Source organism: Pelobates fuscus, chromosome 4 (assembly GCF_036172605.1).
Source record: "Pelobates fuscus isolate aPelFus1 chromosome 4, aPelFus1.pri, whole genome shotgun sequence".
NCBI classification, from domain to species: Eukaryota; Metazoa; Chordata; class Amphibia; order Anura; family Pelobatidae; genus Pelobates; species Pelobates fuscus.
In genome coordinates this window covers 383,014,433-383,086,521 of record NC_086320.1, presented here as the reverse complement: position 1 = coordinate 383,086,521, position 72,089 = coordinate 383,014,433, and the positions used below count along the sequence as shown (strand labels likewise).

Genomic DNA, 72,089 nt, shown 5'->3' with positions numbered 1-72,089 from the left:
TGTCAGTGTGAGCTTACTTCTGCGTATACGCAATTTAATCATCTCAGATTTGGACAGGAACAGATAGACATTTAAACATATTTGTTTATTTCTAAATTAATCTACATCAATTTGGCGCCCAACGTGGGGCGCCAAATTGATGTAGATTAATTTAGAAATAAACAAATATGTTTAAATGTCTATCTGTTCCTGTCCAAATCTGAGATGATTAAATTGCGTATACGCAGAAGTAAGCTCACACTGACACATGGAGTTCAGGTTAAAAGCACTTCAGAAAATTTAATGCAATCTGCTTGGAAAACAGTTATGCAGGCCTTTTTAAATGCAAAATGACATCATCATTGAATATCAGATAAGAAGTGAGGAAACATTGTCAATTGGCTAAGAGAAGAAGTGGTTAGTTAAATGCCCTCCCTGTTGGGTGTTACGTCTTACATCATAACTGACGTCATAAAGTTCTCCTCCAGATTTCAGCGCCATCTTGCTAGCACGAGGAGTTCTTTCGATGGGAGGGGGCATTTTGGCAGCTATCCATAAAGAGTAGCTGGTACCTTTAGTCTTTCAAGGTTAGTATCCTCAGTATTCTCAAGGCCTCTTTGGCAATTATACACTCTATCAATACTATCTGCTACAGTGTGTTCCTTGAATCAGAAGATTCTAGCATTTTCTGCTGACATGCTGTTTCTACGAACAAAGGAATCTTGTAAAGTTTAAACTACGAGGCATGAGAGCTGAATATGAGAATATAGTATTAAAGGGGCCCAGTAAGGATTATATAGTTTATAAGGGGCCTGATAATGGATATAAGTTATAAGGGGTTAATAATTCTACAACACATGTTTATAATGTTTTTAACTTTATAAAAAGTTTAATGAGAAAACAATAAAGTAAATTGAAATTACCTTTACTAGTGATTAATGAGATCCTTGAGGTTGTAAGGAACAAACAAAGGTCTCCTCTTTCGGTGATATTCAGACGACTTCTCTGTTTGCGCATAATATGATTTCTCATCTGTGCGTCAGCTCCCCTCTTCTCCCTCCTCAATTCCCCTCCCCACCTTTTTCCCCCCTTTTTTAACCTTCCTTATAGCAATGCCCAGTAGGAAGGCTGAGCTAGGTATCCCACTATAACAGACTGGCACACATACATACAGACATACAGACACACATACAGACATACAGACAGACAGGCACACACACACACACAAAGACATACATACAAAGACACATACACATACAGACAGACACAAGAAACAGACACACATACATACACACATATATACAGACAGACACACACACGACACATACATACACACATATATACAGACAGACACACACACACGACACATACAAAGACATACATACAAAGACACACACACACACACACACAAAGACATACATACAAAGACACACACAATACATAGATACAAAGACACACACACACAAGACATACATACAAACACACACACACACACAAGACATACATACAAAGACACACACACACAAGACATACATACAAAGACACACACACACACACACACACAAAACATACATACAAACACACACACAAGACATGCATACAAAGACACACACACAACATACATACAAAGACAAGACACACATATATACAGACATACACACAGACACAAACAAGACATACATACAAAGACAAGACACATGTATACAGACATACACACACACAAGACACATACATAAGACACACACAGGACATACATACAAAGACAAGACACACATATATACAGACATACACACACACACAAGACACATACATAAGACACACATACAGACACACACACAAGACATACATACAAACACAAGACACATGTATACAGACATACACACAAGACACATACAAGACATACATACAAACACAAGACACATGTATACAGACATACGCACAAGACACATACATAAGACACACACAAGACATACATACAAAGACAAGACACACATATATACAGACATACACACACACATAAGACACACACAAGACATACATACAAAGACAAGACACATGTATACAGACATACACACACAATACACTTACATAAGACACACACAAGACATACATACAGACACACACAAGACATACATACAAAGACACACACACACACACACAAAACATACATACAAACACACACACAAGACATGCATACAAAGACACACACACAACATACATACAAAGACAAGACACACATATATACAGACATACACACAGACACAAACAAGACATACATACAAAGACAAGACACATGTATACAGACATACACACACACAAGACACATACATAAGACACACACAGGACATACATACAAAGACAAGACACACATATATACAGACATACACACACACACAAGACACATTGTGGCGAAACCAGCTTCGCCACTGTGAACTGGAGAAGCCTGGTTGCTAGCCTCCTGCCCGCTGACTATGGCCCCTGGACATGTTGCACTTTAAAAACTATATTTGGGCATGTAATAATTTATATTGCTGCTACTGGCCCTTTAAAATCAGCGATGGACATATTGGGACTTTTGGGACTAATGTCCCTTTAAGACTTTGTAACATATCACAGTAATACTGTCTTAAATATTATGTAGGTATTTATGTGTTCAGTTAAACTGGGGATATGTAGAAATGTGTGTTTTATGTGTTAAATGTATCAGTATGTAATTTTGTGTCTTTTACTGTCTTTTTGCAACCATGTGGTTAATGGAGTCTGACTCTAGTCCTAGATAATTGGATTACTTCTCCAATTAACTCCAGGGCAGAAGGGAGGAAGCCGGGATGCATTGTGGGGGATGTTTTACTTCTGTTTGAGCCAGATTGTGCCATGCTGCAAGCCAGGGCCCAAAATATACTTTTAGTAACTTTTAAACCCCTGGTCGGATTCATGCCATTTTTAATATGTTGTTCCCTTGAATGGATTGATTGTGGATATGTATTTTTATGTGAATGTGATGTATGGTTTTAAAGTTATGAAAGTTGTGTAAAAGTATATTTTACTCTGTATGCATAATGGGATTATGTGTCACACTAAGGGGAGGGGATGTGTGGGAGGTAACATCTATGTCATTGGTTCTTTTATGCCTCCCCCTGGGTGTGGCCTGTATGTGTGAGTTGGAAATAAAAGCCAGACTGGGTGTCCCAGTCTAGAGTTCTTGCTTAACCCTCAAAGCGATGTGTCGTCTCGGTCTTTGGGGGAATGGGATTGTATGCTGACTGCCAAGAGTGTAAGCCGATGTCTGCTTTTCTTGTTCAGCTGTTCCAGTGTTCGTGTGTCTCCAGTCGGGAGAATGGTGTTTGCAGTAGCTGCCTGTGCATCTGGAAAGGGGATTATCGCCTAAACGGATTTTAACCCCTCATATGCTGAAACGGTCCGTTACACACATACATAAGACACACATACAGACACACACACAAGACATACATACAAACACAAGACACATGTATACAGACATACACACAAGACACATACAAGACATACATACAAACACAAGACACATGTATACAGACATACGCACAAGACACATACATAAGACACACACAAGACATACATACAAAGACAAGACACACATATATACAGACATACACACACACATAAGACACACACAAGACATACATACAAAGACAAGACACATGTATACAGACATACACACACAAGACACTTACATAAGACACACACAAGACATACATACAGACACACACACACAAGACATACATACAAAGACACATACACAAACAAACACACATTATATTTAAGTCACCCTCCTGTTTCCTACCTTTAAGGTGCAGGAGGGTGACTTTCCCTGGGGTCCAGTGGTGGCTCAGGTGCATGGGAGTCAGAGTTCCCACTCTGACTCCCTCCTCCTCCTTCCTCCCGCGCGGCTCTCTGTATGCTGGGAGGAGTGACCGGGGAATCACTTCCTCCCAGCAGATTTGATGTCATCACAGGGGGCCCGGTCGCGCTGTTAAAGCGCCCAGCGCTGACCGGGCCCCCTCACAATCCACATCCATCGGGTGGCCCTGACAGCATGGGCCACCCGATGGACCCCTCCATATGCGGCCCCGGCGGTTTGCCGCCGGGGCCGCAAGTGGTGATGGCGGTACCCAGTCACAGTGGTACCGCCGGCTCGCGCCTGCCCGCCTGCCCAATTTATAAAAAAAAAAATTGAAAATCCCTACCGCCCACCTGGAATCCTGAAACGCCCACTAGTGGGCGGTAGGGACCAGGTTGACGACCCATGCTCTAGATGCTAGCACTTCAACTGTTAAGATATACAGGATAGGAAACAGGGGACAACATTACTAAATCCATCTGGCCCTGGAGTTTTACATTAAACCAGATTGTCTACAGCTTTTTCTGCCTCTTCGTTTGTAATTTCTTTATTTATTGTATGAAGTTGTTCTGTAGAAATCCTTGGAAGCTTTTTTTTTTTTATAATTTTTAATTTTACTGAAGTGTGTGGAGAAGCATAGCGGTTACAGAAAAGCAAGGTGCACGTTGGCAAATATCATGCACATCGATGCCAGCTTGCACACACTGTAACAGGGTAAAGGTACAGCAGTGGTTGCATAATGTATCAGAATTCAATCTGCTGTGAGCGTTACACAATTAGCTTATACAGTTATTTTTGCAGTATGTGACCATGACTTGTGGAATAGGTATGGCAGGTACAGCTACAATGTAGAAGAAATAGTCATCCGTGTAGGGGCTATGACATGTTTAGCAGGCACTATAGGTAGATCACCTTCTGGTCTCTCTAGTGTTTACAATTGTCTAGATAAGGCATCAACCTTCTATTTGTGGTAACCAGGTCTGTACGTAATTATGTAATTAAACCGGGAAAGAAAAAGAGACCAGCGAGCTTGACATGCAGACAGTCTTTTAGCCTCTGAAATGTATGAAAGGTTCTTATCATCTGTTATTACTGAAACAGGATCTTTGGTGCCCTCTAACAAGTCTCTCCATTCTTCGAATGCTAATACAATGGCCAACAATTCTCTATTACCAATGTCCTAGTTTCTTGAGAAGAAACAACATGGATGTAGACGTTGGTCCAGAGCGGTTCTTTGGGATAATATAGTCCCAATACCATTTTCTGAGGCATCAACCTCCATTATGAACGGTTTGGAAAGATCAGGATGAGTCAAGAGAGGGGCTGTGGAAAAAGCTGCCTTAAGACCCAGACACTGTCCAGGCGGCAGTGCGTGGACCAGGACCCAGTATGCCTGATGATAAGTAGGAGTCACAGTGTGGAGGTGGATTAGCAGGGTCTGGTGCAGGGTAACCGCACGCCCCCTGGTGTTGAGCACCAGCGTTTGTGCGGCCACATACCAAGACCCTGAATCAGCTTATGCGGATACCAGGAACTAGAAGCAGGAATTAAGCAGACCTCCCAGGAGCTGAATAGGGAGCCTCTGCAGCAAGATTGTATCCAGTACAGAAACAAGACAAGGCTAGAGCTAGGCACCAAACATGAAAACAAGACAGAACTAATAGAACCCAGAACCAGAGAAAGATAGTAAGCTAAACCCAGAACATATACACAAGACATGAGGAAAACATGAACATAACATGGGCAAGACTGGACAGGACTGTACATGGACTGGGTATACAAACTAAAACAAGACAAGATAACATAGGCAAAAGAAGAGGAGAAATAACTAAGCACTACATATGGAAATTATGGGGATTTAGTCACACTATATGATCATACATTGCATAAGCCTGCCAACAACACTGTAACGGATCACCTGGCACCCCGACTGGGTACCTCCGTTAATGGATGCTCCTAGTGCTTCCTGAGGACTCCAAGCACTCTGGCAGACACCATAATCACCGAATCCGAGAAACCTTTAAATTCTCCCAAGCGTATGAATGCTGTAGACCATTGAATAGGAACCATACGAATAGGCTTGTACTCCTAGCAGTCAACTGGAACAGCATACAATAAATCCTTCCCCCAATAATGAGACGACACATCACTTTGAGGTTAAAACAGGAACTCTGGACTGGCTCATCCAGCCTGGCTTTTATTCACAAACAGGTACATACAGGACACTCCCAGGGGGAGGATGAAATTGACCAATCACATGGATGTACCTCCCACACATTTCCTCCCCTTAGATTAACACTTAACCCAATTATACAGTACACACTTTTCCCCAATTCCTGGATGTACCCCAAAAACAGGGGGTACACCTTTAAATCCAGCATCGCTGGATAGCCCTTATTCAGGGGGACAACATACTCAAAATTCAAGTCATTCGGATGAATGGTTCGGCAGATATGGGTTTCCAAAGATTTGACGGACCGCATGGGTAAAGTATCCGAAAACAGTTCCATGCATTTTGGCCCTGCGGTCGGTCACAAACAAGGGAATGAAACAGACGAATTGCTGGTGTTATAGAGACTAAGGGGGATTCACATGAATCCCCTAGTTCGTGAGTTTCTTTCTACCGAACGGCGGGCCGTTCGGTAGTTTCCCCACGAAATCCTGGAAGTCTGGAGGTCTCAGCGGTGTTTGCCTAGTCGAGTGTCCGATTTTAGTTCCAGACGCTCGACGGCAAAACACCGCTGTTCGGTAGTTTAAGATGGCCGCCGCCACGTGTTCGGCTCCCGAATGGCGGCCACCCAGAGGACACAGACCACACTGCACTGATTGCCAATTACCCGTTTGCAACATTGTTGCAAACGGTAATTGGAGGCACACTCATTCCTGGGTGGTCTGGTTGTTCGGTAGTTTCACTCAATATAATGAATGGAGTGATTCTACCGAACAATCAGATGAATGCTGCATACAAATCACCCAGGTTAAACTTAACACATATATAAATACATATATAATATTACAGGCTGTACACTAGAATATGCTTCACAGTCTTAAAGGGACAGTAGTCCCAAAAGTCCCAATGTGTCCATAGATGCTGTTAAAAGGGCCAGTAGCAGCAAGATACAGTACAATATGCCCAAATATAAATCTTTAAGTGTACCAGTTTTCCAGGGGCCATAGTCAGAGGGTAAGAGGCAGGCAGCCAGGCCCCTCCAATGCTCAGTGGCGGGGTGGGTTCCGCCACAAACACCAATGTACCCCATATCTGGCAGGTCCTACACTGCCTAATGTATGCTAAAACATCCAAAGAAGACATATATAGTAGCACTTACCTGCAAGAAAGGACAGAAGCCATGAGCAGCTGCCTGCAGGACTCTGAAACAAAAGGAATGATGGAAAACAAACAGGTGTGGCAAATAAAACAAACATTTAAAGGAACCCAAGAGACTGGGAAATCCAGGGACGGAATATAAGAATGAACCCAGAAACCCAGCATAAAGAAAACCAGACACAGAATAGAAAACCAAAAAAAACAAGAAAAACTAAACAAGAATAGTATAAAGAGTACTGGATACCAGAAGCCAAGGCCAGACATCTCCGCAGAACAGAGCAGGATGTGACACTCTACAGCGGCTAGAGCCTCAGGGGTCCAAATTAGAGGATTGACTCCTTTTTTAGTCATATTGGTTAAAGGTGTTATAATGAAAGAAAAGTTATGTATAAATTTTCTATAATAGTTAGAAAACCCAATAAAATGCTGTATAACATTAAGACCTTGTGGAAGGGGCCAAGTAATAAGCCTTACGTTTGGAGGTATCCATGGAAAAAACAGATTCAGAAATGACATAGCCCAGACGCTGAACACTAGAACGATAAAAATAACATTTTCAAATTTGCAAAACAAACCGTATTCTAAAAACTTAGTAAGAACCAGTCGGACGTGTTTGTAATGCGGCTCAAGATCAGGTGAATGTACAAGAATGTTATCCAGAACAACAACGCATATAGGTGACAACTCTCTTAATGCGTAATAGATGAGATCCAACAACCCAAAAGGAATAACAAAGTACTCATAATACACACTACGGGTGTTAAAGGCTGTCTTCCACTCATCTCCTTCACATACGGCCAACTCATGCTGGCAGGACTTCTCGCGGGCGGCTCCCTTCCTATGGAATAGTCTGCCTACCGCCATCAAACTCTCCCCTAGTCTTCAATCATTTAAGAAGTGCCTTAAAACCCATCTCTTTAGGAAAGCTTATGGCCTCCCAGACTAACCCCTACCTCACATACCTGTCTCTCACTCTCTCCTAAAGGGCAGCCCTCTACTCTCTCCTCCAGCTCTGCTTCACTCCCACCTTATTTGATTGCTATTTCCTGTCCTAATGTGTTTTACACCCCACCTCCTATAGACTGTAAGCTCCTTTGAGCAGGGTCCTATTCCACCTATCGTTCCTGTAAGTTTTCTTGTAATTGTCCTATTTATAGCTAAATCCCCTCTCATAATATTGTACAACGATACGTAATCTGTTGGCACTATATAAATGGCAATAATAACAATAATAATAATAAGGAAGGTTTTATACCTATCTATAGTTAGATTGGGGTCATATTAACATTATAGGGTTTTATTTTTTATTTTAGTTTTTACTGTGGCAGCTGTTTAGCAAGCACTGGCCAGTTGACACTCACTTAACCCTCGCACGGCTAAAGGTTTATTTTAATATTGTCCGCTGGCTACTAGCGCAGCCACTGGGCAAATAATTCAGACTTTTAAAATACGGGAACAAATCATAGCAGTCCCGGACCATATTTTAACATTTAGATCAGGATTTCAGCCATTGAGTCAGGCTCAGTGGTGTATCCTGGTTTTGTGCTGCCCTGACGTCATATTCCGGCTCCCAGCCTCACTCTGCAGCGTGCGAGGGAGCTGAGCAGACAGCTCAGAGGAAGTGCTCCCTCGCCAGCCGCCCAGCAGCGCCGCCCGACCGCCCAGCAGCCCGCCGGCAGCCCAGCATGTCTATTAGCCGCAAGGCCTTGGGCATTTGGGGGCGGCTTTTTTTGCCGCCCCCTGGAAAATGCTGCCCAAGGCAAATGCCTTGTTTGCCTCGCGGCTAATACGCCCTTGGTCATGCTGATAGCCAGATCCGATTCAAGCTCATTCATACGCTGTTCTGCAAATACTATGAACAAAACCCAATAGTTTTATCCCATTCAGTACAGGGCTATTCGAACTATACTGGATAACCGCCTCATTCTCATTCTTCACTATTAGGCGAACCTTGCTTCTATAATCAAAATTCAATATCATATTTTTTGTACTGTTACAAAACGTATCTATTATTTGACATGTTTTCCTATCAAGTAATAGATTTCTATTGTGTGTATGATAAGATGATTTATAAACGAGATACTGTCATATAAAATGAAGATGAACTTAATAATTTTATAATGTTAAAGGTTCACTATAGTGTCAGCAAAACAAACTCGTTTTTCTGACACTATATCATCCTCAGGGCCCCCCTCCCTTGGCGCTGAAGGGGTTAAAACCCCTTCAGCTACTTACCTGAATCTAGCGCCCTCTCCTCCCCCACCAACGTCAGCTCCCGAGTGGAGTGGAATGCGCACGCTCGGCAAGAGCTGTGCACGCATTCAAACAGTCCATAGGAAAGAATTTCTCAATGCTTTCCTATGGACGTTCTGCACGCTGGATTAACCCTGCAATGTAAACATAGCAAGAGAGAGAGAGAGGAAAAAAGAAGGATCATTACTTGAATCACGCCCTGTGTATGTATCTTTCTTAATCAATCTTACATTTAGTTTAATCTTGTGCAAAAGTAATTGTGGCTCACATGGCGCCTTAGTATTGACTGTGTGATTTCTCCATCTCTTACTGTGTACAAATGTACCAGATTCTGCGTTTGTCATATTATCTAATTTTCATTTTTATCTTAATTTCCCTTATTGCTTTATCTAGTGTTACTCCCATATCCTCTTTAGCCCCTCATAAAAAAAAAGTGCCTGTTCTCTCGCCTTTATGGCCTCTTCCATTTTACTTTTCTTTCCCTCCCTCACCCATCCTTCCTGTGTAAATTGAGTGATATTGGTGCCAATTTCCTTTAGTTAGATTGTTGACGGTTTATTTGTTGGATGGTCGTTAGTGCCATTTCCAGCTTTTTAGATCTTCTGCTTGATTACAAAAGGGATAGTCCTTCCTTCGTATAATATTAGAATCCACCAATATTACATTTTGTTGGCTCTCAGGATAGCTGTGCCATCTGTAAAGGTTTTCCTCTTTTGTCTGGTTGGCCATGACAGGTCTTGAAATATTTTGAAACTTTCGTATTCTCCTGCACATTTATTCTTTTTTATAGCTCTCAATATCTGCGTCCTGAGTTTAAAAGAGGCGCAACAGATCAATACGTCTCTTGGCAGGTGATCTGGGACACCTTTGGGTTTATTCACTCTATGACATCTTTCTATCATGGGAATTTTGGTGTCCAATTCCACTTCCAGATGTTTGAAGAAAACCTCTATATATGTCTCCAGATCTTTGATCTTCTAGATCTCTCCATTTTGTTCCGATAATCCTCTAGTTATTTAATCTTGACCTGTCTTTCATATCCATCAGTTTATTCTCCAGATCAACCAATTTCCTTTCTATGGCCATATGATCTTCTGGTTGGACCTTCCTCATGTTTTCCATCAGGTCCAACTGTTTTTCTGTCTCGTATCTGTGGGTTTAGAAGCCAAGGTTGTCCAGTGTGTTAGCTTGCATTTCTTCCTTCAGTTTCCCAAATTGTGTATCTAGATATCGGAGTAAATGCTCGTACTTGTTTTCTTCTTGCCTTAGCTCTTTATTTATCTCAGTTTTTGTTTTGTTAGTGTCTGCCTCTCCTGGGTTGTTTAACAAAAGTGACTCCTCCAGAATGGATTTATTACCTGAGGGTTGAGGTGGAAGAAAGGAAAGGCGTTTGTCTGGTTAAATTTCAGGCTTTTTTTTAATTTTATTTTTTATGTGTTTGCCATTTTGTGTCTTTTTTTTTTGTAGCCATTTAAAAAAAAATTATTTCTTTTTGTTGTGCATAGTAACAAAACAGCGTGATCCGTAATGCCCCAACAGCATAAACAGACATTGTGCAACATTTCAGTGCATTGTGGTTAGCATTGAGACTACACAGCGCATTTTATATTTAACGGCAGTCTACATGGACAGTGACGTGTGGAGAAGGGCAAACAATAGGGCTGATAAGGCCTGATACACATCAGAACCATTGTATGTGAGGACTATTAGTGTGGTATAGTATATTAATAAAATAAATCCAGAGTGGCTCTGCATAAGTCCTGTAGTAAGGTAAGTTGCATGCCTTCAAATTTAAACACTTGAGTGCCTCCTGTATTGCCAGCCTATCCCGGAAGGAGAGAAAGCGGAGTAGGACATCTCTAGGGGCTGCTATCGGTGCCCTCGGAGACTTGGGGAGTCAGTGGGTGCCATCTGTAAGAGCCTGTTTTGTGTATCGTGTGGTAGTAAGACCGCGAACAGACGCCTGAAGAAATGTGGTAGTTCCTCAGGGGTGACCGATTCCACCACGCCTCGGACCTTAAGGTTCCTGCGTCGGCTTGCATCATCCATCACGTCCTGCCTTGTCTGCATGGCCTTAAGAGAGGTCTGTAGCTGGCGGACCTGTTCCACGTGCCGGTCTGGTTTTGCGAGAGTGAGGTGATGTCCTCCTCTGTTGCCCTGACTCTATCTGTGACCGCCATCACCTCCTCCTGGACCACCGCCAGATCAGCCCGAAAGAAGACCCAGATGTTGACCATAAGGTCCATAATGTCTCCTTTGGTGGCCAGGGCCCTGGGTGTAAGTGAGGGGTTAATTGTTCTGCCTCAGGTATAGGGTGAGGAGCATCTAACAGGTCTTCCTCGGAGGATGAAGAACTGGGTTTGTCAGGTGGCGCCACCATCTTAGGCCTAGGCCGCGTGCGGAAGAGTTCACCGAGACTTTGGTTTCCGTCTCCTGAGTGCGTTTTAAGTTTCTTGGAGTGGATGGTGACTGTGTTTGAGGGAGTGTACTGTATCTAGGGGATGCAATATGTGTGTTAGTGTATTGTTTGTGGGAGGAGGATGGTCACTGTGTGTCACCCTTTGTCTAGGGAGCGCTCGGTCCCAGAACTACCAGTCAGGGCACTTTTTTGGAGGAGTAACAGAGGAGGTGGCGAGGCATCCAAAGAGACCAAGGACTTGAGGGAGCTCCATGTACTGACTGAAGAGCCATCATTTAAGGTGGACGGAAAACTCTTCCCGGCCTCATGGAACCCCACGTCGGATCGGAGGCTAGCTGCAACCCACTGAAACTTTGAATTCCACCCAACTCAGGCCAGCCACATCCGATCTGGGCGCTTTTTGGACACTCTGTGGGCACTCTGACCCAAGCTTCCTGGGGACACCAGTTGTCTGGGATGTGGACACAGGAACTTAAGTTATATTGGCACACCAAGCTCACTCGAAACCTCCAAAAATGCTCCAGAACTGCTGAACGCTGTTGGAGAAAGTCTCACTGTGCATCTGACTTTCTCCACTATAAATTTATGCTGAGCTCATACAGCTTGGCTCTTTCCTCTGCAAAAGTTAATTACTTCAATACCCTCATAACCACACTCTCCTGCGAACCCAAACGACTATTTCACACATTTAACTCTCTTCTTCGCCCTGCTCTTCCTCCTCCACCTACTAACTTGACCGCCTCAGACTTTGCAACTCACTTCACTGACAAGATCTCTACAATCAGAGAAGAGATCTCTCATCTTTCTTCTTCCCCTTACAATACTTCCCCTAACTTCACTCCCTCTGCTGTTCTATGTTCATTCGCATCCGCTACATCAGAAGAAGTTTCTGCTCTGCTCCAATCCTCCCGCCCCACCACCTGCTCCCTAGATCCAATTCCCTCGCATCTCATCCGTACTCTGTCTTCTTCTCTTTCTCCACCTCTCACTAAAATTCTCAATCTCTCTCTCTCCTCTGGTATATTTCCATCGCCTTCAAACATGCAACTGTAACCCCAATTCTAAAGAAGCCCAATCTTGACCTTAACTCCCCATCCAACTAACGTCCTATCTCGCTACTGCCTATTGCATCCAAGATCCTTGAAAGAATTGTGTATGCGAGATTGACAGACTTCCTCGAGTCCAACTCTCTGCTAGACCCGCTTCAGTCTGGTTTCCGCGCTAAGCACTCTGTGGAAACGGCACTGACCAAAGTATCCAATGATCTACTCGCTGCAATATCTCGTGATCACTACTCTATCCTAATTCTCCTTGACCTGTCTGCAGCTTTTGACACCGTTGATCATCAACAGCTTCTTCTCATCCTCCGCAATATCGGTCTACAAGATATTGCTCTCTCCTGGTGCTCCTCCTACCTCTCCCAGCGCTCTTTCAGTGTTTCTTTCTCTGGCTCTTCTTCTTCTCCCCAACTCCTCTCTGTTGGTGTTCCCCAAGGTTCAGTCCTTGGTCCCCTACTGTTCTCCATCTATACTGCCTCCCTTGGTAAACTCATTAGCTCCTTTGGCTTCCATTAACATTTCTATGCGGATGACACGCAAATCTACCTGTCCTCTCCTGATCTCTCCCCGTCCCTCTTGACTAGTGTCTCTGACTGCCTCTCTGCTATTTCTAACTGGATGGCTGCCCACTTCCTTAAACTAAACTTGACCAAAACTGAAATTCTGGTCTTTCCTCCCTCAAGTGTTGTTACTCCTGTGTCTGTCTCCCTCCAAGTCAACGGTGCTAACATCAGCTCCACCACGCAGGCTCGCTGCCTAGGTGTTCTCTTTGACTCCGACCTCTCCTTCAAGCCTCATGTTCAATCTATCGCCAAATCCTGTCATTTCCATCTCAAAAACATTGCGCGCATCCGCCCCTACTTAATGCCAGATGCGACTAAGGTGTTGGTCCATTCCACTGTCCTTTCTCGCCTTGACTACTGTAATCCGCTTCTCAGTGGCCTTACGTGCTCCCAACTGGCGTCGTTACAGTCCATAATGAATGCGGCGGCGAGGCTCATCTTCTTTTCCGCCCGCACCTCCCACGCCTCACCCTTCTGTCAGTCCCTACATTGGCTTCCTATAAGATATAGGGCTCAATTTAAAATTCTAGTTCTTGCTTTCAAATCTCTACATAATGCTGCTTCCACCTATCTATCCTCTCTTATACACAAGTATGTCCTGTCTAGGCCCTTACGATCTTCTGAAGACTTACATCTATCTTCTGTCCGTACTCCCACCTCTGATGCTCGCCTTCAAGATTTCTCGAGGGCTGCACCATTCCCGTGGAACTCACTTCCCTCCTCCGTTCAGGGCCGTCTTTAAGGAGGGGCAAAAGGGGCAGCTGCCCTGGGCCCAGTTACTCCTGGGGGCCCCATGGGCCCCCTGCAGCACCTGAGGTAATCAGGGGCCACAGCCCTTTAATACTGCTCCGGACCGGGGCCCTGTAATATGTGGGTTGGCTGAATACATACTCACAGACTGCCCTGTGATCCCTTTTCTTCTCCGTGGCATGCTGGGAGGAAGTGAGGTCAGATCGCTTCCTCCTCAGTGCCGCTGGGGAGGGGGCACACACCACATGGAGGAGAATACAAGCATTGTGGGGGAGAGGGACTGAGAAAGCCGAAGGCAGACTCCCATCAGCCTGGGCCAGCAAGCTCCCACTGGACCCCAGGGAAGCCACCCCTCTGTACCCAAAAGGTAAGGAGACAGGAGGGTGGCTAAATATTGTTTGTTTTTTGTTTTGCTTATTTCTGATTTCACTTTTATTCATGTGTTGGTGTTTGTAATGTAACAAATTCTGGACCAAATACAAATTCTGGACCATGGTATGTAAGAACAGAGTTGAGGCATTATATTGGCCAAGTTTGCTGGGAGTTGCTGTCCAAGAGCTGCTAGAAGGCAAAAATTAAAATATGTAAATGTACACATATATGTGTGTATCTGGCTGTGTTTGTGTCCTTGTGTGTATCTGGCTGTGTTTGTGTCAGTGTGTGTATCTGGCTGTGTTTGTCTGTGTGTCAGTGTTTCTGTGTGTATTTGTACATGTGTACCTGTGTGTGTGTGTGTTTGTATGTATGTGTCGGTGTGTGTAAGTGTGCATCTGAGTGTGTGGTAATGCATACATCCCAGCATTTTAATGCCAACACAAATACACTCCTATATTCCATCTCTAGCACTGTAGGGGTCCTCATAATTTTTTGTAGTTCTAGGGGTCCTCATAATTTTCTCCCATATAGGAGTTCGAAGGGGGAGAACCCTGTGGACTCTTGGGGCACTTTCCAGTAGGCAAACAGGAGGTAGGAAAGGAACCTTTCCCAGTGCTGACAGGAGGTTGTAAACGTTTTGAGCATCTGCCTCAGTGTGCCATTGAATTGTTCACAAATTCCATTGGTCTGGGGGTGGGGGCTCACAAAAAAAAGTGAAGAAAATTCTGGGCCCGTCCCTTACAACTACGTCCTGGGCCTTACACATCTTGTGTTACTGTGCACCTATACACTGGCTCTATTCTTCTCACAAATAGTTCCAAGATTTTAGGATAAATTACCAAGTGAAAAAATCTAAACCAAATTATTTTGTCACACCCAGAATTAAAGAACTAGAGACCAGGATCAACTCAATGAGAGCTCCATCTGTCTAGCGAGAATATATACTATCCACACCAGGATTGGTTTCTGGCTGATAAAGACCCTAGCATTGGTCAGATCATCAGATCAGTCCAGAATTGTAACGACAAGTTTATTGGTATTACTTTTTGAAGACCTAGAAGTAGGGACCCCATCCTGTCAGACTATTATCATGCCATCACCATGGCATACTGACCCAGCTAGATTTCAAGTAATATCGCAGCACTGAGGCAGTCCTGGCTCAGGTGGAAACAATCTTCTTATTGCAGAGAGACATTGGAATCCTCAGTGCCCACAAGATTTTAGACATGATCTACGTGATCTGTTATGTACAGCTTTCACCAATTCTGGCAGAACATGTTATTTAGGATATGGGGCCTAATAACACACCATGGCCCATGTTATCTCCTAAGTAAGCCGATCAAGCAGTACCCCTCGTGGCATATAAAAAACGATAAGGCCCTGGCAGCCTCGCAGCTCAGAGACCTGGAAGACTTCCTCGCAGTACAGAGATTAGAGAGACACACACAGCACTATTAACCTATCTTAAAGGTGTGGGTAACATTGCCTTATAATGCATTATTTCTACCTACCTCTGGATTACATAATTTGCTATAAAGATAACCAAGCTATGGGTTCTGTTATAGTTCACAGTCACAGATATGGAAAACCCCCCAAATAAATGTAAAAAAACAATGTTTATTACAGACATAACATAAAACGTTACACTGCGTATGAGGTTGCCTCTCATTGTACATTTGTGCACCTGGCACTCAATTTGATGTACACTGGCAGCAGTGCCAGCCTGGAGAGTACGCACTGCGTGCCATCATCAGACTGACACTGGATGAAAACAGACATCTTAGAACAGAATAGTTGTGTACATTTAAATCTGATTCTTTGAGTTCAATCACATTAAAGATCGTAAAGGTCAGCACCATAGGTAATGTAGTCCATCCCATGACCGTCCCAAGCTTGGCACTAAGTGGTACAGCTACGGGATAAACAGAGGATCATCACATTGTATACAACAAGGAGGTCATATCAGATATGCTACAGACTGCAACTCCCATTGGTTGGTCGTTATGTCATGAACGCCAGTCTCTTTCGATTCCTTTATTAGCACAGAAATGTCCTCAGGTTTGGACAGCTCACTGGGAAGTGGTGTTTATTTCTTGCAATTTCCTTTAGATCATCCACTGGTCCTGGTCCTGCTCGGCTCCTTCCATATCAGCCTGGCAACAGAGATAAACAGGTAATTGGTCGCTGGGATACAATGTGACTAGTGAGCATGAAATCTGTCTTATCACAAAAACGAGGCACAAACCAAAAGATTCAGATCCTTCCATAGGAGAAGTGGTCAAGGTGTTATTGCATAAAATGTCAACCACATGAAGAAAAAAAAAAAAAAAAAGTTTAAAACGAAAACCAAAGGAAAATGAATTAGGCAAAAACATAATTTTCATTAAAACAATACATTTGTTACATTCATTTTAGTCCCAATAAGATTTCAAAAATGTACCGAAGCCCAAAATTGGTAATGGTTGTAATTTCTAATAAATAATACAAAACAGTGATAGAAAAGAAAAGTGCATCCAACTTCCTATAAGTTATATTGAAACGGTTTTCCACAATTTTACCACAAGGTGGCCCCCTAAACCACAATAAGCCAGGATAGTCACAGAAATAGGGAATGGCTGTACCTCACAACCAATTCCTCTTATGACACCATGGTTTCTATAGCAAAAAAACTAGACTTGTCACCAGGGGCCCTGCTAGGTAGCTAAAAGACCAGGTGCTTCGGCCCAAGGGTACATTTCACGGCCCCCCTCCTGCATGATGATTTAAACCCCTCCCAAACGCTCAAAATCGTAATATTCCTGGCTAATCATGGCAGCATCACTTATGGGTAGCTCCGCCCCAATCAGGAACAGGACAGGACAAAATCAATTAATCCAGACCAGACTGGGTATAAAAGGTCCCTCCTCCATCTATCCCACAGTCTTTTTTCCTGTCCTTTCAGGACACACAGGATATTTTATTTTGGGCCACCTTCCCATGTGTACCATGGGCCTCCAGATGAAGTTCAGCCTCTCTTCATCTGAAGAACTCAGTAAACAGCCTGCACGGGCAGGACTAACTGAGTTTAGTACAGATTAGTATCTGTACTATATGGGAGAAATTAATCTTATAGATCGTGATGTGGGGTCGGCTGTTGCCTTAAAAATTTCCCCTTATGGCATCCAACCCCCCACCCCCTGATCTGAGGTCAGTGTTTTGGAGAGCCAGGGTAAGTTTTATTTGGTATATTTCTTTCCTCTAATTTTTTATGGAGTTTTTCCCTGGGAGAGTAAAGGTCTGAGTCTTGTTCTCTAATATTCTCTGCTCAACTAACTATTTCCTCGGTCAGTTTGTTTGTCTGTTCCCCTTACCTTCTTCATTCTTGATTCTGGGTAAAGACTGGCTGGCAGGGGCTGTGTTTTCCTCCGATCCTGCTCTTCTGTGTTCGGGTTGCCGGCGCATGCGCAGAACGGCCGCCGGACGCCGACGATACTGCGCATGCGCGGGCTAGTTGCGCGCTTAAAAGGTATATCACGCCAAAAAAAAATCGAAATTTCTAAAATCACTCAGAATTGATCCTTGCTTCTTCCCTGATCATCTGGTAACAAGGAAAGCTGCCTTTTCCCTCCAGAATCTTTTCATAGTTTCTTTATAATTGGTTCTGCAATAAGTGTATTATTTCCTAGATGGCTTCTCCCTCTGCCTCAAGATCTCCCTCTAGAAGACATAGGTGAGCCGCATATATTCTTTTATATTAAAGGGGGGAAAAGAGTGCCATTACAGGCCTATAATATATTTCATATTGGCCTCTATTTCAGCCCAGAAAAATCTCAAGAAATTTCTCCCAGAAAATATCGAGAGAAATCTAATCGATGTGCAAACTGCAACCAAGTGGCTCCTCCAGGGAATAATTTGTGCAGATCTTGCCTGACGGAAGCAGCGAAAGACAGTTCCCCACAGACGGACTTAAAGAAATGGATATCGGAAGCGATTGCTGAAGGGTTCAAAGCCTCTAGTAAGATGACCATCTCTAAACGTCCCAGAGTGGAAAGCTATGTGGAATCAGAAGAGGAATCTGATATGATGGAAGACTATTCCGAGGAAGAAGAGGATGAGTGTGACTCAAAATCGCTGGATTCCAGGTCTGTAGATAAACTGGTTTATCTTAGAGACACGTTGAGAATTCCTGAAGAGAGCAGGGAGAAGAAGGAGTCCGACAGATACTTTGAAGATCTGAAGCCTAACAGACCCTCTTTTCCAGTACATTCGGCCATCAAGGAAGTCATAGGAGAAGAATGGAATAGACCTGAGAGGAAGGTAACTCTAAAGAACAAAATTCCTAGATTATACCCGTATGCTCCTGAGGATTGCAAATCATGGATGTCGGTTCCGAAAATTGATGCAGCGGTCATTCACATGGCAAAAAGAACGACTCTTCCCATAGATTCAATGGCATATTTAAGGGAGCCAATGGAAAAGCGATTGGACGCTGACCTGATTAAGGCATACCTGGCCTTGGGATCAGCATTACACCCAGCCATTGCCCTTACCACCTTGTCCAGAGCTCTTAAAATATGGGTGAATAATCTAGAAGAAGATATTACTGGGGGAGTCCGTAGAGAACGCCTGTTGGAGGGCCTTAATGATTTAAAATTGGCCACAGAATTCTGTTCTGAAGCTTCCCTGGATCTCACTAAAATGGTGGCTAAAAGTATGGCGCTGTCCGTAGCCTCCAGGAGAGCATTATGGCTTCACTCTTGGGGAGCAGATTACGCCTCTAAGGCCTCTCTATGTGCGCTCCCTTTTCAAGGTGACCTTCTATTTGGCAAAGTCCTGGAAGATGCTATCCATAAAGCAGCAGATGGAAGAAAGGCTTTTCTCCCCCAAGGGAAAAGAAGATATGGTGCTTCCTACGGGAAGGATAAAAAATTCAGAGACCGATCCTTTCGAGATGTCAGAGCATACAGGCCCGGAAGAGAATACTCCAGGAATTCTAATTGGAGAAACTATCAGTCCACTTCATCAAAACCGGTCAGAGGAAGAGGATCTAGACCAGCTAATAAAAGCTTCTGAACGTTTGCTGGCCCAGCCAGATGTTATAGGAGGCAGACTTCGCTTCTTTTATCCGGTTTGGGCCAGAAGTATTCAAGATTCTTGGGTTCTTTCTATCCTCAAGGAAGGATACAAGATAGAATTCAAAGAATTCCCGTCTCTAACCTCCTTTATCCGTTCAAGAGTGGCAAAAGGAAGAAAAGAAGTTGCTCTGAACGACATTATTTTACAACTACTGCGGAATCAGGTCATAGAGGAAGTACCTTACGGGGAACGTTACAGAGGCCACTACTCTACAATATTCTTGGCCCCAAAACCTCAAGGGAAATGGCGTCTAATTCTGGACCTAAAAGTTCTGAACACTTATTTAGTTCCAAGAACGTTCAAAATGGAGTCCATTACCACGATCCTGCCCAACATAAAGACAGGGACCTGGATGACTTCTATCGATCTCAAGGACGCCTACTATCAGATACCGATTCACATCAGTCATCGCCGGTTTCTGAGGTTTTGGATTTCGGGCAATCATTTCCAGTTCAAGGGACTTCCTTTCGGCTTAAGTCTGGCGCCCAGAACGTTTACAAAAATTCTAGTTTCTCTGGTGGCCTTTATAAGAACGAAGAACATCAAGCTTTTTCATTATCTGGACGATTTCTTGATCGTAGGTCCATCCAGCCAGATAGTAAATGTCCACACGGCAATGACCATCAAATGCCTTCAAGATCATGGTTGGCTGATAAACCCCAAGAAGAGCTCTTTGGTGCCTTCTCAGAAGATGATTTTCCTGGGAGCAAACATAGACTCGGTGAATGGCCTGGTATCTCTGTCTTCAGACAGGAAAGAACGTATAATAAAGAAGATCAGAAGCATGCGTCAAAAATCCTTCGTCACAGCAAGAGAATTCATGAGCCTGTTAGGGTCCCTTACGTCCACGATAGGCCTAGTAAAATGGGCCCAGTGGAGGATGCGACCCATTCAAAGGCATTTCCTCCTACAGTTCAAGAAAAACTCAGGGAATTGGGATCAGAAGATTCATTCTCTCCCGAGGATTTTGAAAGAGCTGTACTGGTGGACAAGAGAAGAACACCTTCTTCATGGGTTTCCCCTGGAAGAGCCGGTTTGGATGACCATAACTAACAGATGCCAGCCTCCTGGGATGGGGAGCACACTTGAACGACTCATGGATTCAAGGAACTTGGTCATGGAAGGAGTCAAAACTTCACTCAAATTTAAGAGAAATGAGAGCTGTTCTCAAGGCATTAATAGGGTTCCGTCCTCTATTAAGGGATGCCTGGGTGAGGATACATACAGACAACAGAGCTGTGGCATCCTACATAAATCATCAGGGAGGCACTCGAAGCTATACTCTACTGATGGAATTATCCCCGATAATGAGGTTTGCTCAACTACATTTACAAGGCCTAAAAGCGGTTTATCTTCCGGGACCAGAAAATCTTTTGGCGGATTACCTCAGCAGAACAAGGATTCTCCAAGGAGAATGGAAACTGCACCCAAAATTTTTTCACTTGATCACCCTGAGGTGGGGTGTACCCCAGATCGACTTGATGGCTTCATACCAGAATACTCAGGTGAAGAGGTTTTACTCCCTTCATACAGATCATCGAGCTGTAGGACAGGATGCCCTGTCTCTTCCATGGGAATTCGATCTGGGGTACGCGTTCCCTCCCCTACCTATGATTTACCGACTACTGAGGAAAGTATGGAAGGAAGGCCTCAAGGTCATTGCCATAATCCCAATCTGGCCTCGCAGACCTTGGTTTCCCCTGCTAAACAAGATGAGCTTGGAACCTCCTTGGCCTCTTCCTCTCAGCCCAAACATCTTGACTCAGGGACCAGCAGTTCATCCCAACCCCAGCCAGCTGAAATTGGGGGCATGGCTCTTGAAAAGGAGAGACTACTAGCTCAAGGGATCTCAGAAGCTGTGGTGTCTACACTCCTTAAATCCAGAAAGGTATCAACCTCTTCCTGCTACCATAGGATATGGGAAGTATTCCGTTCCTGGTCTCAAGTTAATAATGTGGATTTTCTTCAACCATCTAACATCAATATTCTACACTTTCTTCATACAGGTCTGGATAAGGGACTGAGTCTTAGTACTCTTAAAGTCCAAGCTTCGGCTTTATCTGCTCTCTGCAACAAGTCCTGGGCATCAGATCCTCTAATTGCCAGATTCTTTAAAGCTACCATCCGTATAAGGCCTCCAAATAGGAACTACTCTCCTCCGTGGAATTTACCTATGGTACTGGAGGCGTTGTCTGAAAACCCCTTTGCTCCATTAGATGAGCTGGGTCTGGTCTTATTAACATATAAGACATTATTTCTGGTGGCTGTTACTACAGCAAAGCGCATGTCTGAAATTCATGCATTCTCCTGTGATGAAAATCACTTTCAAGTGTTCCACGACAGGGTGATCTTGAGACCTAGACAAGAGTTTCTGCCTAAAGTCGTCTCGAATTTCCACATCTTACAGGAAATTGTTATTCCTTCCTTTTATCCATCTCCTTCTACTCCAGAGGAAGTGAAACTTCATGAATTGGATGTCAGGCAGTGCCTTCTTAAGTACATAGAAGTTTCTACTCAATTTCGGAAGTCTCAACAGCTGTTTGTTCTTCCGATTGGCCCCAGGAGAGGGGAGGCAGCCTCTACTTCCACCTTGAGACGTTGGATTTCCAATACCATAGTCAAGGCTTAGCAGTTGAAAGACCTTGTTCCTCCTAGCAGGATCAAATCTCACTCTACAAGGGCTTTAGCAACATCATGGGCTAATTGGGCAGAAGTTCCATCTGACGACATCTGTAAGGCAGCTACGTGGTCTTCTCCTCTCACTTTCATCAAACACTACAGACTGGATTTGGCTTCTTCCTCTACGGCCTTTGGTAGAGGTGTTCTGTCCTCTGTGGAATCTATCTAAATTAAACTTTTTTCAGCATTATCTGGTTTGGAGTTTCTGTTAATTTCCCACCCTATGGTGAAGCTTGGGTATTACCCATACGTGATGCTGCCATGATTAGCCAGGAATACGGAAAATTTTATCATACTTACCGTAATTTTCTTTTCCTGGCTATTATTCATGGCAGCATCAGCAACCCTCCCTTTTTATTTTGGAATTAGCTTTGGGACTAGACTGTGGGATAGATGGAGGAGGGACCTTTTATACCCAGTCTGGTCTGGATTAATTGATTTTGTCCTGTCCTGTTCCTGATTGGGGCGGAGCTACCCATAAGTGATGCTGCCATGAATAATAGCCAGGAAAAGAAAATTACGGTAAGTATGATAAAATTTTCCGTATTGTGTTTTACAGATCAGAAGAAGACCCCACGGGGTATATTCACTAAGCCCTGAATTATAAACTGAAATCTGAACGGATACAATTAGCCATAATAGTGGTTCTAGGTAAATTCTAAAACTCTGCTCTTTTCAGTACAGCGTTTTAATGTTGGTTTTCAATTTACTATAATCTGTTGTTTAGTGAGTGACTGTGAATTAACACTATTTAGGGGTCATTTCACATGTGGGAAGCATGATATCACTATATATCACCAGACTTTTTGTTGACATGACTAAAATTTGATGGGTTAAAGGACCACTATAGTGCCAGGAAAACATACTCGTTTTCCTGGCACTATAGTGCCCTGAGGGTGCCCCCACCCTCAGGGACCCCCTCCCGCCGGACTCTGGGGAGAGGAAAGGGGTTAAAACTTACCTTCCTCCAGCGCCGGGCAGGGAGCTCTTCTCCTCCTCTCCTCCTCCTCTCCTCCCATTCGGCTGAATGCGCACGCGCGGCAAGAGCTGCGCGCGCATTCAGCCGGTCTCATAGGAAAGCATTATCAATGCTTTCCTATGGACGCTTGCGTGCTCTCACTGTGATTTTCACAGTGAGAATCACGCAAGCACCTCTAGCGGCTGTCAATGAGACAGCCACTAGAGGATTTGAGGGCTGGATGAACCCATTTATAAACATAGCAGTTTCTCTGAAACTGCTATGTTTATAAAAAAAATGGGTTAACCCTAGCTGGACCTGGCACCCAGACCACTTCATTAAGCTGAAGTGGTCTGGGTGCATAGAGTGGTCCTTTAAATTAAAGCCTCTGTCCGTTTTACCCCAGCCCCCAGAGTTTCTTTGTATCGCCCCAGCCTCTCAGGAGTCTCATTCTCTCAGCCCCCAATGTGTCTCATTTCTTCTCCTCCCTCAGCCCCCAATGTGTCTCATTTCTTCTCCTCCCTCAGCCCCCAATGTGTCTCATTTCTTCTCCTCCCTCAGCCCCCAATGTGTCTCATTTCTTCTCCTCCCTCAGCCCCCAATGTGTCTCATTTCTTCTCCTCCCTCAGCCCCCAATGTGTCTCATTTCTTCTCCTCCCTCAGCCCCCAATGTGTCTCATTTCTTCTCCTCCCTCAGCCCCCAATGTGTCTCATTTCTTCTCCTCCCTCAGCCCCCAATGTGTCTCATTTCTTCTCCTCCCTCAGCCCCCAATGTGTCTCATTTCTTCTCCTCCCTCAGCCCCCAATGTGTCTCATTTCTTCTCCTCCCTCAGCTCCCAATGTGTCTCATTTCTTCTCCTCCCTCAGCCCCCAATGTGTCTCATTTCTTCTCCTCCCTCAGCCCCCAATGTGTCTCATTTCTTCTCCTCCCTCAGCCCCCAATGTGTCTCATTTCTTCTCCTCCCTCAGCCCCCAATGTGTCTCATTTCTTCTCCTCCCTCAGCCCCCAATGTGTCTCATTTCTTCTCCTCCCTCAGCCCCCAATGTGTCTCATTTCTTCTCCTCCCTCAGCCCCCAATGTGTCTCATTTCTTCTCCTCCCTCAGCCCCCAATGTGTCTCATTTCTTCTCCTCCCTCAGCCCCCAATGTGTCTCATTTCTTCTCCTCCCTCAGCCCCCAATGTGTCTCATTTCTTCTCCTCCCTCCCCCATGTGTCTTACCCAGCAGTGTTAATTTTGGCGGCACATTCCAATTTCGTTTTAGTCATAGTCTTAACTAAAGCAATTTTAGTTGAACTTAACTAAAACTGAAACCATTCAGATGACTAAAGTAAATCTCAAAAATTTTAGTCAACTAAAATCTCAATAAAATTATTAGTCGACAAACTTAACGCTGATTTACACAAACTAGTCAGACTCTGCGGCTTATCTCCAGCTCTGTCACATCTAACACGCCCCGTCATAACACCCACTACTACCCCACAAATATATGAACGCAAACTGTCACTTCACAAATCAGAAACAAATCACTTTAGCAGATTCAAAAAAAAAAAAGAAGGAGAAAATACACTAGAATTAGATCCAGGAACCACGGGTCCAAATATAGCCCATCTGCTTATTTTCACTGAGAGTGTATTAAACTGGCCTTAATTACACAGATATATCAATGCATTAAAGTAGTATTGGTGTCTGGAGGGTCCCTTTAATTACCCAGGTTTAATGTATTAACGTTGTATTAATGTCGGAGTGTTCCTTTAATTACCCAGGTTTAATGTGTTAAAGGACCACTCTAGGCACCCAGACCACTTCAGCTTAATGAAGTGGTCTGGGTGCCAGGTCCAGCTAGGGTTAACCCAATTTTTTATAAACATAGCAGTTTCAGAGAAACTGCTATGTTTATAAATTGGTTAAGCCTTCCCCCTAATCCTCTGGTGGCTGTCTCATTGACAGCCGCTAGAGGCGCTTGCGTGATTCTCACTGTGAAAATCAAAGTGAGAGCACGCAAGCGTCCATAGGAAAGCATTGATAATGCTTTTCTATGCGACCGGCTGAATGCGAGCGCAGCTCTTGCCGCGCATGCGCATTCAGCCGAAAGGGAGGGTCGGAGGCGGAGAGGAGGAGGAGAGCTCCCCGTCCGGCGCTGGAAAAAGGTACGTTTTAACCCTTTTCCCCTTTCCAGAGCCGGGCGGGAGGGGGTCCTTGAGGGTGGGGGCACCCTCAGGGCACTCTAGTGCCAGGAAAACGAGTATGTTTTCCTGGCACTAGAGTGGTCCTTTAACGTTGTATTAATGTCGGAGTGTCCCTTTAATTACCCAGGTTTAATGTATTACAAACCATAAATCCTACATATTGTACAAAGCTGTGACTCCCAAACATCTGGCGTAAACCCCAGGTAACATATTGCTGGACTGTTTCACTCCACATATCAGTCCGCTGATATCATCTTGCTGTATGAAGGGGGGGTTCACAAAGGACACAGCAGCCAGCACGAAGGGTGAGCACTTCTGTGATGTAATCAGAGCCCAAACCAGATCCAGTCACATGATCAGCACGCAAGCGTTGTAAGAGGTCCTGCCTTTCTTAAAGATGCAGTAACAAAGTTTCTCACTCAGGGCTGGCAAGTCAGTCAAATTTAAAACAACACATTTGGGTCGCTAGCCTGGGTCAGTGCTTTAATCTCCTCTCTCCATCTAATATTCACTAAAGTGAGAATTCAAAGTGAATTTCATATACAAGGCCAGAGTAATTGAACTGGAAGCATAGCAGATTAGAGACTTTTTCTAGCTTGGCTATTTTGACCTTAAATTTGATTTCACCATAAATTCTCAGGTTAATGAATAACGCTGTTACTTTCTATTTTGGTGCGAATGGGCCGTAGGTGACAGTTATAGTCTATTGATATTGGGAATGGCTATATCTCTAATTCCTTCTAGTTGGGTTATTATCCTTATTTGTAGTATTAAAGGGCCACCTTGTGGTGGAATTTTAGAAGACAGTTTTAATATAATTTATAGGCAATTATTATTATTATTATTATTGCCATTCATATAGCACCAACAGATTCCGTAGCGCTTTACATTCATACTTTTCTCTGCTATCACTGTTTATACATTTTGGGGAAAAACTACAACCAGTACCATTTTTAAAATCTTATTGTGACTAAATCCAGTGTAACAAATGTATAGTTTTAAAGGAATATTAAAAGTTATGTTTTAGGCTGGTTAGATTAGTGGTAGTCTCTGCTTTAGAACCGGGAAACCCAGGTTGTCAAATATCCCCTTTCTAGAATTTGTCAATCTCTGAAAATATGTTGGGGTTACATGAAACAATGCGAGGCTAATTCATTTTATTTTGTTTAGATTCCGCTCTGTCCGAATAAGCGATCGACACAAGATTCCACAACATTGTTATCTCAGAGCGGAGTTTGGTTCAGTTTACCAGATGTCAATATAGAAGAGATAAAAAATCCAGCATCTTCCCGCCAGTGGGACTTATTCACTTAACAACCAAATGTAATGAATTTAAAACCAATTGGCAAACAGTGCTAATTTAGGAAGATTATTGGATCAGTAAATAAACACAGTGCATTTAATGTGTCATTAACAGTGAGCAAGGCAATATTTTGCCATGAGAAGATCATCACATGTCAAAATGTTCTCCTGACAGTATGTTATAACGTGTCACTAAGGACCAAGAGTACCAGATTTTTTCTCCTTTTCACAAAAAAAATAAAAATAAACTTTTAGCCGTTTGTGTAAAATTCTGCACACTCGTGGAATAAGTGTTCGCCATGTGGCTAATCCAACCATATCTGCCCATTGCAGTTTAATCAAATGACTTTACGGGGACTGAAATAGCATATTGTCATTGGAATCTGGTGAAACAAATACCAGAGAAAAGATCTGGCAGTCACAAAGTTCCAGGACGGCTCTTGATGGGGGATCCACAAGCCAAACAATGTTTCAGCCCAGACATGGACGATTTGTCCCGGATCTATTCTCAGGTATTTGTTACTGTGTCATTGAAGTGCAAAGCTCTGGATTCTACAGAACCATAATTAATTGTGTTCCAACCCAGTCTAGTGAGAGAGTGGTAGAAAAGTCCTGAAACTCACCTCTATCTCCCCATCATCAGGAGACTCATTATAATCATTCATTTCATCCATGTCCTGCATGTCTTCATCATCTTCTGAGTCTTCTTCACTATCTTCATCATCCTCATCATCTTCCTCTTCATCCTCGTCATAAGGCTAAGGAAGAAAAATAATAATCACAGACGGCAGTAATGAGGCTGGGAACCCTCCGCTCGATCACAATGTGTCTAGAAGACGGGTCATTCCAGCCACACGAGACCAGACTCCCTGCTCAATGTTAGCTCTTAGTTCATGTCTAGAGGAGGTAAAATCTGTTTTGTTGAAAACTATCAGGAAAGAGCACAGAAACAGATCATATCTAAGATATCAAAGGATTGATGTCAGCTTTCATCATTCATTCATGGTTTAGCATAATGCGTCTCGCCCATACTTAATATTAAAATCCACAAAAACTAAGCACCTTATTTTACTTTTGGTTTTAGGTCACATGACATGAATCTAATTTGTTATAATTTATTATGTAATGCTTTAATGATTTGCATAATATGTTTACTTATCCCTATATTTAACAAATATGTAATTGAGAGGTGTTAAAAATCAAATTAAATATAGGAATCCAACCCTCCTTATCCTGGAACGGATTGCCCTGATTGCCATAACTGACCCATTACAACCAAACCGCCAAGGAAGAAATATTTAAACATTTGTTGCCGCCATAATTCCTCCTAGGCTCCTCCCACTCTGTAACCACACATTAAGCGCACATTGCTTCTGCTCAGGGAGACAGAAAATCATATATCTTTCATAGAGACTGAGAATGGATGTAAATGGATATAAGCTGCCACACTTCCACCAATACAGGCAAACGTTCATACCTCAGATGCCGGCTTGCCGATGGGAACCAAACTGTTGTCCTTCTCAGCTATGCTCTGGAGCTGAAAGATGAAAACATCTTTTAGATTAAGCATTAACAATATTGTATGTGTGGGTGGAGGGTAAATAGCCAGGGTTTTACAAATAACACGGCAGCTCTGGTTTGGATAATCCCATAATGGTAAATGGGTAACAGGCCTTAACAAATAATGTGATCAGTCAGTAATGTGAAAACACACCCTACAAGTGTAACACTGCCAGTTTGTATCAGGTGAGGGTTGCGGAGCAGCAAGCTCTTCCCCCAGCGCAGTTTTAACATTAGAGCCTATCAACGCCTTTCGCATTATCTGACCTGTTTATGCAGAAGGTGCCAATCAGTTACTGAACTGTGAGATTTTATTGGTAGTCTCTTACAGAGCTGTCACACGGACAGCCAATAACCCAAGGACGGAATGCTGCTTGGATGAGTGTCCGTCAGAACACCCGCGGAAGGGACATTTCATAGTGAACTGGCGTTCTGTTTATGTGATTTTGGTGTGAAAACAGTCCTTCTTCATGGATTGTACGCAGCATTGTCAGTAATTTAAGATACATTTATGCAAAAAAAGCTCCCAAGTCAGGAATTCACTTTGAATTCCCAGAAATTCTCATTGGTTAAAGGGACACTGTAGGCACCCAGACCACTTCAGCTCATTGAAGTGGCCTGGGTGCAATAATTACGGTACCTCTGATTGTTAACTCCACCTCTAGCGGCTGTCTAGCAGACAGCCACAAGAAGGACTTTACTTCCTGAATTGAAACAGACCTTCGGTCCAGTATCTGACGCTGGACGTCATCGCTCTCTGCACGAGTACTTCCGTTGCCAGTGAATAATGCTTTCCAATAGGGAAATCCTAATGCGAGCGCGACCATTGCCGCACTTGCGCATTAGGTCTCCCCTGACAGGTGACATCGGGGGAGGAAGAGTGTGGGCAGAGACTGACCCAGCGCCGAGGGACATCGGCGCTGTATAAAGGTAAGCCACTGAAGGGGTTTTAACCCCTTTAGCGCCGCAGGAGTGGGGGGGCACGAGGGACGGGGTCACTGTATGTACCTATAGCGCCAAGAAAATGGCCTTGTTTTCCTGGCACCATAGAATCACTTTAATAACCCTGTCCATGTATGAAACAGATTACACAAAGCAACATGAACGCTTTGTAAAATGCTAATCACAAGCCCAGCCAATCATCAGGTAAATATTACGAGTAGGTTTCCCACCAGGATGGAGATTGACGACCTGTGTTTCAAGATGTACAATCGGAGTCGCTGTCAGGATCAGTGTGGAACATAAACGTGCGGACTATAACAAAATGTATAGAATAGCCGCGACCAGTCCTTAGAGTGCCCGGACTAACGATAGAGGAGTCAGAGAGAATGTCAAGGACAGGAGAGACATGGATAAACGTTATAACAAGTCACGGTCACAGGATTACAGAGATCAGGAGAAGTATACACAAGCAATGCGCTCTTTGTCTACTAGAACTACAACAGGGCAACATGGAGTTGGAGAGGTAAACATAAATCGCCTAATTTGTATTGGTCCATATCATAATGAAATTCCCTATGAGTAATGGACTTAGAAATCCACATTAGAATAACTCTACACGTGATAATTATGCGCCAAATATAGTCTGGCGAATTTGCCATTAGGACTCGAATTCGGCTTCCCACATAACCCCATGGTGCAGGAGCACTCAGCATCGCAGAGAATTCCTGGGGACTCAGGTAGGACACACATGCTCGCTACAGTCGTTGACTCACCCAGGCCTGATGTTGCTGCTCCTGCTGTTGCAATTCATTCTCATCGACACATGGTCTGTCCAGATTAAACCACAAGGACTCTGTGACTTGTGGCAACAGTGACGGGAACAATGTGGACATTCTCTGTGGGTGAGAGGATATAAATTAACAAATGATCTATTGATTGCAGTTTTCATGTTCATTTAACTGATATCTGTCCAAGATCCAATAAATCACCTTGTATTCAGACGGCAGAGGTCTAAACACGGATATTTCAGACACACAACGGAAATGCATACTTCTGTAAGCACAACCGTTTTAATACATTGCCTCGATACATCAGGTTTTCACACAAACTGCCATTTAGTTACACCGGGGCACAAGCACCAATTCTTTTAACATATACCTATACCCAATATTGTGGTGAATGAAAGTGGTTTGATTTATAAACCAAATGTAAATAGCAGTAGAAATGCTAACTGGCTCAGCACAAGGAGAGTAAAGTAAAAAAAACTGCTTGCAACGAGCAAATTCCATCAATTTCATTTTAAAAAAATTCACGAATTAGGAGAATAAGAAGACCAGAGAATTTTAATATCTGGAAAGGTCTCCGAAGATATTGTTGTTATTAAGGTGTGCCACAGGAAGTGAGGGGGGTATAGTGTGAAGGGGGATTAGTCGGTTATCCTTTGCCACCTATTTCAAACAAGGAAACGCTGTGTAATAAGCTTAAAGCACACGGAATCCGTAATAAGGGATTCGCTGGGAACCAAGGATCTGAGCAAATTCAAAGAGGCAGGAACAAACCCCAAGAGATATACACGTCTAATTTGATATAGACTGTGTTCTAACTTTAAAGCATCACTCTAAGTAGAATAACCATCAAGGACCTTGTCCTCACAACCATAAATAAACACATTGTTTTACTGTACGAATCGCTGCCTCCCTGGGCTGCCAGAGGTCTCCAACCTCTCCTTCGCGCCTCACGTTTAGTCAATTGTCTAATCATGCCACTTCCATCTCAAAAACATGGCATCTATCCACCCCTATCGAACGCAAGATGAGGCCAAAGTGCTGGTCCAGGCGGTGTCCTCTCTCTCGCCTTGACTACAGCAATTCATGTCTTAGAGGTCTTAACGTGTTCCCTACTTGCACCGTTACAGTCAATAATGAATGAGGCGACGAGGCTCATCTTCCTGTCGGCCTCTGTCAGTCCCTGCATTGGCTTCCTGTAAGATTTAGACCTGGTGCTTGCGTACAAAACGCTTCTCCTACCTACCTATCCTCACTGATAAACAAGTATGTCCCTGCCTAAGACCGACATCTATGCTCTGTCCGTATTCACGCCACCTTCAAGACTTCTTTCCCTATTCCGTTAGACGCTCACCCAGTCTCATGCCTTCAAATATAATTGAAAACTCACTTCTACAAGAAAACATATCAATTTAACTGTTAATAGCTTTCCCTCCCCGCACCAATTTCTCCCCTGTAACCGAGTCACCCAATAAACTAACCTTTCCCCATCCATGTAATACATCCTACTCTTACCTCCCCTTTAACAATGCCCCCACAACCTCCCTGAGATCCATTACCTGTCAATCATTCATATAACGTCTGTCACCCCCTCCCCGGGCTCCATTACCTGCCAATCATTCATATAACGTCTGTCACCCCCTCCCTGAGCTCCATTACCTGTCAATCATTCATATAACGTCTGTCACCCCCTCTCTGAGCTCCATTACCTGTCAATCATTCATATAACGTCTGTCACCCCCTCCCTGAGCTCCATTACCTGTCAATCATTCATATAACGTCTGTCACCCCCTCCCTGAGCTCCATTACCTGTCAATCATTCATATAACGTCTGTCACCCCCTCCCTGAGCTCCATTACCTGTCAATCATTCATATAACGTCTGTCACCCCCTAGCTGAGCTCCATTACCTGTCAATCATTCATATAACGTCTGTCACCCCCTCCCTGGGCTCCATTACCTGTCAATCATTCATATAACGTCTGTCACCCCCTCCCTGAGCTCCATTACCTGTCAATCATTCATATAACGTCTGTCACCCCCCCCCCCAGCTCCATTACCTGTCAATCATTCATATAACGTCTGTCACCCCCTCCCTGGGCTCCATTACCTGTCAATCATTCATATAACGTCTGTCAACCCCTCCCCGGGCTCCATTACCTGTCAATCATTCATATAACGTCTGTCACCCCCTCCCTGGGCTCCATTACCTGTCAATCATTCATATAACGTCTGTCACCCCCTCCCTGAGCTCCATTACCTGTCAATCATTCATATAACGTCTGTCACCCCCTCCCTGAGCTCCATTACCTGTCAATCATTCATATAACGTCTGTCACCCCCTCCCTGGGCTCCATTACCTGTCAATCATTCATATAACGTCTATCACCCCCTTCCCGGGCTCCATTACCTGTCAATCATTCATATAACGTCTGTCACCCCCTCCCTGGGCTCCATTACCTGTCAATCATTCATATAACGTCTGTCACCCCCTCCCTGGGCTCCATTACCTGTCAATCATTCATATAACGTCTGTCAACCCCTCCCCGGGCTCCATTACCTGTCAATCATTCATATAACGTCTGTCACCCCCTCCCAGGGCTCCATTACCTGTCAATCATTCATATAACGTCTGTCACCCCCTCCCCGGGCTCCATTACCTGTCAATCATTCATATAACGTCTGTCACCCCCTCCCTGAGCTCCATTACCTGTCAATCATTCATATAACGTCTGTCAACCCCTCCCCGGGCTCCATTACCTGTCAATCATTCATATAACGTCTGTCACCCCCCCCCCAGCTCCATTACCTGTCAATCATTCATATAACGTCTGTCACCCCCTCCCTGGGCTCCATTACCTGTCAATCATTCATATAACGCCTGTCACCCCCTCCCTGGGCTCCATTACCTGTCAATCATTCATATAACGTCTGTCAACCCCTCCCCGGGCTCCATTACCTGTCAATCATTCATATAACGTCTGTCACCCCCTCCCAGGGCTCCATTACCTGTCAATCATTCATATAACGTCTGTCACCCCCTCCCTGAGCTCCATTACCTGTCAATCATTCATATAACGTCTGTCAACCCCTCCCCGGGCTCCATTACCTGTCAATCATTCATATAACGTCTGTCACCCCCTCCCTGAGCTCCATTACCTGTCAATCATTCATATAACGTCTGTCACCCCCTCTCTGAGCTCCATTACCTGTCAATCATTCATATAACGTCTGTCACCCCCTCCCTGAGCTCCATTACCTGTCAATCATTCATATAACATCTGTCACCCCTTCCCTGAGCTCCATTACCTGTCAATCATTCATATAACGCCTGTCACCCCCTCCCTGAGCTCCATTACCTGTCAATCATTCATATAACGTCTGTCACCCCCTAGCTGAGCTCCATTACCTGTCAATCATTCATATAACGTCTGTCACCCCCTCCCAGGGCTCCATTACCTGTCAATCATTCATATAACGTCTGTCACCCCCTCCCCGGGCTCCATTACCTGTCAATCATTCATATAACGTCTGTCACCCCCTCCCTGAGCTCCATTACCTGTCAATCATTCATATAACGTCTGTCAACCCCTCCCCGGGCTCCATTACCTGTCAATCATTCATATAACGTCTGTCAACCCCTCCCTGAGCTCCATTACCTGTCAATCATTCATATAACGTCTGTCACCCCCTCCCTGAGCTCCATTACCTGTCAATCATTCATATAACGTCTGTCACCCCCTCTCTGAGCTCCATTACCTGTCAATCATTCATATAACGTCTGTCACCCCCTCCCTGAGCTCCATTACCTGTCAATCATTCATATAACATCTGTCACCCCTTCCCTGAGCTCCATTACCTGTCAATCATTCATATAACGCCTGTCACCCCCTCCCTGAGCTCCATTACCTGTCAATCATTCATATAACGTCTGTCACCCCCTAGCTGAGCTCCATTACCTGTCAATCATTCATATAACGTCTGTCACCCCCTCCCTGGGCTCCATTACCTGTCAATCATTCATATAACGTCTGTCACCCCCTCCCTGAGCTCCATTACCTGTCAATCATTCATATAACGTCTGTCACCCCCCCCCAGCTCCATTACCTGTCAATCATTCATATAACGTCTGTCACCCCCTCCCTGGGCTCCATTACCTGTCAATCATTCATATAACGTCTGTCAACCCCTCCCCGGGCTCCATTACCTGTCAATCATTCATATAACGTCTGTCACCCCCTCCCTGGGCTCCATTACCTGTCAATCATTCATATAACGTCTGTCACCCCCTCCCTGAGCTCCATTACCTGTCAATCATTCATATAACGTCTGTCACCCCCTCCCTGAGCTCCATTACCTGTCAATCATTCATATAACGTCTGTCACCCCCTCCCTGGGCTCCATTACCTGTCAATCATTCATATAACGTCTATCACCCCCTTCCCGGGCTCCATTACCTGTCAATCATTCATATAACGTCTGTCACCCCCTCCCTGGGCTCCATTACCTGTCAATCATTCATATAACGTCTGTCACCCCCTCCCTGGGCTCCATTACCTGTCAATCATTCATATAACGTCTGTCAACCCCTCCCCGGGCTCCATTACCTGTCAATCATTCATATAACGTCTGTCACCCCCTCCCAGGGCTCCATTACCTGTCAATCATTCATATAACGTCTGTCACCCCCTCCCCGGGCTCCATTACCTGTCAATCATTCATATAACGTCTGTCACCCCCTCCCAGGGCTCCATTACCTGTCAATCATTCATATAACGTCTGTCACCCCCTCCCCGGGCTCCATTACCTGTCAATCATTCATATAACGTCTGTCACCCCCTCCCTGAGCTCCATTACCTGTCAATCATTCATATAACGTCTGTCACCCCCTCCCTGGGCTCCATTACCTGTCAATCATTCATATAACGTCTGTCACCCCCTCCCTGGGCTCCATTACCTGTCAATCATTCATATAACGTCTGTCAACCCCTCCCCGGGCTCCATTACCTGTCAATCATTCATATAACGTCTGTCACCCCCTCCCAGGGCTCCATTACCTGTCAATCATTCATATAACGTCTGTCAACCCCTCCCCGGGCTCCATTACCTGTCAATCATTCATATAACGTCTGTCACCCCCTCCCTGAGCTCCATTACCTGTCAATCATTCATATAACGTCTGTCAACCCCTCCCCGGGCTCCATTACCTGTCAATCATTCATATAACGTCTGTCACCCCCTCCCTGAGCTCCATTACCTGTCAATCATTCATATAACGTCTGTCACCCCCTCCCTGAGCTCCATTACCTGTCAATCATTCATATAACGTCTGTCACCCCCTCTCTGAGCTCCATTACCTGTCAATCATTCATATAACGTCTGTCACCCCCTCCCTGAGCTCCATTACCTGTCAATCATTCATATAACATCTGTCACCCCTTCCCTGAGCTCCATTACCTGTCAATCATTCATATAACGCCTGTCACCCCCTCCCTGAGCTCCATTACCTGTCAATCATTCATATAACGTCTGTCACCCCCTAGCTGAGCTCCATTACCTGTCAATCATTCATATAACGTCTGTCACCCCCTCCCAGGGCTCCATTACCTGTCAATCATTCATATAACGTCTGTCACCCCCTCCCCGGGCTCCATTACCTGTCAATCATTCATATAACGTCTGTCACCCCCTCCCTGAGCTCCATTACCTGTCAATCATTCATATAACGTCTGTCAACCCCTCCCCGGGCTCCATTACCTGTCAATCATTCATATAACGTCTGTCAACCCCTCCCTGAGCTCCATTACCTGTCAATCATTCATATAACGTCTGTCACCCCCTCCCTGAGCTCCATTACCTGTCAATCATTCATATAACGTCTGTCACCCCCTCTCTGAGCTCCATTACCTGTCAATCATTCATATAACGTCTGTCACCCCCTCCCTGAGCTCCATTACCTGTCAATCATTCATATAACATCTGTCACCCCTTCCCTGAGCTCCATTACCTGTCAATCATTCATATAACGCCTGTCACCCCCTCCCTGAGCTCCATTACCTGTCAATCATTCATATAACGTCTGTCACCCCCTAGCTGAGCTCCATTACCTGTCAATCATTCATATAACGTCTGTCACCCCCTCCCTGGGCTCCATTACCTGTCAATCATTCATATAACGTCTGTCACCCCCTCCCTGAGCTCCATTACCTGTCAATCATTCATATAACGTCTGTCACCCCCCCCCCAGCTCCATTACCTGTCAATCATTCATATAACGTCTGTCACCCCCTCCCTGGGCTCCATTACCTGTCAATCATTCATATAACGTCTGTCAACCCCTCCCCGGGCTCCATTACCTGTCAATCATTCATATAACGTCTGTCACCCCCTCCCTGGGCTCCATTACCTGTCAATCATTCATATAACGTCTGTCACCCCCTCCCTGAGCTCCATTACCTGTCAATCATTCATATAACGTCTGTCACCCCCTCCCTGAGCTCCATTACCTGTCAATCATTCATATAACGTCTGTCACCCCCTCCCTGGGCTCCATTACCTGTCAATCATTCATATAACGTCTATCACCCCCTTCCCGGGCTCCATTACCTGTCAATCATTCATATAACGTCTGTCACCCCCTCCCTGGGCTCCATTACCTGTCAATCATTCATATAACGTCTGTCACCCCCTCCCTGGGCTCCATTACCTGTCAATCATTCATATAACGTCTGTCAACCCCTCCCCGGGCTCCATTACCTGTCAATCATTCATATAACGTCTGTCACCCCCTCCCAGGGCTCCATTACCTGTCAATCATTCATATAACGTCTGTCACCCCCTCCCCGGGCTCCATTACCTGTCAATCATTCATATAACGTCTGTCACCCCCTCCCTGAGCTCCATTACCTGTCAATCATTCATATAACGTCTGTCAACCCCTCCCCGGGCTCCATTACCTGTCAATTATTCCTATAACGTCTGTCACCCCCCCCCCCCCAGCTCCATTACCTGTCAATCATTCATATAACGTCTGTCACCCCCTCCCTGGGCTCCATTACCTGTCAATCATTCATATAACGTCTGTCACCCCCTCCCTGGGCTCCATTACCTGTCAATCATTCATATAACGTCTGTCACCCCCTCCCCGGGCTCCATTACCTGTCAATCATTCATATAACGTCTGTCACCCCCTCCCTGAGCTCCATTACCTGTCAATCATTCATATAACGTCTGTCAACCCCTCCCCGGGCTCCATTACCTGTCAATCATTCATATAACGTCTGTCAACCCCTCCCTGAGCTCCATTACCTGTCAATCATTCATATAACGTCTGTCACCCCCTCCCCGGGCTCCATTACCTGTCAATCATTCATATAACGTCTGTCACCCCCTCCCAGGGCTCCATTACCTGTCAATCATTCATATAACGTCTGTCACCCCCTCCCTGGGCTCCATTACCTGTCAATCATTCATATAACGTCTGTCACCCCCTCCCTGGGCTCCATTACCTGTCAATCATTCATATAACGTCTATCACCCCCTCCCCGGGCTCCATTACCTGTCAATCATTCATATAACGTCTGTCACCCCCTCCCTGGGCTCCATCACCTGTCAATCATTCATATAACGTCTGTCACCCCCTCCCTGAGCTCCATTACCTGTCAATCATTCATATAACGTCTGTCACCCCCTCCCTGAGCTCCATTACCTGTCAATCATTCATATAACGTCTGTCACCCCCTCCCTGGGCTCCATTACCTGTCAATCAGTCGCTGAGCTCGAACCGTTTCCCGCAGCACAGACAGACACGCTCTGCCTCTAGTAAGATGGCGGCCTGCACCCGCTTCCTGCCATAGAGAGCCCCCTGCTACAGAGCGTCTCCCGTCTCTATGGTTTCACAATGATGTAAGTCCCCCAGGCAGCTCCAGCCGCACGGCATGCTGGGAAGGCTACACCCAACATGGCAGGAGACTTGAAAAGAGTCCTGAGCGCCTGGATGGAGGAGTGGGTCGGAGTGCAGTCTGCCTGCTGGGAGCAACAGTGAGGAGCCCCACAGTGTCCCCTGGCTGAGGGTATATGTCTCTATTAATACTGTGTGTAGCACTCTATCCTACTCCCACCCCCAGTCACTAACCTGCCCCCACCCCCAGGGCACTAACCTGCCCCCACCCCATTCACCAACCTGCCACCAACCTGCCCCCACCCCAGTCACTAACCTGCCCCCACCCCATTCACCAACCTGCCACCAACCTGCCCCCACCCCAGTCACTAACCTGCCCCCACCCCATTCACCAACCTGCCACCAACCTGCCCCCACCCCAGTCACTAACCTGCCCCCACCCCATTCACCAACCTGCCACCAACCTGCCCCCACCCCAGTCACTAACCTGCCCCCACCCCAGTCACTAACCTGCCCCCACCCCCAGGTCACTAACCTGCCCCCACCCCCAGGTCACTAACCTGCCCCCACCCCCAGGTCACTAACCTGCCCCCACCCCCAGGTCACTAACCTGCCCCCAGTCACTATCACTAACCTGCCCCCAGTCACTATCACTAACCTGCCCCCAGTCACTATCACTAACCTGCCCCCAGTCACTATCACTAACCAGCCCCCAGTCACTTACCTGCCCCCACCCCCTGTCACTATTACTAACCTGCCCCCACCCCCTGTCACTATTACTAACCTGCCCCCACCCATGTCACTATCACTAACCTGCCCCCACCCCTGTCACTATCACTAACCTGCCCCCACCCCTGTCACTATCACTAACCTGCCCCCACCCCTGTCACTATCACTAACCTGCCCCCACCCCTGTCACTATCACTAACCTGCCCCCACCCCTGTCACTATCACTAACCTGCCCCCACCCCCAGTCACTAACCTGCCCCCACCCCCAGTCACTAACCTGCCCCCACCCCCAGTCACTATCACTAACCTGCCCCCACCCCCAGTCACTAACCTGCCCCCGACCCCCAGTCACTAACCTGCCCCCGACCCCCAGTCACTAACCTGCCCCCGACCCCCAGTCACTAACCTGCCCCCGACCCCCAGTCACTAACCTGCCCCCGACCCCCAGTCACTAACCTGCCCCCGACCCCCAGTCACTAACCTGCCCCCGACCCCCAGTCACTAACCTGCCCCCGACCCCCAGTCACTAACCTGCCCCCGACCCCCAGTCACTAACCTGCCCCCGACCCCCAGTCACTAACCTGCCCCCGACCCCCAGTCACTAACCTGCCCCCGACCCCCAGTCACTAACCTGCCCCCGACCCCCAGTCACTAACCTGCCCCCGACCCCCAGTCACTAACCTGCCCCCGACCCCCAGTCACTAACCTGCCCCCGACCCCCAGTCACTAACCTGCCCCCGACCCCCAGTCACTAACCTGCCCCCGACCCCCAGTCACTAACCTGCCCCCGACCCCCAGTCACTAACCTGCCCCCGACCCCCAGTCACTAACCTGCCCCCGACCCCCAGTCACTAACCTGCCCCCGACCCCCAGTCACTAACCTGGCCCCGACCCCCAGTCACTAACCTGGCCCCGACCCCCAGTCACTAACCTGGCCCCGACCCCCAGTCACTAACCTGGCCCCGACCCCCAGTCACTAACCTGGCCCCGACCCCCAGTCACTAACCTGGCCCCGACCCCCAGTCACTAACCTGGCCCCGACCCCCAGTCACTAACCTGGCCCCGACCCCCAGTCACTAACCTGGCCCCGACCCCCAGTCACTAACCTGCCCCCGACCCCCAGTCACTAACCTGCCCCCGACCCCCAGTCACTAACCTGCCCCCGACCCCCAGTCACTAACCTGCCCCCGACCCCCAGTCACTAACCTGCCCCCACCCCCAGTCACTAACCTGCCCCCGACCCCAGTCACTATCCCGAACCTGTCCCCACCCTCTTTCATTATCATTAACAAGCCCACATGTTCTGTCACTATCGCTAGTATCTCTTTCACTCTTATTATTAGCTTATCTCACCAGTATGAGTATCTCTTTCACTATTGTTATTAGCCTGTCAGCTTGTACCTCAGTGGGATACTTTTTGTGCTGGTGGTTTTTCACCTTTCCTGTCATTAGTAACAGGCACTAAATCACCATCACTGATGCAGCCTATGCCATCACTAGTAATACCACAAGCCTTCTCGTACTATGAATCCCCCCCCGGCCCCCCTTGTATTGTGACAGTCATTGATGCTTAACTAATCTGTTTTTTTGGGGGGGAGGGGAGGGGGTTGGGTACCTATTCTTTTACAGGTGACCTTTTACTAATATCAATTTTTGTTTTTCTCTCTCTTTTTCCCCCCTAAATTAAAATGTTAAATAGACTTCTCCTTCCCACCCCTGCATTACCTCTGCCAAATAGGCTTCATGCAGCCATATTCACCTATCAATTCACCTTTCTCTGTTATTTCTTACCTATCTTGCTGTGATTTCTCATATTGTTGCGTCCTTCTGCCTTAACATAGCGCTCCTCTCCCCTTCTATCAAGTATTCTCTCCATATTTCTCCATCTTTCTCTCCACGTGCTTCTCCTTTATTTAATTCGGCACCCTTTATCTAAGGGTTCTCCTGCCCCTTATAAGTCCACCTGTAGCTCCTGGGGCTGCAGGGATGTCATTGAATCTCTCAACACGGGCGACAGCGATACCACCCCCCATCCTGTCCTTATCATCTGCCAGCCAGGAGCGCAGGAGGAGGAGACTGCACACGTGAGAGATGGAAGATGATGGAAAGAAAGGCAGAAAGGTAAGAACCTGCCAACAAGCCATTGGAAAATCAGGATATAACAAGGCCAGATGCCATGTTTCTAATGAATGTTTGCTCATTTAGAGGTCAACTATAGTCTGAGAGTAAACAGTTCAATGGATTTTAGCTCTCTAATAACGTCATCAGGATTAGGTAAACATTGCATATTTGACACAATCTCAGGGTCCCCCAGGCATCCTTGGCCTGTCCCCTCTCTTGCCTTATTGCTATTGCGGAAGTTACATATGCCGATTTAGCGATTTCAAGTTTTTCTAAGTTTGGGAGGTTTGATTGGCTGAGAGACGACACCAGTAGTTGTACCAAACACAGTGGGATGTAATAGGATGTATTGGTCCAGGTTTTTAGAGAACCCTTTTTTTTTTTTTTTTTTTTTTTTTTAGTGCATAAACATATATCAGACAAGCTTGAGGTACCCAATGGCAATCCTCAGGCATAACATTCCGCCGTACATTAGGGTAGAGAAGACATGCACAATTTTTTTAATAGAGGGTGTACATACCTATGTGTGAGCTGTATAGCTATGCAAACATGCTAGGCTAGGTAATGTATCGGTAAACCTGCTGAACTACGTATAGACAAGTATTGCTGGCTATAGGGACACAGCGCTTGTTGCCAGAGATTAGGCTTGCCTGTAGTGCTTCCTTTTTTTTTCTTTTTTTTTTTGTGTGTGTGTGTTTAAAAAAAAATAAAAAAAAAAAAAAATTAAAATATTGCAGAATCGGCTAAGGTTGGGATGATAATGATAAGTTCAATACGCTCACCCTCTATGATTGTTTCTAATATTGAATGGTTTGTGTAGATGATAAGTAAGTAAAGCTTGGTAGCAGTGGGCATGCTGGGCTTTGAGATCCCTGTTTTACTCAAAAGGTTTGTCAGAAACTGATGAGAATGCACCCAGTGAATCTTTACATCGTAATGAACTGTAGTGGTTATGGTGCTCATAATGTCTCTTTTAAAGGGACGTTTTGTAAAACGCGTGCTGTGTAACTTTCCATTAGATGGCTAATGGTTTGCACGGTTAATGAGCGTGAATCCGTGTCCTGTGAAAACTGGGCAAATATTGCAACGTGGATCAGTCATTGCAGGGACTGAGCCGTACAGGCCACAAAGGGTTAATACATTGTTAGTACAGTAAAACCACTTACCCTCTCAGGGAACGAGGACATTCCACCTCCAACCAGGAAAGCAGTGTATCTACGTGTGTAGCTCTCTATGGATAGTGTAATTCTATCTATATATACAATGTCAGTGTAATGCTCAGCATGGCTTACCAACCCTGGCACCAACAATACGTCCTCCGTGGTGAACTATAGCTGCATATTACAGACCCCTGCTACTGTCTCTACTTCTCCAAGTTGTATCAGCTACTCTTTCCTGCCTCCATATTGACTCTCCTTTCGGGTTTACAGTATTTATTCACTCCTCTCCACGTCAGATCTTTCTTATCCCAGTATGAATGTCAGCCCCTGCTATCTGTCTTCCACACCGTGTCCTCTGTCCAGGTGAATCCCCTTCCCAAGTGGGCTTTCTTAGGGGGCTTTTATGGTGCTTGCTTGATGTGAGTGGTGCTTTGTGTTTACTCTGCCCACCCAGGTTTCAGTTGGCAGAGCGTGTCTTCTACAAAACACATTTTTAACTTTTTTTTGGTTTACAAACTGTGGCAGCGATGGCCAAGTCTGAATGTCTCTGATCTGAAGGATTCACCTTTCAGACTGCATTGACCACCTGGTAGTGTGTAGAGTGTAACCCCAAACCAGTTCAACTGGCGCCCGATCAGATCCTGTCACTCGATACACAGTATGAATTTCACTTCAATGCAGTATGGTTATTCTGTTAGCTCTCTTAGGTGTCTGACCTCCACAATGGAAGGTTGTTCTGAGGCTTACTTCCCCAGAGTCGAGTGTCTGAGTGTTCTCTGCTGTGCGAGTCATGGCAGGATCTTGTTTAGTTACTAGTCTCTGGAGTAAACACAAGATGCTCCAGGAAGTAGGAATGATACCATCAGGCCTCTACCCCTGCCATCCATGTTGGAAATGGCGAATCTCAACTAGAGGAAGCATGAAGAACAAATTACAATTTAAACTCTCCAGTTTCTATGCTTATTATTCTCCATTTGGCCTTTTAGCAGGACTCCCAAACTTCATGATACTCTGTCTGAACTATTTGCTCACCCTGTAGATGGCTATCTCAGCACACCTGCTATCTTTAAATTACAGTTCCTGTGGTGTTCAGCTACGCTGGCTGTGCATGCTGGGTAATCTAGCACCAATATTCTTGGGGCACCAAGGTTAGACATTTGCGTTATAGTGTGTATACCCAGTATCATACTGTCCTCCACTGTCTCTTACGTTGCAGAATTACATTTAAAGCAGTCCTGTTCCCTGCTGTCAATTACAGATAGATTTGGCCACTCTTTCAGCCGATCAATGTCACTCCACTAATTCATTGAATCCTAGAATCCCCAACCGCCTGTCAGTGTGTGTTTCGCTCCAATGGTTCTTTGCTGTACAAGTTCCCTGACGGTATGGTAAACTCCTTGCAGATCATGTATACAGCTTTGCCATAGATCAAATGGCACTTTAATAGACTGTGTTGCTACCAGTCCTTAAATGTTTACTGATTCGAGATTTGTTGGTTCATCACTCTGCAGCCGATTCATTCATAAAAAGAGGTCCCTGTGAAAGACAAGAATGCACAATCCGGTTTCTATCTTCACGGCCAGTTGTAGAATAACTTCCTTCTGGAACATGGTTCAATGAGGGGGCGAGCACCTTGTAGATAGGTGCAAGAATTGTCACAAGTGTATTGAATTTTCCTTCTAAACCTTGGAAACCAACTGCCCTTTATTTATTTTGGTTGTAAAAAGCCACTGCTTGTTTTTAATTTTGTTAATTTGAAGTCTGCTTTATAAGTCGTTTAGTGCTCTATACGTAAAATCATTACACAAATCCAGAGTCCTAATCATGGATAACGAGATGAAGGCTGAACAAAACACAAAGTGATTTATGGTAAATGAGCAGAATTCAATACAAAGTCACCCGTGGAATAATCACACGTTTATGCAATCTATAAAACATGCAAAATATCCCCTCCTGCGAACATAGGGGGTTGAAACAGAGAAACAAGGAATAGAATATATTGTGCAGTATGTCCGTATAGAATAGATGAGCATATCAATAAATGGACACTTACATACCGAGCAGTCAATGGGGTGAACTGAAAGCAGATTTGGTAAATTTTGTCCAAAATAGCCAGAGATTGGATGTAAGGAAGCTAGAATATCTCTGGTGTTTGTCTAAATTTAGTATGCTGGATTTTACATTCACCGTATTTCACAGTTTGGTAAATAGGCCTATTAGTCTTTGAAACTCAAGCGAGGGCCCTCTTCTCATTAATGCTAATGGCTATTGTCCATATTTGGCCTCTAGAGGGGGATAGAGACCTGTGACACAGCAGCAATGTATTTTGTGCAGCTTGTATTATTATTATTTATAAAGTGCCAACAAATTCCGTAGTGCTGTACAAGAGGTGGCCGATCTGAACGCACAGGAACAGCGGGTGTTCAGGGCCCTGCTCAAACCAGTTTACATTCTAGAGGGGGTGAGGTAAAGGTATTCACTGTTGGATATATTGTGGTTGACTGCCCCTAACAATAAAACCTTTATTCAATTGTTATTAATGTGTAGTGCTATTGTAACATCCTTCGTGGACCCTCTGTAATCCAGCCCCTTAGTGTATCCATCTCCGTTCAGTTCATTTGAGCAAATTGCTTACTGCCTTTATTTAATCCCCCACTCCCATCACCCTTATCCCTTCCACGACTCATTCCACCCAATTTTATTCAGACTGGTACTAAGGTTTTCTATACTTTGTTAATTTTTATTGTCCTGTACGGTTTTTTTTTAATTGAGAAGGAGAGAGAAAACCCTTTAGCTACAAAGGGTAATGCATAAAACCCCTTGTAATGATTGGTGTTTCTCTTATAGGGTGATCCTTTGTACCGATATCCTTCCCCCATAAGATGATCTGTATCCCATGGGTATTAAATACCGCTAATGAACTACGACAAGTGCTAATGGGATTTGGAGTTTGCTCAGTGTCCCGTATTTAATACCCGACACCCTTTTTGACACAGAGAGAGGAGCGCAGGGCGGGCAGCACAGTAATCACAAAGTAAAACTCCCAGATCTCAAAATGACTACACCATCAGACAAAAATCTATAGCGTGAATTAAAACCCACTTTGTGGTTTGGGGTCCTTTCTCAGACCTCACTTCCTTCTGCTCCTTTTTGTTTCTCAGTTGTTTTTCTCTGAGATCTTCTTTCCATGGCAAGAGCCAAAACCTCTTCAAAACAGGATACTGGAACCTGTGGGGTGTGGACCGAATCCCTCCTTCCTACCGGACACGCCGTAACATGGTGGCTGAGCACAATACTTAAATCCTGGCTGAGTATTGTGGGAAATGCAGTCCACAGACATCCACTACCCCAGATCAGAGCTATTGTTGGAATTTAGCTCCCAGCACCCTCAGCCAGCCCTCCCTATAAAGGCTGCTATAGAGCCTTCTTTCCTCCTCCCCATTTGATTCCTAGTTTTCCAATTAACTACAGTGAAAATAAGCAAAAAGTAAATGCTGGGATAGAGAGTGAGTGGTTGGGCGCTCTGAACGCTTCCAGTGGTATTTCTCTTTAACGTCCTGTGTATTTCCTGGTTTTTTTTTTTAGGCTAAGTTTAGATCTCCAAAGAAGCCGGTCGGTGAAGCCTTGATAAGATTACTCTGTGTATCTATTTATGGAACGTTCCAATCATGGAACGCTGGCCATCATGTCTGGTTCAGCAGCCGTGTAGTATCACATCCATGACTGCCCGTCAGCGCTGCGTCAAAATGGCTTAACTGGGTCATTCTGAGAGGAGATTTATTAAACCGTGTAGCTATCAGCGATGTGCAATTTGTTTCCATGGTGATTGCCCAATTCTTAGAATTGTATTACCAAAATTTACAATATTCCTTGTATACCCCATTCTGCCAAATTCTTCACCGCCACCCCACCCTTCCAGGGCTCTATATATTCAATGTCCCTAGGACTGAGAAGATCTGTTATATTTGATCTGTCAGCATGCCCCTGCCCCTAGGAGCTTACAATCTATATTTAATGCCGTGACACTATATGTAAAATTCTTCATTACTTGAACTCCTGGGTTTCACTCTGATTGTCCTGCTTCTGACGGCATCAATCTGTGTGTTTAACAATAGGTGACCTTGAGCAGGGTGTACCCACATGTATACAGTATATCGCCACACGCCTTTTTATATGCCAGATTGTTAATGTTTTGTTGTAATATGAGAGGGGACTAGGGGTTTGTGCTTGAGACATTTCCGCAATCTTTCGGTTTTGCATCCTCTGGCGTAGAAATGGTTAAACATACAATGATTGGTGCGGTCTTGGAATGGCTGCCAGTAAGGGTTAAATATACATCTATTTCTGATCCATCTCCAATCATCACTAATCATGTTCTATGTCTCTGCAAACCAGGACATTTCTATTATTAACCATCCATGCTCTGTCATTTCATGTGCTTTCGTAAATCCGGGAAGTGGTAACTTTTATTCATTTTGTGTGCCCTCTCACCTGGAAGCTGTGTGTATATTGGGGTACTGGTTGCACTGGGAGGTGGGCCTATTGCTGTGTATATATTGTGGTACTGGTTGCACTGGGAGGTGGCTGTGTATATATGGTATATTATGGTACAGACACTGTATATTGTGGTACTGGTTGTACTGGGAGGTGGCTGTGTATATATGGTATATTATGGTACAGTCACTGTATATTGTGGTACTGGTTGTACTGGGAGGTGGCTGTGTGTATATTGGGGTACAGACACTGTATATTGTGGTACAGGTTGCACTGGGAGGTGGCTGTGTATATATGGTATATTGGGGTACAGGTTGTACTGGGAGGTGGCTGTGTATATATGCTATATTGTGGTACTGGTTGCACTGGGAGCTGGCTGTGCATGTGGTGTTTTTGTATTTCTGTCTGGTGTTAATGGATAAATTGTGGAATATTCTGAGATCTTGTCCCATGGCAGCCAGCCGCGACGGCAGTCTTTTATCAGCTGGTCATTTCCTTCTCCTGTCAGGGTGGAGCTGGATTTTTGCCCAAATTTCCCTGAGGAATTCTAGCTGGCCTTGTTGGATCCTGGGATTGGCCTTTCCTTTACTCACTGTGATTGGGAGTGCCTCTAATGGGGTCTACCTTCGCCTGTTTTTGGATATTATCTGCTGAGGGAGTCTCTCTGTGCCTGTCTCTGGATATTATCTGCTGAGGGGGTCACTCTGTGCCTGTCTCTGGATATTATCTGCGGAGGGGGTCACTCTGTGCCTGTCTCTGGATATTATCTGCTGAGGGAGTCTCTCTGTGCCTGTCTCTGGATATTATCTGCTGAGGGGGTCACTCTGTGCCTGTCTCTGGATATTATCTGCTGAGGGGGTCACTCTGTGCCTGTCTCTGGATATTATCTGCTGAGGGGGTCACTCTGTGCCTGTCTCTGGATATTATCTGCTGAGGGGGTCTCTCTGTGCCTGTCTCTGGATATTATCTGCTGAGGGGGTCACTCTGTGCCTGTCTCTGGATATTATCTGCTGAGGGGGTCAGTCTGTGCCTGTCTCTGGATATTATCTGCTGAGGGGGTCACTCTGTGCCTGTCTCTGGATATTATCTGCTGAGGGGGTCACTCTGTGCCTGTCTCTGGATATTATCTGCTGAGGGAGTCTCTCTGTGCCTGTCTCTGGATATTATCTGCTGAGGGGGTCACTCTGTGCCTGTCTCTGGATATTATCTGCTGAGGGAGTCTCTCTGTGCCTGTCTCTGGATATTATGTGCTGAGGGGGTCACTCTGTGCCTGTCTGTGGATATTATCTGCTGAGGGGGTCACTCTGTGCCTGTCTCTGGATATTATCTGCCGAGGGGGTCACTCTGTGCCTGTCTCTGGATATTACTGCTGAGGGGGTCTCTCTGTGCCTGTCTCTGGATATTATCTGCCGAGGGAGTCTCTCTGTGCCTGTCTCTGGATATTATCTGCTGAGGGGGTCTCTCTGTGCATGTCTCTGGATATTATGTGCTGAGGGGGTCTCTCTGTGCCTGTCTATGGATATTATCTGCTGAGGGGGTCTCTCTGTGCCTGTCTATGGATATTATCTGCTGAGGGGGTCTCTCTGTGCCTGTCTATGGATATTATCTGCTGAGGGGGTCACTCTGTGCCTGTCTCTGGATATTATCTGCTGAGGGGGTCTCTCTGTGCCTGTCTCTGGATATTATCTGCTGAGGGGGTCTCTCTGTGCCTGTCTCTGGATATTATCTGCTGAGGGGGTCACTCTGTGCCTGTCTCTGGATATTATCTGCTGAGGGGGTCTCTCTGTGCCTGTCTCTGGATATTATCTGCTGAGGGGGTCACTCTGTGCCTGTCTCTGGATATTATCTGCTGAGGGGGTCACTCTGTGCCTGTCTCTGGATATTATCTGCTGAGGGGGTCTCTCTGTGCCTGTCTCTGGATATTATCTGCTGTTGGGGTCTCTGTGTGTACCTGTCTATGAATATTTAAAGTCTGCTGAGGGGGTCTCTCTGTGTGCCTGTCTCTGGATATTTAATGTTTGCTGAGGGGTTCTCTCTGTCTGACATCGATCGCTATCCCGAACCTCTTGGGCCATAACGCTGTATAATGCCTGCAGCCCACGTCATGGTAGGTTATTCAGCAGCTTATTATTATGTCATTATTTATATAGCGCCAACAAAGAGCATCAGAGGTGGGAGTATGGACAGAAGTTAGTCCTAAGTCTTCAGCAGAGCGTGAGGGCGTAGACAGGACATACTTGTGTATTAGGGAGGATAGATAGGTGGGAGCAGCATTATGTGGAGATTTGAAAGCAAGAACCAGAAGTTTAAATTGAGCTCTATATCTTACAGGAAGCCAATGTAGGGACTGACAGAGGGGTGAGGCATGGGAGGTGCGGGCGGACAGGAAGATGAGCCTCGCTGCTGCATTCATTAAGGACTGTAATGTTAGTGACATTATGTGACCGTTGGGAGCACGTAAGACCACTGAGAAGCGGCTTACAGTAGTCAAGGTGAGAAAGGACAATGGAATGGACCAGCAACTTAGTCGCATCTGGCGTTAGGTAGGGTCGGATGCGCGCAATGTTTTTGAGATGGAAATAACAGGATTTGGCGATACACTGAACATGAGGCATGAGGGAGAGGTCAGAGTCAAAGAGAACACCTAGGCAGCGAGCCTGCGTGGTGGAGCTGATGGTAGCACCGTTGACTTAGAGGAAGACAGACACAGGAGTAACAACACTTGAGGGAGGAAAGACCAGAATTTCTGTTTGGGTCAAGTTTAGTTTAAGGAAGTGGCAGCCATCCAGTTAGAAATAGCAAAGAGGCAGTCAGAGACACTAGTCAAGAGGGACAGGGAGAGATCAGGAGAGGACAGATTTGAGTGTCATCTGCATAGAAAGGATATTGGAAGCCAAAGGAGCTAATGAGTTTACCAAGGGACGCAGTATAGATGGAGAACAGTAGGGGACCAAGGACTGAACCTTGGGGACACCAACAGAGAGGAGTTGGGGAGAAGAAGCCGAGACAGAGAGAGCACTGGGAGAGGTAGGAGGAGCACCAGGAGAGAGCAATATCTTGTAGATCGATATTGCGGAGGATGAGAAGAAGCTGTTGATGATCAACAGTGTCAAAAGCCGCAGACAGGTCAAGGAGAATTAGGATAGAGTAGTAGATAGACCACAAGATTTTGCAGCAAGTAGATCATTGGATACTTTGGTCAGTGCCGTTTGCACAGCGTGCTTAGCGCGGAAATCAGACTGAAGCGGGTCTGGCAGAGAGTTGGACTCGAGGAAGTCTGTCAATCTCGCATACACAATTCTTTCAAGGATCTTGGACGCAAAAGGCAGTAGCGAGATAGGACGGTAGGTGGATGGGGAGTTAGGGTCATGGTTGGGCTTCTTTGGAATTGTGGTTACAGTTGCATGTTTGGAGGGCGATAGAAATATGCCAGAGGGGAGAGAGAGATTGCGAATTTTAGTGAGAGGTGCAGAAAGAGAAGAAGACAGAGTACAGGTGATATGCGAGGAAATTAGATCGAGGGAGTGAGGTTAGGGGAAGAAGAAAGATGAGCGATCTCTTTCCTGATTGTAGAGATCTTGGTCAGTGAAGTGAGTTGCAAAGTCTGAGGCGGTCAAGTTAGTAGGTGGAGGAGGAGCAACAGGGCGAAGACGAGCGTTGGGTTTGCGGGAGAGTGTGGTTATGAGGGTATTGAAGTAATTTACTTTTGCAGAGGAAAGAACCAAGCTTTATGAGCGCAGCATAAATTTATAATGGAGAAAGTCAGACGCACAGTGAGACTTTCTCCAGCAGCGTTCTGAAGCATTTTTGGAGCTTGTATAGATATATTGTGTCTTTATATTAATGATAAAGAATACATATCTGGAATAGAACAGGATGAACAATAAGTGTCAAGTGCTGATAGTAAAAAAAGGTAACGGCAGTAGTTACTTGGAATAACCTTCCAGCTGGGGTGGTTGGAGCAAACACAAGTAAAACATTCCAGGAACCTGAACAAAGGATCCGTCAGTGGTTGTTTGGGGAATCCGATAATTCTCTCTGTGGACCTCAAGGATAAAGAGTTAACCCTGTGTATCTGCTGTTTGCATTAATCTTTCTAACTCCCTAAACCAGAGCGGTTAATCCCCCTGTGTATTGTGTGTGTGTGTGTGTGTGTGTGTGTGTGTGCGCGCCACCTCTTAGCTCCGACAATCCTGCCTGATTAGCGTCTCTCTCAAATCGCCCAATCGGGATGGATTAATTCATTGACATGTTTACTGGCAATTCTCTTTAAGATTATAAATCCTTTTAGTAATTGTTTTGTTTCTGTGTTTGTGAAAGAGGCCTGACGTGTAACTCTTGTGTTAAACACCCTGGCTTGTTCTCTGACTCCGGCTAGCCGTATTGGTATAGCGCTCACACATGGATTGCTCCCGCATATACCGCATTTTACCATTGGACAAGTGCACTATTTCTTTATTTGTTATAGTCACAGAAACATTTAAAAAAAAAACAAAAAAAACTTTCAAACTTGCATGTGGTGGAGTTTCCCAGGACTGTAATCCTGTTTGTTTGTCATTTGTCTACTGATCCTCTCAATAGTGATAATGGCGCAAGCTCTGCATTGTGATCCACTGCACAGTAGGATAAAGCCATAGTATGTTTATTAAGTAGCATTGTACACGACGGATCGTTTGATGTTGTGTTTTTTTTATTAAAACGTCCAATGCATGGAGTCCGAGCATTAATACCACATGCAATCACCGTGTCAATTTTCCATCTCTGCATTTTCTGAGCTGGCTTGTTTTGAAAGCTATTTGTTTTGGTGTAAAATGAGGAGTTATCCATAGTGTATCAGTAGATCACTTCACAAGCAAAGCTACCTTGCAAGAGGTCGGCAAAATAACTGCTCTCTCTATCCGTGCATCTGTGTACTTCACTATTGTAAAGGTGTCATTTTACGTTTAAAATTGTGCACCAAGGACATTAATTATCCCTCTGTGTTGTGTGTCTCAGGAGTAGTATTGTGTGTGTGTGTGTGTGTGTGTGTGTGTGAGGGAGGGCTTGAGTTAAATTAAAAGAAAACTGGGTACTAGGCGCCAAATTAAGCTCTCTCCCTGGGTGCATGCTATTAAGTAGCAATGGCCACATACTGCTTTTGAGGCCTGGTTCACGCCCCTTGTGTTTCATGGGCCCCTGGACATTGCCTAGGTTTTCCCAACAGTTAAAGGGGCACTGTAAGCACTATAAATATTCATCAGAGGTGCCTGACACTGTCCCTACATTACTTCTCTTTTTAAACCGTTTTCACATGAAGTAAGGGCCACACACAACCAAACCCCTACTGGAGGGGTGGCTAAGGCAGAGGGTACACACTTCCTTCGAGCCATACCAATTCATACCAGCAATGGGCACTGTAATAGGCTGAATGCGGTCAGCTGACATTCTCACCCAATCAGTCATCAATTGCTTTAAGGTTAATGCTTCCTCATTAGTCTGAGCAGGACAGAGGGGATGATGGGCTTTTGGGGACTCTTGTTTAGCATTATAAATGGTTTAATGCTGAATGGCAGGAGGGCGCCAGGGACTCTAGACACTATAACCACTTTATTGAGATGAAGACGTGACCGTGACTACAGTGTCCCTTTAACTTAACTCTTGAGTTTAGCTGTATTTCCCAGGCTGACATTTATTTTCAGTTTGCGATGTAGCAGACACCTATGTATGAGGAAGTTGTGGTCACCCTCTTTCCTGCCTGCGTTTTCGCTGAGAGCGAAGTCTAGTGGCGCACCATTGAATGTAGACAAGACGCTCCAGGCGCGTGGTATATCTGTACAGAAACACTTTGTCCTGGATTTGCAGATGGATGGAGAGGTAGGGGCAGTAAGATTTTAAGATTTAGCCATTTGTTTGCCAGAATAATGTGTGTTACTTCCCACAGACCAGGTATTCAGTTAAAACATGGGCAACTTTAAAGCTGCAAGTATACCTCTTGGACACTACTTGGTTAAAGGGCTAAACTTTATGTATTTGGCAGTAGTAAGCTTGTAGTATGTTTTTAGATTAAGGACCATATATCATCCTGAATCCTCCTTGAGATTTGTCATGCGTTGCAGCGTGTCCACTGTGTTCATTGTGTCACTCGTGGCATAACCAACCTGTAAGAATTTTACAATCCTTGTAATGCTCGTCTGGGCTGTAACTCCTTGCTGATTTGCAGGCAGGGTTCTTCACAGGCTAAGTACTGTTCGCATTGTGTGTCTCACAGGCATCAATAAATAACTAAATGGGATTTCTTTGCTGTCCTTTATTGCTCTTGCCTTGGTGTGTTAGTGTGTGTGGCCATTAGCTGATACTAGTTATATTGTATTGTTTAATGATTCTCTTTATAATCCTGAGAATTTCTCTTAATCGATGGCGTTCAGCACTGGTCTAGGCCCCAGGTCTGCCTGTTTGAATAGAAGGGGGCAGTGCAACTCTTATGTGAGCTTTTTGTATACATTGATCCAATGTGACGGAACACCTCATCAGGTCTTTTAATATACAGGCGATTCTAATAATCACAGTGCGGATATGTGGATATTAATATACAGGCGATTCTAATAATCACAGTGCGGATATGTGGATATTAATATACAGGCGATTCTAATAATCACAGTGCGGATATGTGGATATTAATATACAGGCGATTCTAATAATCACAGTGCGGATATGTGGATATTAATATACAGGCGATTCTAATAATCACAGTGCGGATATGTGGATATTAATATACAGGCGATTCTAATAATCACAGTGCGGATATGTGGATATTAATATACAGGCGATTCTAATAATCACAGTGCGGATATGTGGATATTAATATACAGGCGATTTTAATAATCACAGTGCGGATATGTGGATATTAATATACAGGCGATTCTAATAATCACAGTGCGGATATGTGGATATTAATATACAGGCGATTCTAATAATCACAGTGCGGATATGTGGATATTAATATACAGGCGATTCTAATAATCACAGTGCGGATATGTGGATATTAATATACAGGCGATTCTAATAATCACAGTGCGGATATGTGGATATTAATATACAGGCGATTCTAATAATCACAGTGCGGATATGTGGATATTAATATACAGGCGATTTTAATAATCACAGTGCGGATATGTGGATATTAATATGCAGGCGATTCTAATAATCACAGTGCGGACATGTGGATATTAATATACAGGCGATTCTAATACTCACAGTGCGGACATGTGGATATTAATATACAGGCGATTCTAATAATCACAGTGCGGACATGTGGATATTAATATACAGGCGATTCTAATAATCACAGTGCGGATATGTGGATATTAATATAGAAATACACAGAGTACAGGCGATTCTAATAATCACAGTGCGGATATGTGGATATTAATATACAGGCGATTCTAATAATCACAGTGTGGATATTAATATACAGGCGATTCTAATAATCACAGTGCGGACATGTGGATAAAGAGACAGGGACTTATTGATGCTATAGTTGGGACATCATAAACCCTTTTAAACTGTGATAAACTGAGTAATTCCTCCTAACCAAGCACCAGGGGTGGCGTGTGGGACTGATGCACACCATGTGGTGTAACCACCAACCACAACAGATAAAGGGAAAGGGCCAGGGACATAAGTCAAATCTAGAAAGCTTTATATAAATGGCATTTCTGTATAAACATCCACATATTATCAGCCACGAAGAAATGATCACAAAAATCGTGGCTGAGAAGGCCTGTCCGCGTCTCCCAATACAGCATGGAGGGCGTTCGCCAGCGCAGTTTAATTCATTTTCAACAGCTTTTTAGTGAAACTGCTTGGTGTTCTAAATATGTTTTTATTTTTTTATGTGAGATAATGGGAAATGTGGCCATGGCCTCTTCTTGCAATCTAAAGAAGGGGGAGGGGGGGGGGGGGGAGAATCTCAAGACATCTTCTGCTATTTATTTTAGACAAATTATTATAGTGTCAGTGGTGTCTGTAGTAATGAAGCGGTCATAATGTGGCCTAACATTTTCAGTGCCAATTCCTCCCCTCCCCCCCCACTCTTATGGAGACCAACTTGGAGTGCCCCTTGATAGCTACATGGTGTCAGATCCAAATGGAGTTACATGTACGCTGTGTGTTTCGTCTTTCTATATTTTCATTAGAAATGGCTGTTGTTAAGTTAATAAAATCCCACCGCCCATGCTAAAATGTATTTTGCTTTGTTTCTTTGCCAGCAGCCTGGAATTGTGTCACCGTTCAAAAGGGTTTTCCTGAAAGGCGAGAAGGGGCGCGACAAGAAGGCCCAGGAGAAGGTGACCGAGCGCCGGCCGCTTCACACAGTGTCCCTGTCGCAGAGCGATCATCGTGTCGAGCCTGATGTGCTGCTAAATGATTACATTGAGAAGGAAGTCAAGGTACCAGATAAAGTCGTTATAAGCCGTGTACATTATTAGTGTGACTTTTAATGCAATATATATATATATATAAGCCGTGTACGTTATTAGTGTGACTTTTAATGCAATATATATATATATATATATATATATATATATATATATATATATATATATATATATATATAATTCTATAGATAGATATAGAAATACCACATTACAAGCTCTGTGTAAGGAGATTGACTGGGTGCACGTAAACTTTACCATAATCCAGGTGCAATCACTGGACTTTTAAATGGAACAGAACAATTTAACAAATTGCTTGACATTGTGTGTGTTTTATATAATTCTTATTATTTTCTTTATGTAAACCAAAGTTAACGCTGTCTTTTAGCAGATTCACTAACCCTATTACGCAGATCTTTGTTCATTTGATTCTTGTGTTTTACTTTAGTATCTGGGACAGCTGTCCTCCATTCCGGGTTCCCTCAATCCTTCCAGTCGGACAGAAATCCTGCAGCTGCTGGACAGTGCTAAGGTAAGATGTCTGCTTGTCCAGCCGGACATGCAACACATAGTCTGCCCTTGATATTATCCCACACTTTTGCAAGCCCTCCCCTTTAGCCCCGCCCACATGTTCTGTGACTGTCCAATCACAGGCTTCCCAATGCAGCTCTATGAGAAGTCTTTGCAACGCAGGTGCTCTGGGAAAAGGCAGCTTCTTAAATTTATCTCCATCGAGCGAAACAATCCGGAAGTCACGGGACCAGTTATCTAAAAGCCAGAGGGGAGGGTGTAACAAGGTGAATTTATAAAAGTTCACATTTCTATTGAAATCTGCAAATTTTTGTAAAAAAATGAAAAGTGTGAAAAAAACACTTCACACACAAAGCATTTCAGCACGTAAACTGCTCCAGGGTCCAGAGTGTCCCTTTACCCCAGTCCTCTTCTCTTTTTGCTAGTTTTCATTGATCCCAGTGTCTTGCCAGAGACCCTTTTGGTTGATTTCTGCCCTCTTTGGAGGCTGTTTTTCAATTAACCTTGCTCTCTTGTTTGACCTCAGTACCTTCGGAAGTGCTCTACTTTTGCTATTCTTCCTCTCTTTAGAGGCTTCACCAACTCCCAGCCCAGCTCAGCCAGGAACATGACGCAGTGATCAGCCTGTCTGCGTACAACGTCAAGGTGGTTTGGAGAGATGGAGAGGACATAATACTCAGGGTTCCCATCCACGACATTGCAGCCGTCTCGTACGTCCGGGATGACTGCATGCACTTGGTGCTTCTAAAAACAGGTAAAACCATAAATAAATAAAGGTGTTCCCAGTGGAAGTGTAATTATAATATACAAATACTCTTGGCCAACATCGGTGGAATTGCAAATAAAATGCAAGGACCTGTAGTGTTTTAGTTGTGATTGACAACCCACAGGCCTGTACATTTAAAAATGATGTGGTCATACAAAAAATTGATATCTAAAATTGTTTCTAAAAATTGTATTTCATTAGGTATTAAAGGGACACTCTTGGCACCCAGACTACTTCAGCTAATTCAAGTGGTCTGGGTGTAGTGTCCCTTTTGCACAGTGCTGCAGTGCGGGGCACAAGGGAGGGGGGAGGCAAAGGAGCTATAGTGCCAGGAATACAGCTTTGTATTCCTAGCACTACGGTATCCCTTTAAATATAATTTTTATTCTATTTATTTATTTTATACAAAGGCAGGCTGATGCAAAGTGCTACACCTTGATAACCTTTTTAGAAGAGGACCTATAAATGAAAACAACACGTTTTACGTTGGATTGAAATATTACAGTGACCTTTCTTTATTACGATGTTTAGCGCAGGACCCTGGGATCTCACCAAGTCAGAGCCTATCTGCTGAAAGTGGCAAATTGTTGACATCTGGTTCACTCTCGGAGTGTGGCACGGCGCCAGTGGAAGCTTGCTGCCTTGTTATTTTGGCTACTGAGAACAAAGTAAGTAGGATTTTTATTGTGTGGTGGGTTTTCTTCTTATTGTGTTTTAACTGGAAATGGTGTCCATTTGTCTACGTGGGTTCTGGAAGACGTCTTGTTTATAAATCAGGCAACGTTTTGGTGTTTTTTTTTTTTTTCTCCCCCCACATGTCACATCTTGTTCTGTCAATTAGGCTGCAGCAGAGGAACTCTGCCTCCTTCTGGGCCAGGTCTTCCAAATTGTTTACACAGAATCCACTATCGACTTCCTGGACCGAGCGATATTCGATGGAGCCTCCACGCCAACTAGACACATGTCGCTACACAGTGGTGCGTTCACAAATCCTGATTCAGGGCTCGCGTCAGTGTACACTTGGTTTGAAACTGACAACCCTACCTCAAGCACAGGTTCCTAATCCGGATTCATTTTCATTTGTCTTATATGTGTTAAAATCTGAGCATTTCCTCTTCATCATAACTCCCATAGCACATGCTTTTTTACTCAACAACCTGTTACTACACTACACCATGTCTATCTACCCCACTATCTGTTACTACACCATGTCTATCTACCCCACTATCTGTTACTACACCATGTCTATCTACCCCACTATCTGTTACTACACCATGTCTATCTACCCCACCATCTGTTACTACACCATGTCTCCCTACACCACTATCTGTTACTACACCATGTCTACCAACCCCGCTATCTGTTACTACACCACGTCTTCCAACCCCACTATCTGTTACTACACCACGTCTTCCAACCCCACTATCTGTTACTACACCACGTCTTCCAACCCCACTATCTGTTACTACACCACGTCTTCCAACCCCACTATCTGTTACTACACCACGTCTTACATCCCCACTATCTGTTACTACACCATGTCTATCTACCCCACTATCTGTTACCACACCATGTCTATCTACCCCACCATCTGTTACCACACCATGTCTATCTACCCCACCATCTGTTACTACACCATGTCTCCCTACACCACTATCTGTTACTACACCATGTCTACCAACCCCACTATCTGTTACTACACCACGTCTTCCAACCCCACTATCTGTTACTACACCACGTCTTCCAACCCCTCTATCTGTTACTACACCACGTCTTCCAACCCCACTATCTGTTACTACACCACGTCTTCCAACCCCACTATCTGTTACTACACCACGTCTTCCATCCCCACTATCTGTTACTACACCACGTCTTCCAACCCCACTATCTGTTACTACACCACGTCTTCCAACCCCACTATCTGTTACTACACCACGTCTTACATCCCCACTATCTGTTACTACACCATGTCTATCTACCCCACTATCTGTTACTACACCACGTCTTCCAACCCCACTATCTGTTACTACACCACGTCTTCCATCCCCACTATCTTTTACTACAGCACGTCTTCCATCCCCACTATCTGTTACTACACCATGTCTACCTACACCACTATCTGTTACTACAGCACGTCTACCTACCCCACTATCTGTTACTACACCACGTCTTCCAACCCCACTATCTGCTACTACACCATGTCTATCTACCCCACTATCTGTTACTACACCACGTCTTCCAACCCCACTATCTGTTACTACACCATGTCTATCTACCCCACTATCTGTTACTACACCATGTCTATCTACACCACTATCTGTTACTACACCACGTCTTCCAACCCCACTATCTGTTACTACACCACGTCTTCCAACCCCACTATCTGTTACTACACCACGTCTTCCATCCCCACTATCTGTTACTACACCACGTCTTCCATCCCCACTATCTGTTACTACACCACGTCTTACATCCCCACTATCTGTTACTACACCATGTCTATCTACCCCACTATCTGTTAACACACCATGTCTATCTACCCCACCATCTGTTACTACACCATGTCTCCCTACACCACTATCTGTTACTACACCATGTCTACCAACCCCACTATCTGTTACTACACCACGTCTTCCAACCCCACTATCTGTTACTACACCACGTCTTCCAACCCCACTATCTGTTACTACACCACGTCTTCCAACCCCACTATCTGTTACTACACCACGTCTTCCAACCCCACTATCTGTTACTACACCACGTCTTCCAACCCCACTATCTGTTACTACACCACGTCTTCCAACCCCACTATCTGTTACTACACCACGTCTTCCAACCCCACTATCTGTTACTACACCACGTCTTCCAACCCCACTATCTGTTACTACACCACGTCTTACATCCCCACTATCTGTTACTACACCATGTCTATCTACCCCACTATCTGTTACTACACCACGTCTTCCAACCCCACTATCTGTTACTACACCACGTCTTCCATCCCCACTATCTTTTACTACAGCACGTCTTCCATCCCCACTATCTGTTACTACACCATGTCTACCTACACCACTATCTGTTACTACAGCACGTCTACCTACCCCACTATCTGTTACTACACCACGTCTTCCAACCCCACTATCTGCTACTACACCATGTCTTCCAACCCCACTATCTGTTACTACACCACGTCTTCCAACCCCACTATCTGTTACTACACCATGTCTATCTACCCCACTATCTGTTACTACACCATGTCTATCTACACCACTATCTGTTACTACACCACGTCTTCCAACCCCACTATCTGTTACTACACCACGTCTTCCAACCCCACTATCTGTTACTACACCACGTCTTCCATCCCCACTATCTGTTACTACACCACGTCTTCCATCCCCACTATCTGTTACTACACCACGTCTTCCATCCCCACTATCTGTTACTACACCACGTCTTGCAACCCCACTATCTGTTACTACACCATGTCTACCTACTCCACTATCTGTTACTACACCATGTCTACCTACTCCACTATCTGTTACTACACCATGTCTACCTACTCCACTATCTGTTACTACACCATGTTTATCTACACCACTATCTGTTACTACACCATGTCTATCTACACCACTATCTGTTACTACACCACGTCTTCCATCCCCACTATCTGTTACTACACCACGTCTTCCAACCCCACTATCTGTTACTACACCACGTCTTCCCACCCCACTATCTGTTACTACACCACGTCTTCCAACCCCACTATCTGTTACTACACCACGTCTTCCAACCCCACTATCTGTTACTACACCACGTCTTACATCCCCACTATCTGTTACTACACCATGTCTACCAACCCCACTATCTGTTACTACACCACGTCTTCCATCCCCACTATCTGTTACTACACCACGTCTTCCATCCCCACTATCTGTTACTACACCACGTCTTGCAACCCCACTATCTGTTACTACACCATGTCTACCTACACCACTATCTGTTACTACACCACGTCTTCCAACCCCACTATCTGTTACTACAGCACGTCTTCCAACCCCACTATCTGTTACTACACCACGTCTTCCATCCCCACTATCTGTTACTACACCACGTCTTCCATCCCCACTATCTGTTACTACACCACGTCTTCCATCCCCACTATCTGTTACTACACCACGTCTTCCATCCCCACTATCTGTTACTACACCACGTCTTCCAACCCCACTATCTGTTACTACACCACGTCTTCCAACCCCACTATCTGTTACTACACCACGTCTTCCAACCCCACTATCTGTTACTACACCACGTCTTCCAACCCCACTATCTGTTACTACACCACGTCTTCCAACCCCACTATCTGTTACTACACCACGTCTTCCAACCCCACTATCTGTTACTACACCACGTCTTCCAACCCCACTATCTGTTACTACACCATGTCTACCAACCCCACTATCTGTTACTACACCACGTCTTCCAACCCCACTATCTGTTACTACAGCACGTCTTCCAACCCCACTATCTGTTACTACACCACGTCTTCCAACCCCACTATCTGTTACTACACCATGTCTACCAACCCCACTATCTGTTACTACACCACGTCTTCCAACCCCACTATCTGTTACTACACCACGTCTTCCAACCCCACTATCTGTTACTACACCATGTCTTCCATCCCCACTATCTGTTACTACACCACGTCTTCCAACCCCACTATCTGTTACTACAGCACGTCTACCAACCCCACTATCTGTTACTACACTAAATGTCTTCATCTTGCACATGCGACTTGCTCTGTTTCTGCACATTTCAGTCCTGACCCGCTTATCACTCCTCACTCATTCTTCCATGATTTTGCTGTTTACTCCAGGGTCCCTTACATCCGTATCTCACTGCTTTTACCCTCTAGGCCTATGAGATTATACAAGAGACCTTTTTTATTTTGCTGATAAAGAGACTTGAAGTCCACCAATCTTACATGTGAAATAACCAGCTCATTTTGTAACCCGATTTCCAGATGATTCTTCTAACAAGGTAGACGTGAAGGAAGCGTACGACTTAGATGCCAGTCCATTGTAAGTGTTTTATTGTCATTTTCATTCAGTAAGGGAAATCTAACAACATAATCTTGTATTTGTCCTCCTTTCCTATAGTTGGTATAAAAAGCTTAGATTGGTCGGTTTTATTGGTAGGTGTAACGGACCGTTTCACTTACAAGAGGATAAAACCCAGTTTAGGCGATATCCCCCTTTCCAGATGCACAGGCAGCTACTGCAAACACCATTCTCCCGACTGGAACCACACGAACTCTGGAATCAGCTGAACAGGAAAAGCATACCATCCGCTTACACTCCTGGCAGTCAGCATACAATCCAATTCCCCCAAAGAACGAGACGACACATCGCTTTGAGGGTTAAGCAAGACTCTGGACTGGCTCATCCAGCCTGGCTTTTATTTCCAACTCACACATACAGGCCACACCCAGGGGGAGGCATAAAAGAACCAATGACATAGATGTTACCTCCCACACATCCCCTCCCCTTAGTGTGACACATAATCCCATTATGCATACAGTGTAAAATATACTTTTACACAACTTTCATAACTTTAAAACCATACATCACATTCACATAAAAATACATATCCACAATCAATCCATTCAGGGGAACAACATATTAAAAAATGGCATGAATCCGACCAGGGGTTCAAAAGTTACTAAAAGTATCTTTTGTCCCTCCTGTCTGGCAGAAAAACATCCCCACAATGCACCCAGGTTTCCTCCCTTCTGCCCTGGAGTTAATTGGAGAAGTAATCCAATTATCCAGGACTAGAGGCAGACTCCATTAACCACATGGTTGCAAAACGACATAAAACACTTTAAAATACATAAAGTCACATTTATACATAACACACAGACATTTCACCTATCCCCAGATAGCTGGGATCTGCGCGCACAAAACTACCGAATAGCGCGCAGATCCTACTCACACAGTACAATTGCCATGGAGCTAAAGTCTTTCCCATAGTCTTTCATTAATGAATAGGCTCCATGGTCTGGCTATCTGGGGTATCACATTCCCATAAAGTCTGGTCCATATTCCAAAGGCAAGAGGCGGGCAATCAGCCCCCTCCAAGGACACGTGGCGAGGTCGGTTTCGCCACACTTCTCCCCTTTACCCCCCAGACTAACAGGGTACTTGACCTCCTGCCGGTCAGTGCCCTTGTTAGTCCAGCAGCCCACCCACAAGACAGAAACAGCAGTACAGCCCACCCACAATAAACCATTACTACACCTGGGTAAGGGAGAATCTTGTCCATGTCCAGGTGCCTTACCACGGCTGTGTGGGGGACTGGTAGGCTGCCTTGGTGGGTTGCTGAGGGTGCAGAGACCAGCGGTACTCTGTCCTGGTGCCAGCACTACCCCGGGAGTAGCCTGGTTGGAGCCTGGTTGCTGGAGATTGACTGTCTCCACTTTGGATATATCGCTCTGTGGCTGGGGGACAGGACCGACCGTCCCTACCCCTTGTGCTGTAAGTGCAGAGACTACGGTCCCATCTGCACAGTTGTGGGGCTTAACATCTCCCCTGGGTGGGTTAGGCTGCCATTGGAGAGAGGGTGTAACAAGCTCCTCTCTCTGGACGGTGAACTGCCGCTGGGGAGAGGGGTTAGCAGGCTCCTCTCCCTGCCACTCTCTCTGCTGGTGGAAAGGGAGACCAGCTGTCTCCCCTTTCATTCTCTTGTCCTGCTGCTGGGGTGCGAGACTGACTGTCTCTGCTCCCTGGGGTACAAACTGCCGCTGGGGAGGATGGACGACACCATCAGCTCCCTGGGGTACACACTGCCGCTGGGGAGGAAGGACGACACCTTCGGCTCCCTGGGTTACACACTGCCGCTGAGGAGGACGGACGACACCATCAGCTCCCTGGGACACACACTGCTGCTGGGGAGGATGGACGACACCATCAGCTCCCTGGGGTACACACTGCCGCTGGGGAGGAAGGACGACACCTTCGGCTCCCTGAGACACACACTGCCGCTGGGGAGGGAGGACGCTGCTCTCCTCTCCCTTCACTTCACACTGCCTTCCTGGCATATCACTTTGCTGCTGGGGGGCAGGAACAACAACCTCTGCCCCCTGTAACTCAGCCTGCTGCTGGGGGGGGAGGACGACACCATCCGCTCCCTGGGTTACACACTGCCGCTGGGGAGGATGGACGACACCATCAGCTCCCTGGGGTACACACTGCCGCTGGGGAGGAAGGACGACACCTTCGGCTCCCTGAGACACACACTGCCGCTGGGGAGGATGGACGACACCATCAGCTCCCTGGGGTACACACTGCCGCTGGGGAGGAAGGACGACACCTTTGGCTCCCTGAGACACACACTGCCGCTGGGGAGGGAGGACGCTGCTCTCCTCTCCCTTCACTTCACACTGCCTTCCTGGCATATCACTTTGCTGCTGGGGGGCAGGAACAACAACCTCTTCCCCCTGTAACTCAGCCTGCCGCTGGGGGGGGAGGACGACACCATCCGCTCCCTGGGTTACACACTGCCGCTGGGGAGGAAGGACGGCACCTTCTGCTCCCTGGGGGACACACTGCCGCTGGGGAGGATGGACGACACCATCAGCTCCCTGGGGTACTGCTGGTTGCTGTTGTGAAGGAGGACCGGTTGTCTCTTCCCAGGCTTCAATGATGAGTCGCAGGTAATCCCCCTCCAGGTTCCATTCCTTGGCAACCAAATACTGTAGGTCTGCCTCGAGGTCAATAGCGCTAGGGAGACCCAGCATGTCCGCTCGGTCGTAGTACAGGTCCCAAAAACGAGAGTCGGTCATTTTCCCAAAGTCCTCATTGTCATTATTATCCCAAAATCGGCCACAGCCAGTGTACTCTCCGCCTTCTGGGAACTCATACTCCGCCATCTCGGGGACACACTGAGCTGCGTACCATTGTATCGCCTGGTATGCGTCGTCTAGCGCCCGTTCTGCATATACTAGAATCTCGAGTCTAGTCACCCACTTTTCCTCGGCCTGTGTTCTCAGGAGGGGCCTCCGCTCTGCCATTCGAGCCAGGATTCGCTGCCTTCTGCTGCGGCGCTGACCCCCTCGCGAATACTGTACTTCCTCTAGGGCCTCGTTCCACAACCCGGCTCTGACCACCTCTCTGTACATCAACATGTTCTCCTCTGAGACTTCTCCAGACTCCGGGACGTAAAAGTTCAATCTAACTTGAAACTCCTCCTCCATTTTCTGAGTTCCTTTGTAGATAGGGTCGCTGTACGGGTACTAGCGTTGCCCTCAATTTGTAATCCCGGAATGGTGTTGTCTGTAGCTGTCCCTCTGGTTGTAGGAACGATCCCGCCGCTTGCCACCAATTGTAACGGACCATTTCACTTACAAGAGGATAAAACCCAGTTTAGGCGATATCCCCCTTTCCAGATGCACAGGCAGCTACTGCAAACACCACTCTCCCGACTGGAACCACACGAACTCTGGAATCAGCTGAACAGGAAAAGCATACCATCCGCTTACACTCCTGGCAGTCAGCATACAATCCAATTCCCCCAAAGAACGAGACGACACATCGCTTTGAGGGTTAAGCAGGAACTCTGGACTGGCTCATCCAGCCTGGCTTTTATTTCCAACTCACACATACAGGCCACACCCAGGGGGAGGCATAAAAGAACCAATGACATAGATGTTACCTCCCACACATCCCCTCCCCTTAGTGTGACACATAATCCCATTATGCATACAGTGTAAAATATACTTTTACACAACTTTCATAACTTTAAAACCATACATCACATTCACATAAAAATACATATCCACAATCAATCCATTCAGGGGAACAACATATTAAAAAATGGCATGAATCCGACCAGGGGTTCAAAAGTTACTAAAAGTATCTTTTGTCCCTCCTGTCTGGCAGAAAAACATCCCCACAATGCACCCAGGTTTCCTCCCTTCTGCCCTGGAGTTAATTGGAGAAGTAATCAAATTATCCAGGACTAGAGGCAGACTCCATTAACCACATGGTTGCAAAACGACATAAAACACTTTAAAATACATAAAGTCACATTTATACATAACACACAGACATTTCACCTATCCCCAGATAGCTGGGATCTGCGCGCACAAAACTACCGAATAGCGCGCAGATCCTACTCACACGGTACAATTGCCATGGAGCTAAAGTCTTTCCCATAGTCTTTCATTAATGAATAGGCTCCATGGTATGGCTATCTGGGGTATCACATTCCCATAAAGTCTGGTCCATAGTCCAAAGGCAAGAGGCGGGCAATCAGCCCCCTCCAAGGACACGTGGCGAGGTCGGTTTCGCCACAGTAGGTGTATGTGTAGCGGTTTTATTGGTAGGTGTATGTGTAGCGGTTTTATTGGTGGGTGTATGTGTAGCGGTTTTATTGGTGGGTGTATGTGTAGCGGTTTTATTGGTGGGTGTATGTGTAGCGGTTTTATTGGTGGGTGTATGTGTAGCGGTTTTATTGGTGGGTGTATGTGTAGCGGTTTTATTGGGCAGGAAATCTGACTGAATATTGAAGGATTTAATATTAACAGAATGAACTCCCTGACGGCAGTGTGTCATTCGTTGCAAAAAAAAAAACTCATTCTGCCAGGATAGACCTCCTCACCTCCATGTTGTAACACTGTCATTCCCTTTCAGTTGTTTCCAGGATCCTGCAGACACCGATGGCAGCTCCCCATCTTCCCTGTCCAATCTCCATTCACCTCATAACAAGACCCCCAGCGAGGGCGAACTAAGTGCCACAGCGGCAGAGCTTCTGCAAGACTACATGATGACTGTATGAAACCCTCCCACTCTCTATTTCTAAAGTTTAATCCATTTGTAAGAGCCTACATACATGCTAACATACAGCAAGAAAACTGCCTGGAACAGGGTTCTCCTGCCCTCTTCCCGTCACTCAATCCTTCGTGTAGATCTCTAATTGAAGAACTGATTAACAGATGGAGGGACCATATTTTTAAGTAGAAATATTTCAAAATGTATACATATGCTAGCACAATCTACATGTGATTTTATATACCCATGAGCTACCTGTGTTTTAGCGGGTTTATCAGCACAGTCTGAGGAAGGTTTGAAAGACACTGCTGCCACCCTGGGATTAATTTACCTGAGCTACAGCAGGTAATTCAGCCCTGGGATTCATTTACCTGCGCTACAGCAGGTAATTCAGCCCTGGGATTCATTTACCTGAGCTACAGCAGGTAATTCGGCCCTGTGATTAATTTACCTGAGCTACAGCAGGTAATTCAGCCCTGGGATTCATTTACCTGAGCTACAGCAGGTAATTCGGCCCTGTGATTAATTTACCTGAGCTACAGCAGGTCATTCGGCCCTGGGATTCATTTACCTGAGCTACAGCAGGTAATTCAGCCCTGTGATTAATTTACCTGAGCTACAGCAGGTAATTCGGCCCTGGGATTAATTTACCTGAGCTACAGCCGGTAATTCAGCCCTGGGATTCATTTACCTGAGCTACAGCAGGTCATTCAGCCCTGGGATTAATTTACCTGAGCTACAGCAGGTAATTCGGCCCTGAGATTCATTTACCTGAGCTACAGCAGGTAATTCGGCCCTGGGATTCATTTACCTGAGCTACAGCAGGTAATTCAGCCCTGGGATTTATTTACCTGAGCTACAGCAGGTAATTCGGCCCTGAGATTCATTTACCTGAGCTACAGCAGGTAATTCAGCCCTGGTATTTATTTACCTGAGCTACAGCAGGTAATTCGGCCCTGAGATTCATTTACCTGAGCTACAGCAGGTAATTCAGCCCTGGGATTCATTTACCTGAGCTACAGCAGGTAATTCGGCCCTGAGATTAATTTACCTGAGCTACAGCAGGTAATTCGTTCCTGGGATTCATTTACCTGAGCTACAGCAGGTCATTCAGCCCTGGGATTAATTTACCTGAGCTACAGCAGGTAATTCGGCCCTGAGATTCATTTACCTGAGCTACAGCAGGTAATTCGGCCCTGGGATTCATTTACCTGAGCTACAGCAGGTAATTCAGCCCTGGGATTTATTTACCTGGGCTACAGCAGGTAATTCGGCCCTGGGATTCATTTACCTGAGCTACAGCAGGTAATTCGGCCCTGGGATTCATTTACCTGAGCTACAGCAGGTAATTCAGTCCTGGGATTAATTTACCTGAGCTACAGCAGGTAATTCGGCCCTGGGATTCATTTACCTGAGCTACAGCAGGTAATTCAGCCCTGGGATTCATTTATCTGAGCTACAGCAGGTAATTCAGCCCTGGGATTTATTTACCTGGGCTACAGCAGGTAATTCGGCCCTGGGATTCATTTACCTGAGCTACAGCAGGTAATTCGGCCCTGGGATTCATTTACCTGAGCTACAGCAGGTAATTCAGTCCTGGGATTAATTTACCTGAGCTACAGCAGGTAATTCAGTCCTGGGATTAATTTACCTGAGCTACAGCAGGTAATTCGGCCCTGGGATTCATTTACCTGAGCTACAGCAGGTAATTCAGCCCTGGGATTCATTTATCTGAGCTACAGCAGGTAATTCAGCCCCGGGATTTATTTACCTGGGCTACAGCAGGTAATTCGGCCCTGGGATTCATTTACCTGGGCTACAGCAGGTAATTCAGCCCTGGGATTCATTTACCTGAGCTACAGCAGGTAATTCGGCCCTGGGATTCATTTACCTGGGCTACAGCAGGTAATTCGGCCCTGGGATTCATTTACCTGAGCTACAGCAGGTAATTCGGCCCTGGGATTCATTTACCTGAGCTACAGCAGGTAATTCGGCCCTGGGATTCATTTACCTGAGCTACAGCAGGTAATTCGGCCCTGGGATTCATTTACCTGAGCTACAGCAGGTAATTCAGTCCTGGGATTAATTTACCTGAGCTACAGCAGGTAATTCGGCCCTGGGATTCATTTACCTGAGCTACAGCAGGTAATTCGGCCCTGGGATTCATTTACCTGAGCTACAGCAGGTAATTCGGCCCTGGGATTAATTTACCTGAGCTACAGCAGGTAATTCAGCCCTGGGATTCATTTATCTGAGCTACAGCAGGTAATTCAGCCCTGGGATTCATTTATCTGTGCAAAAACAGGAATTAACGATTTGGGATTAAAGGAATACTATTGTGTCAGGATTACAATAGTATATTCTTGACACTATTGGTGTGAAAATCCATGTTAGGTGTCCGGCCCCCCCCCCCCCCCCCCCCCCCCCATACCAATGAAAAAGGTATTTTGCTCTCCTTTTTCTGCATGTTTCTTGCTGCGGCTTAACCTCTTTGGCTGAGATCATAACGTTTGATAATCTCGGCCAATCCAATGCTTTCCCATAGGAAAGCATTGGGAGGCTAATGCACATATACATCAAAACTCTGCCCTGCGCCAATCAGCACCTCCTCGTAGAGATGCATTGAATCATTGAATCTCGATTAGGAACATTCAGTGTCTCCATGCAGAGCGTGGAGTGACTGCCACAAGAGGTGATCATAGGCAGCAATGTACTCACTGCATTACAATAGCCTGCAGGGCACCCTATAGACACCAAAACAACTACATTAAGCTGTAGTTGTTCTAGTGATTATATTTTCCCTTTAAATGACTCTCCTGGGTGGAGTCAGCACATTCTCTTGTTAATGCATTACACAGATACTGAAACACAGAAACATTGCTTCCATTTTAGCTGCAAATCCCCAGTGAATGCTCAACAAACCAGGAAGTGGCTTAGCCAATGATGATGCTTACTTAACTTTCTATTAACTTTCTATAGTCCTGCTCAGTCTATTCTATAAATTGCTGCTTTTTGGGGACCGCAATGGGTTACAGTGGATTATTTAATGCCGGATATACTCCTTCACTCCCTCAGACCTCTCCCTGCATTCTTTTTGCAGCTGAGGACCAAGCTGTCATCCCAGGAAATCCAGCAATTCGCAATGTTACTTCACGAATACCGGAACGGGGCATCAATCCACGAGTTTTGCATCAATCTCCGGCAGCTCTATGGTGACAGCAGAAAGTTCTTACTGCTTGGTAATAAAACGGACATTTTCCTTTTAACTAATTGCAATCTCTAAAAGGCCTGGAACATACTCCCTTTTTATTTAAAATAATATAAATATTATATCATTGTGCAAATCTGTAAATATCTCAAAGTACATTGTAAGATATCCGGCATTAGACTGTGCTGTGTGGTTATAAATAGATCTTCTGCTTTGTGCTGTGTGTTTCTTGCAGGGTGTCTGTGTATTTGTTTGTGTCTTTATTTAGTCACTACACATACGACAAACACATAATCCTGGGAGACCATGACACAACGTGAGAGAAATATCTGAGATCTGGATATAGTTAAGTGGTTTCACTTCTCACATTTATATTGAATCACATTCTATTGATAGATCTCTATTTCCGTGCGTGCGTGTATATGTATGTACATCTCTCTATCTAATCCTGCTCTGAAGGTTTCTACAAGTGACACACTCTGCATTCTCATAGATTACATTCTGCACTGAGATTGTAACTTGCCTTATCTCATACTGGATAGTAGCCTTTTAGTTAAAACGTTGTTACGGTGTAGCAGGGAGCTGTCTCTGAGAACACTACAGGGCTTCTTTGCCGGCTGCAATTATCTGTATGGTTTGATGCTTGATGTCTAACGAGACTTTACACCCAAAAAGTTACATCCTTTTTTTTTTTACTTTTAAATTATTTTTTTTTATATATTTATCACCAGTTATCTATAAATAAATATCTATCTAGATCTATATATAATTTATTGTTATTATTTTTTTTATTATTATTTCATTTCGGAAAAGACCTATATTTCTTTATGGGTTTTGTTTCTTTGTTTAACCTGCATATTTTTCTTTGTCAAAGGTCTCCGACCATTCATCCCAGAGAAAGACAGCCAACATTTTGAGAACTTCCTGGAAACGATTGGTGTGAAAGATGGACGGGGCATTATCACAGATAGTTTTGGGAGGTACAGACGAACAATGAGCACTGCGTCGAACTCCACCACAAATGGCAATGGTGCTGCTGGGGGTTCCGATGACCAGTCTGTACCCTCGGAAGGGGATGAGTGGGACCGAATGATATCTGACATTAGTAATGATATTGAAGCCCTTGGATGCAGCATGGACCAGGATCCACCACAAGGACCTGGAAATTACTCTTGACCGGAAGCAAACCAGTCAAGTCTCTTTCACCAGCATTACGTGGAGGGCAAAATGGTGACTTGTGTTCTGATCATACACATTGGAAGAAGGACGGAGACACTCCATGATCTCCGCTGTTACATTTGTGAACGATGGATTGGAGCCCACTTTTTATGGCTCTCCGTCTCTTCATTTTGGAATTTTGAAGATGAAACCTAAAGTGCATTTGTTCTCCTAGCAGAACGTCCCTTAAAGTTGTCGTCCCCCTCCCCCTCCCTAAAAAAAAAAGCAAAATTCAAAGTATGGGTATTTTGAAGTGACCAAGCTGGAGATATAACCCAGCACAAGTTTCTAGTTTTGCACAGGAATTTCTTGTTGTTACACTCAGACTATTTTTATATATAGATATATATTTATGTCTATATTATTGTACAAGGAAGAAAACAAAGAAGTCAAAGTTTACCACAATGTGAAAGCTCACGAGATGTGTGAAAACATTTCAGTCTGATTCTGAAGGATGATTGTGTTGTGACAATTCAACCTTTCTGCTTATTCTGTCTGGGTTTTTTTTTTTTTTGTACTTTTTATTTTATAATTTTACCAGTTGTAAAGCCAAGCCGATCCGTCTTAATTTCTCACCAAAGTCTGTGCGGTGTTTGCCAGGTTCCTTGTTTTAATAACTTTTTATTATTTTTTGGGGGGGAGTGTTTGTTGCTGTGAAATGAGTACAAACACCCATTACAGGGTAACTCTCTCCGTGAGGACGAGTTGTGGTTTGCAGTGCAGACTACATTGCGATACGAAGATTGGATGGCATGAACCATGGTACACTTTGTGTTTTGTGTGTCTTAGTTACAAGCCTGAACGCAGCAACACAGGCTGTTTACAATGATTATCCAAACTCTCTGCCAGGCTGCACTCACATTTTATCTCCCCCGAAACGCTATTTTCCAAGATTCACACAATGTGTATTAAACCCAAAGGTTCTGGCTCGGTTTGCTATACTCTAAACAGTTTGTGCATATTTATATTGCAGAGGATGGAAAGCACTCTCCTGAATAAGCAGATTTTATTGGGGTGCTGCTGAAATGACTGGTATTTCTATAGTGGGAACCCTTGGCTCTATTGTCCCAACACAGACTTGTTGACCTTACAAGTATCTCCTTTAGCAGATGGATCACTGCAAGTTAGGGCCTGCAGTCTCATTAGATGGTCCGTTACTTGGGTTTGTGTAAAAGTATTAATGATAATTCAAGGATTCTGGAGTTCTTAAACCGCTAGGAGATATTGACCATGTAAAAAATCTAGCTGCCCTGTGTTTATAGACGGTCAGTTCCTTTGGTGCAAAGATGAATGGGTGCATCCACAAAGCGTCATTCTCTAAACCAGGGGTGCCCAAAACATATACCCCAGATGTTTTAAAACTACAGCTTCCGCGAGGCTGTTACCGCTGTTACTGTTACCGCGATTTGCAGTAATTCAGACTAAAATACCCAAATTGTGACTTTTGTTCTATATGAATTATCTGCGTCCTACTTCGAAAACAGTGTCGATCCTTTTAAGATATGGTGCCTGCTACAGATGGAAAATGGGAATTGTATATTCTATAATATTCCATATGATCACTGTAGAATAAGGTCAGGGCCAG

The 72,089-nt window shown here is 45.1% G+C and overlaps 2 protein-coding genes across 6 annotated transcripts; one reads left to right on the top strand and one right to left on the bottom strand.

Annotated features, from left to right (window-relative positions):
* Positions 1 to 16,264: 16,264 nt before the first annotated feature.
* ANAPC15 (anaphase promoting complex subunit 15) lies at positions 16,265 to 37,999 on the bottom strand. Its single transcript, XM_063452853.1, has 5 exons — positions 37,892 to 37,999; positions 30,123 to 30,245; positions 28,325 to 28,384; positions 27,471 to 27,605; positions 16,265 to 16,758 (listed from the first exon to the last, which is right to left on the bottom strand). The coding sequence occupies exons 2-5, from the start codon at positions 30,240 to 30,242 to the stop codon at positions 16,711 to 16,713; spliced, it is 363 nt and encodes a 120-aa protein (XP_063308923.1). The 5' UTR covers positions 30,243 to 30,245; positions 37,892 to 37,999; the 3' UTR covers positions 16,265 to 16,710.
* A 68-nt stretch (positions 38,000 to 38,067) lies between these two features.
* CCM2 (CCM2 scaffold protein) lies at positions 38,068 to 70,706 on the top strand. Of its 5 annotated transcripts, none has more exons than XM_063452848.1 (11): positions 38,068 to 38,205; positions 40,700 to 40,883; positions 54,784 to 54,963; positions 55,397 to 55,480; positions 56,050 to 56,233; positions 56,777 to 56,913; positions 57,087 to 57,300; positions 61,272 to 61,329; positions 65,941 to 66,079; positions 69,179 to 69,317; positions 70,161 to 70,706. In XM_063452848.1, exons 2-11 carry the CDS (start codon positions 40,854 to 40,856, stop codon positions 70,460 to 70,462), a joined length of 1,467 nt encoding a protein of 488 aa, XP_063308918.1. In that variant the 5' UTR covers positions 38,068 to 38,205; positions 40,700 to 40,853; the 3' UTR covers positions 70,463 to 70,706. The 5 variants fall into 5 exon arrangements, with proteins under 5 accessions (XP_063308918.1, XP_063308919.1, XP_063308921.1 ...); XM_063452849.1 differs by having other exon boundaries at positions 40,462 to 40,883; positions 54,787 to 54,963; XM_063452851.1 differs by having other exon boundaries at positions 40,462 to 40,883; positions 57,087 to 57,222.
* Positions 70,707 to 72,089: the final 1,383 nt, after the last annotated feature.

Bases quoted from the DNA above. Each gene is read 5' to 3' on its own strand.
- ANAPC15 (XM_063452853.1), bottom strand. From the start codon at position 30,242: ATGTCCACATTGTTCCCGTCACTGTTGCCACAAGTCACAGAGTCCTTG. The intron at 27,606-28,324 runs GTATGAACGTTT...TTTCTTCCTTAG, and splicing joins TCGGCAAGCCGGCATCTGAG to CCTTATGACGAGGATGAAGA. The intron at 16,759-27,470 runs GTGAGTTTCAGG...CTCTGTTGCCAG, and splicing joins CTGATGATGGGGAGATAGAG to GCTGATATGGAAGGAGCCGA.
- CCM2 (XM_063452848.1), top strand. From the start codon at position 40,854: ATGGAAGATGATGGAAAGAAAGGCAGAAAG. The intron at 40,884-54,783 runs GTAAGAACCTGC...TTTCTTTGCCAG, and splicing joins ATGGAAAGAAAGGCAGAAAG to CAGCCTGGAATTGTGTCACC. The intron at 56,234-56,776 runs GTAAAACCATAA...TACGATGTTTAG, and splicing joins CTTGGTGCTTCTAAAAACAG to CGCAGGACCCTGGGATCTCA.